Source organism: Dendrobates tinctorius, unplaced genomic scaffold (assembly GCF_039654945.1).
Source record: "Dendrobates tinctorius isolate UK_male_01 unplaced genomic scaffold, ASM3965494v1 ptg000122l, whole genome shotgun sequence".
NCBI lineage: Eukaryota > Metazoa > Chordata > Amphibia > Anura > Dendrobatidae > Dendrobates > Dendrobates tinctorius.
In genome coordinates this window covers 6,732,381-6,804,469 of record NW_027361790.1, presented here as the reverse complement: position 1 = coordinate 6,804,469, position 72,089 = coordinate 6,732,381, and the positions used below count along the sequence as shown (strand labels likewise).

The window sequence follows — 72,089 nt, the reverse complement described above, 5'->3', positions numbered from 1 at the left end:
GTTCAATGTCTTTCTCCTTCTTTCCTTTCCCGTGCCAGCAAACCCAGGTCACTGAGATCTGCTGCAGCACCTCCTTCCTCCATCCCTCTCCCAGGGATCTTCTTTCCTCACTCTTCTCTGAGTGTCTCTCTCCGACTGACTGACCTCGAACTAACTAACTGAAATTCTAAACCTTCCCACTCTTTTATGTATTCTAACTCCACCCGCCTCCCAGCACATTTAGTGTTCCAAGCAAGGAGCTACCAAAGGTGCTCTGCTACACTCCAAGCAGGGAGCCGCAATGTGGCTTTGCTGAACTACCGTGTTGTGTGGGATGCAGGTGTTGGAACGTGGTCAGGAGCCTCCAACTTACCTGGATGGTGGGGTACCACACCTCAGAAGGAGGTGCAGTACCTCTGTGGCGACTGAGCCTCAGGGGCGCCACATTAACATTTTGTTTTAAGAACTAGAGGAACTCTTACTTTGATGAGCAACAGTCAGCAGGATGCACAGAGCCTGAAAGCACTCTCCTTTTTTGAGAAAAGGAAGCTCAGTGACTTATTGAACACAGCAATGCATTAGTAAAAAAGACAGTTTGTTTAATAGCATCATAAAATGGGAATATGAATCCATATGCCTCCTATACTCATGATCAGTAAATATATATTTTAATATCTTCCCTTTGTGACATTCAAATGGCACCCTGAAAAAATAAACAAAAGTTTCCTATAATACACTGTATTATTATATATTATTATAGCGCCATTTATTACATGGCGCTTTACATATGAAAAGGGGTATACATAACAAAAAACAAGTACAATAATTTTGAACAATGCAGGTAACCGACTGGTACAGTAGGAGAGAGGACCCTGCTCAAGAGGGCTCACCATCTACTGTATAATAGCTTATATTTTAGAGGTATTGCATAAGCAACTTGTCACTAAATAGCTGAACATAAACAATGCAAATATCTATTTTATTATAAAATACTAGGAAAAGAGGCTACCAAGACTTCATCAACATAAAACAGTGTCTAGACATGATACTAAGCAGTGGGTATGGAAAGTATTCAGACCCCATTACATTTTTCACTCTTTGTTTCATTGCAGCCATTTGGTAAATTCAAAAAAGTTCATTTTTTCTCATTAATGTACACTCTGCACCCCATCTTGACTGAAAAAAACAGAAATGTAGAAATTTTTGCAAATTTATTAAAAAAAGAAAAACTGAAATATCACATGGTCATAAGTATTCAGACGCTTTGCTCAGACACTCATATTTAAGTCACATGCTGTCCATTTCCTAGTGATCCTCCTTGAGATGGTTCTACTCCTTCATTGGAGTCCAGCTGTGTTTAACTAAACTGATAGGACTTGATTTGTAAAGGCACACACCTGTCTATATAAGACCTCACAGCTCACAGCGCATGTCAGACCAAATGAGAATCATGAGGTCAAAGGAACTGGCCAAGGAGCTCAGAGACAGAATTGTGGCAAGGCACAGATCCGGCCAAGGTTACAAAAGAATTTCTGCAGTTCTCAAGGTTCCTAAGAGCACAGTGGCCTTCATAATCCTTAAATGGAAGAAATTTGGGACCACCAGAAGTCTTTTTTAATAAATTTGCAATAATTTCTACATTTCTGTTTTTATTCAGTCAAGATGGGGTGCAGAGTGTACATTAATGAGAAAAAAAAGGAACTTTTTTAAATTTACCAAATGGCTACAATGAAACAAAGAGTGAAAAATTTAAAGGGGTCGGAATACTTTCTGTACCCACTGTGTACATGTAGACAATATCCTTCACGACATCCAATGTTGTAAGCATAATCTACTATCTTAAAGCTTATCACAGTGGCCATTTTGCAATACAGCAATATTTTTAAAAGGGATGTTTTATGAAAGTTTCAGTAATATTTGACAGCACAGTGGCTCAGTGGTTAGTACTGTTGATTTACAGTACTAGGCTCTTAGGTTTAAATCTCACCAAGGTAGGAGGATCTGGGGTTTGAACAGTCAATTGATGAATGGTATCGTAGCTGTGACACCCTATCGAAAGGTAATCACCACACTTCCCTTTTGCAGACCTCCTTAAAACTATTGCACAGTCTATTATGTACCGGAAAAAATTCATAACATTTTTCCTAATGTCCTTGGAGACTGTTTTAGGGGCTGTGGATTATCTGGTGACATGAAACATATTTGGTGGTCTTGTTCGGTAGTTTCTGGGCTTTGGGAGAAGGTGAAGCGTCTGATAGCACAGATGTATGATGGACCGGTTGTTCTGGAACCTTCTACCCTTTTACTGGGAACCAGGCCTTCCCGGCTTCCAAAAAGCTTTTAGAAGCTAGTAAACTACTTACCGTATGTATGGCCACTAAAATCCACATTGCAGCAAAGTGGAAGTCGCCCTCACTGTCAATATCTATGGTGAAAGAGAAGATGAACGACATTATGTTATATGAAAGAATAGAAGCAACTAGAACCGACAAGTGGGATTCTTTCTTCAGGGTTTGGCATCCCTGGATGGAGCTTCACTCAGATACTCGACTGGATCAGGCACTTAGGCTCTCTCCGTAGCCAATTGAGAACGGATCACGACCTGGGACGGGCTTCATATATGATCCTACAATAGTGGGTTGCATAACCGCTTTAAACGCCCTGGATTGGTTATTGATGATACCATTATAGATTGGATATTGTATAATTAAATCCTTTGTGCCTTTCCCTACCCCTGTCTATGTCCTGTCTTCACTTATATTATTTGAAGTTTATTGAATGTATGTTAAATTGTTAATTTACACTCCCTTGCATGGGAGTTCATAACTTGGACTTGGTTTAATAAATTTCTAAATAAAAATTTATTGAAACTAATATCATCAGCAAGAAGTTTACATGTTCTCTTGGTTGCATGGATTTCCTCCCACACTTATAAGGAATGCAGAATGTGAGCCCCAATGGGTTCAGTGATGTTGATGTCTGTAAAGTGCCATGGAATTAATGGAGCCATATAAGTGAGCAAAATAACTTTCAATGATCAGCCATGTCATTCTAAAAAGAAAATGAGTTAATTCACTGCAGTAAGTAAATAAATAGCAGCAGTACATGAAAATAATATAAGGTACTACTTAGTTAACATAATTTTGATTAAAAAAAAAAAAGTTAAAACCATCCTACCACGTCACAGTGACCCTATTTGGGATGGTCCTAACCTCTAGTATTAAAACATTACCATATGTCAAATGACGTATATGTGAATAAGGTCCAAGCAGGACAATTGGACACCCAACCAAGGAGAGCTAGAAAAATGTAAAGTCCAGCTCACAGAAAAGGGAGGTTGCACCCTTACTTTCATAGTGTGCAAAAAACCTGAAACACAAACCAAAATAAATGAACAGGAGTATAAGTTGGTTTGCATGCAACATGTAGGAGCATGTTCAAACTGACCATTAAACAGACAAAGCCTAAGACAAAAACAAAATGAGCAAATACACTTCAGTAAATAAATAAATTGCAGTAGTGCATGAAACGCCTAAACGTTGCAAGTTATATCCTAGTTCATTTCTTTCGAATTATGCTTTAGGGTATGTTTCCACGTTCAGGATTACATCAGGATTTGCTGCAGATTGGACACTGCGTACAGCCGCAGCATCCAGATGTTACGGCATATTGGAGGGGATTTTATGAAATCCTGTCTCCACTATGTGTGCAAGAACACGGGTGACCCACCCAAAATTACGGACATGCGGCGCGTCTTTTTAGACCACAGCATGCCTATTTATGTTGCGTAGACACTCCGTCTACGCAAAATAAATTACAGTCTATGGACATGATGCGGTGATACCCCATGTGTTCAATGAACACATGCGGTATCACCGCGCGTAGAAAGGGGGGCAGCGCTTTGGGCGGAGCGGGGTTTCCACAGCGTCCAAAGCGCCGGCAATATGGAAAGTGGAAACATACCCTTAGGTTTTTGCACTCTTTGTACTCTGCACTTGTAGGGAAGGTGACCGGACGGACTGACTGGTCAGGTTTCACAGGGGTTTGCCCTTGTCAGGCAGGATGTCAGTTGTGACAGAAGGGAAAACATCTAGGAAAGCGTAGGTGACATGCAGTACCTGGAATTGACATTAGAGGGCAGGGAGGAGTGTGAGCATAGGACTTGACATCAGCTTAGGGCTAAGAAACCATTGGTCATGGGGGGCGGAGTTACAGGGAACCGGGAAAGCTATAAATTTGACAGGAGGGTTCCAGAAGATTCCAGTCCCCAGGGGGAGCTCAAGTGACGAGAAGACTGTGACAGTTGGTGCACTGTGAGGAAAAATCTAACCAGAGGACTGAAGAGAAAGGAAGTCAGGGGGGTGGTTCTGACACGAAGTACTGCAGTACAGACGAGGCCCCGGGGAAACACATACCGAGTTGAAGACGATACCTGACCAGAAAAATTACTGTTGGTGTACAGGCCTAAGGCGGCCACAGTGACCGAGCTGACAGGAACGTCGTTAAGCGAAAAGGGACGGTACGTGCATTTACATCCCTGGTGATAAGTACGGTGTCTGTGTAATGGGGCCTGGACACGGAGGGCCGCGAAGAGAATTGCGGTGTATCGTGAGGGCCATCAGTCGGACAGCAGGAAATAAACTTGGACCTGTTGCACCCGAAATTTGCCTCCATCTTTTGTCCGTGCGTCACTGCGTGGTATACAGTGGGACCACCCCCCCCAGCCCGGCTTACCGACCCTACACACTATAGGAAGCTGTTTAACAGTATGTTCACAAAAGCAATTAAGCAATTATGCTGCATTTTTCTGCCACAATTTTCCAAAATTATGTTAAAAATTTGTAAATTTTACTGTGATTTGGGCAAATTATGATAAAAAAAAGCATATTATGATGGTATAATGTGAACATGGCATTAAATGATTTTTACACAACAATTCGAATTTTGACACAATATCCTAGACTCCTAAAGGGATTAAATCTTTTAACCCCTTTATGACCTTTGACATATAGGTACGTCATAGGTCGCTTTCCTCTCTTTGTTGCGGGCTCCGACGCTGAGCCCACATCGTTTTAGGAACTTGACAGCTGATCTGATCAGCTGTCATGTCCCACTAACAGCCGCGGAGGGAATTGCTATCCATCCGCAGCAGTTAACATGTTAAATGCCGCTTTCAATCTCTGACAGTGACATTGAACGTGAGCACTCTGAAAGAGACCCCAGTGTTTGTCATTGCAGGTCTGGTATGAGCGCTGCACCGTGGCCTGCATTCATTACAGATGATCATTTCTGCTACACATAGCAGGGCTGACACCTGAGTCTTAATTTTTCTTACTGTTAACCTGTTAAATTCCACTGTCTATCACTGGCAGTGAGAATTAACAGGTGCCAGCTGGAAACGCATCATTAATCCCACCCATCGGCGGGGTGTGTCACATGCCCGTGATTCACCGATGTGTTGTCATGACAAACGGGCGTCTGCTGATGATCCTTGTGCCTGTCATTGTGAATATCTTGTCAGCTCAGGCCGCAAAAATTAAGCCCTCATGCATCCCCAGATCCTGAAAAATTAAAATGCTACGGGTCTTGGTGACACAAGTAAAAAAAATTCTTACAAATTTCAGAATTTTTTTTCACCACTTAGTTAAAAACATATGCATACTTGGTATCTGCGTACTCGTACTGACGTGGAGAATCACATTTGCAGGTGAGTTTTAAAAAAAAAAAAAACTCAGACAATTGTGGAATTGCACTTTTTTATTGCAATTTCACCACACTTGCAAATTGTATCCCCATTTTCAAGAGCTCCATATGGTAAAAGAAATAGTCAGTCAAAAGTACAACTCATCCCGCAAAAAACAAAACCCTCATACTGCTATATTGAAAGAAAAATGAAAAATTTACGGCTCTTGGAAAAAGGGGAGGAAAAGCAAAAAATGGAAAATTGCAAGGCCATGAAGGGGATAAATGACTGTTTACACATGGAGACCAAACTATCCCCTTAACGACAGCCGATACAGCTTTTAACTGCGGCAGTTAAGGGTACTTAAACCACAGCGCCACTTTTTAACAACGCTGAGGAATAAGGGTATAGCACCCCCCAAGAGTCGGAATTTCTCCGAGGTCTCAGCTACCGGGGATATCTGAGACCCTAAAGAACATGATTCAGGTTGGTTTTTACAGACCACGGTGTTGCAATCATCATTATTAACAGTATAAGGTCACCGCAAAAAAAAAAAATCAGATTTTCCATTTAACTTCTCTCTCCTCTGATCGCACATCAGAGGAGAAAGAAATAGGATCCCCTCCCGGTACTTCCATTGTCTCTGCAACCCCTTGGTGAAGTCCCCCCTTTGTCAACCCCTTAGGCTAGTTTCACACTAGCGTTTTTTTGCGCTGCCAAACGCATGCAAAAAAACAGCATGCATTTTGCATGCATTTGCTGTTTTTTTGCGCATGCGTTTTAACCAGTTTGTCACCATGTTAACTCAAAAAACACATGCGATTTTAAACGCATGCGTGCGCATGTTCCTATAGACTGTAATGCTGTTTTTTTGTGCATTCCGTGCGCATGCATTTTTTTGAAACAGGTTGGACGGACCAAAAATGCAATAGGTTGCGTCCGGCGCGCCTAGGCACACACTACAAAAAAATGCATGCGCATGAAAATGCATACGAACACGTGCATGCGCTAGACTATGTGCACCCATGTTAACTATAGGGGAGAAACGTGCACGATAGCGCACGAGGCGCAGCGCTAAAAAACGCAAGTGTGAAACCAGCCTAAGTTAGCTAAAAATAATAAAATAAAAAAAATTATTTATTTCCATTTTTCCATTAGGGTTAGAGTTGGGTTAAAGTAAGATGGGCTAAAGTGAGTTGGGCTAAAATTAGGGTTAGGGTTGGGCTAAAGTTAGGGTTAGGGTTGTGGTTATGGTTGGGATTACGGTTAGGGTTAGGATTAGGGTTATGGGTGTGTTAGGGTTGTGATTAGGGTTAGGGGTGTGTTGGGGCTAGGCTTGTGGTTAGGGTTATTTTTAGGGTTGATATTAGGGTTAGGGTTGGAGTTAGAATTGGGGGGTTTCAACTATTTAGGTACATCAGGGGATCTCCAAACGCGACATGGTGCCACCATTGATTCCAGACAAGTTTGAGTTCAAAAAGTCAAATGCTCCTTTCTGAGCACTGCCATGCACCCAAACAGTGGTTATTCCCCACATATGAGGTATCGGCCTACTCAGGAGAAATTTCACAACAAATTTTGTGGTCCATTTTCTCCTGATACCCTTGTGAAAATAAAAAAATTAGTTCCAAACTAAGTTTTTGTGAAAGAAGTAAAATGTTAATTTTTTCCTTACACATTGCTTTAATTCTCGTGAAGCACCTGAAGGGTTAAAAAAACTTCTCGAATATGGTTTTGAGCACCTTGAGGGGTCGCAGTGTTTAGAATGGTGTCACTTTTGGGTATTTTCTGTTATATTGACCCCCCAAACTCACTTCAAATGTGATGTGGTCTCTAAAAAAAAAAATAGTTTTGTAAATTTTGTTGGAAAAATGAGAAATCGCTGCTCAACTTTTAACCCTTATGTCATCCTAACAAAAAATTGATGCTTCCAAAATTGTGCTTATGTAAAGCTGACATGTGGGAAATGTTATTTATTAACTATTTTGTGTGACGCCTCTCTCTGATTTAAATGTAAAGAAATTAAGTTTGAAAATTGCAACATTTTCAAATTTTTTGCCAAATTTTCGTTTGTTTTTTTTTTTCAAAAATAAACGCAAGTTATATCGAAGAAATGTTACCACTAAAATGAATCAGTGGGATCCGTTGAAGAGTTCCAGAGCTGTAACCTCATAAAGTGACAGTGGTCAGAATTGTAAAAATTGGCTTGTCATTAAGTACCAAATTGTCTCTGTCACTAAGGGCTTAAATGATGCGCCACAGTTCTTTCCAGTGCTGAGAACGATGATCTTTTGTACTGCACAAAACATCATTTCACCCAATGAACGAGTGCTTTGGTAATTCATCGGGTGATCGGCAGCCTGTTAACATGGCAAAATAATAGTGAAACAAGCATTTTTAACAACGTTCGTTCATGATTATATTGCAAATTGTAAATGCCCTTTTACTTGGATGGGTGTTTACTATGAGAAGTACACTGAAAGTAGCAAGGAAATAATTAGCTTTTATCTTTACAGCAGATAATTGTAGCCACATTTTCAATGCCGATGTTCCGTATATATAATAATCTACATCATATCTTAGTGCACTGGGTAAAAAGCATACACTCAGCTTTAATAAAATGTCACCCAACAAATAAAGAATTTCTACAATAAGCTTAAGTGCATTTATGTGACTATTCATGAAATTTTATATTTTGTCATTTGTAGTCTGTTATGTTGGTAGGTTCATTAATGTGTCTGATGCACTGATTTAACATGCCATTACACTCTGCGTGCTCATTGTGTCATGTGTTGATATGAATACTAAACTAATTAAAGCGATTAGCATTATGGATTTCGATGTAACATTAATCACCTCCATACATTAGACAGTGGTGCCTAAATTAAAGGGACGAGTACATTGGATTGTGGACGAAAGCCTTCTAACAACAAACAAAAGACCTTCACCTAGTTACACAGGAAAACCTGTCTAATTCTATGGTAAAGGTACTGTCACACTTAGCGATGTACCAGCGACCCCGACCAGCGATATAACGCGGTCAGGATCGCTGGTGCATCGCTAAGTGGTCGCTAGTGAGCTGCCACACAGGCAGATCTCACCAGCGACATCGCTGGGGACGGGGGTCGCTACTTACCTGTCACACCAGGCGATCCTGCGTCCTCCCGCCCGGCTCCACGCTCGTCGCTCGTCGTCACATCAGGAATCGCCGCAGGAAGCTGACGACGAGAAACGGTCCTGGACGTTCTCGCGCGATCAGCGATAACCAGCGGGGGAGCGGGTTGTAGGTAAGTATCAGACATAGCGATATCGCTAGCAATATCGCTGTAACGTCACAAGTTATAGCGATATTGCTAGCGATATCGCTTAGTGTGACAGTACCTTTAGAGTGTATGGCACCCTGCAGCTTTCCCACAGCTGGCTCTCATTTACTGGTCAGAGATACAAATTACCGTAACACCTTCAGTGCAGACCCTATTCACGTGCGTTAAGGCCCCTTTACATTTAGCGATGCACCAGCGATATGACGCGGTCAGGATCGCTGGTGCATCGCTAAATGGTCGCTAGTGAGCTGCCACACAGGCAGATCTCACAGAAACATAGCAGCGATACAGCGGTCGTTACTTACCTTTCAGACGCGGCGATCCTGACGTCCTCCCGCCCGCCTCCACACGTCGCTCGTCGGCGCCACAGGAAGCCCAGCAGGAAGCGCCCGACGAGAAATGGAGCTGCACGATCAGCGATGGACAGCGGGGGAGCTGGTCGGAGGTAAGTATCACACATAGCGATATCGCTGCTGCGTCACCAAATCGGTGATGCTTTAGCGACATTGCTAGCGATATTGCTATGTGTAAAACCCCCTTTACCTCTTTGAAATGATTCTACTTTAACACAGGTTCTGCACCATTACTAAACCCTTCAGTATCTGAAAGCTTCGGATTTCTTAAGCTGAGCAAAAAGGAACTAAAGTTGTTTAAAGTTAATAATTTACTCCATTGTCTTGAATTATCTAATCAAATTAAAATTGCATTTTAAAAAATAATATTTTGTTGTTACATCTTTTAAGAGTAGCTTCACTTTATTTATCTTTCCATTAAGCTTTATTTGCCAGAAAAGAAAATTTGCTCATCTCCAGAAGGAACTCATTATTATTATTATTATTATTATTATTATTATTATTATTATTAACTAAGCCAGACACCCATACAGAGATAAACATTTCAGGGTTTCTTTCTCCTTGATTGGTTGCATGCCAGATCACTGATTATCAAAATTCTCAATTCATGGGTACAATTTGTTTTTTAGTGAAAACAAATTTTTCCATTACGGACATACAATATTACAGTTAGAGCTAATAAAGCTCTATGGAGAACTGTAACTGTCATTTCAGGAAAACTTGCAGCAGAAGGTCTATGTCTGTCTCTAGCTCCTCCCTCCTCTCCATAGAATTTAAAAGCACAAACTGTCATATCCTATCTCATCTCAGTAATGTAAAAATTAGTCTTCACTGAATGCAGATTTTATGGATTTTACCAAGAAATTGGGAGTCAAAAAAGTCAGTTCAGGAAAAGAAATAAGCAGATTTCTCTGATAAGATAAATTACAAAATTGCCTTTTGTATGTGTACTATTGATTTATGAAATAAAAATTAAAACAATGCTTAGTCTTTAATGCCCCCGTATAAATTTCACTAAGGTTGGACTCAGATGAGAATCTAATGTGTATTTTTGTTTTTGATGAGATAAGTTGCCACCAGAGGAGTTTAGGTACTGTCACACTTAGCGATGCACCAGCGATCCCGACCAGCGATATGACGCGGTCAGGATCGCTGGTGCATCGCTAAGTGGTCGCTAGTGAGCTGCCCCACAGGTAGATCTCACCAGCAACATAGCAGCGGTCGGGGGTCGTTACTTACCTGTCAGACGAGGCGATCCTGACGTCCTCCCGCCCGCGTCCACGTGTCGGCGCCACAGGAAGCCCAGCAGGAAGCTGACGACGAGAAACGGTCCAGGACGTTCTCGCGCGATCAGCGATAACCAGCGGTGGAGCCTGTCGGAGGTAAGTATCACACAAAGCGCTATCACTAGCAATATCGCTATAACGTCACAAAAACCAGTGATGTTATAGCGATATTGCTAGCGATATCGCTTCGTGTGACAGGCCCTTTTGGCAGTGGTTTTCTCATAAAAAAGGGCTCTAGTATACAGAGGAGTTGTGAAAGATAGCAACTGGCTGACAGCAATCTACTGTGTATGGAGCTCTTATGAATTTGAGGTATTTACAGGGGTTTTTCTATGAGCAAAGTACGTTTTATTAAATAGAACTTGGAATATTAACACGTTTTACAAAGGCGCCCGTGCTATTTAATGTGTTATTTGCTGTGTCCGACCATGTAGAGCTGCTGCAGCTCATGGTTGCATATACACAGCTCCTAATCAGGTGAGAAAGAATAAATGAATTTACCAAAGGCACTTCCAGTAACTTACAGATGCTTATTTGTGTGAGGGAACACATTTCGCTGTTTGTTTTATCACAGGGTCGATAATTTCAACCTTGTTACCAGCTCTGAGAGCTTATCATATTATCAGAGACATACAAGCTCGGGTGAATGCCTGGTTAGCTCATATGTCACTGACTTGATTTTTCACAGGGCTAGTGATATGGCAAAAACACTCACTCCTGTAATAAAACAAATAAGCAGAGAAATGCTGATGCCAACAATCAGCTGAGAGTCCCTGCCGAATCATCAGCATATTCACGTATGCATTCTCTCCTGGCCAGGCACTGTGCATGCACGGCCATGAGCTGCAGCAGCAGTAAAACTGTGTGCAGTGCTGCTCTACAGGGAAAACAATAGGACATTTCAGTCAGTTGATCATGGGGTCAGCACACAGAATCACTTGTCCTTGAGGTATCTTACTTTAACTTCATGTCTTTAAAGTAGCAGGAAGAAATCAGTCATCACCTGTATACAAAACACTGGTGGAAAACATTTTTTGGGTGACAGAGACTACAAATCAAATCAGTTACAGACGCCCAAGATGGACTATTTGGACAAAAAATTAAAAAAGAAATGAAATATTTATCTGGACAGGTTAGCACTCACAGTCAAAGTAATCAGAATGCTAAAAATGTAGTTGACTTTCCACTAAAAGACTATCTTTTGTGTCATCAGAAAATGACTTATTGGTGAGGTGGTATTTGCGGGACCTATTAAGTTTGGAATCTTTTCACAATTAACACATGTATGTAATAATAAAGCCGATTTATTTATCTTTTTTTTCCACATTTGACCTTTGTTTGCATTCCAGAAGTAGCCAGGGCTATTCTGCACTTTTTTGAGAATACTGCCTATTTGTATAAGCTACAGTTCCAATAATTCTATGACATGTCATTGAACTCTCTCCTCCCAGCCTTCCTTCTCCATTACCGCCCAGATGCCTTCTTTATGTGACAAAAACCTGCTTACTGCACCTGTGGGAGACAGTTTTATTTTTCCAGTGGAAGAAAAACAAATTTACAGGTAAACTGGCAGGTGGACTTCTAAAAAGCACTTGGTTAGTCAATATGCACTGTGATATGCAATAGATGTGTGAGTAATTGCAAACCATAAACGGAAAAAAAGAAGCAGGCACAATGCTCGCATTCTCAGCAGATGAAGCTACAGTGAAGGAAATAAGTATTTGATCCCTTGCTGCTTTAGTAAGTTTGCCCACTGACAAAGACATGAACAGTCTATAATTTTAAGGGTAGGTTAATTTTAACATTGAGAGATAGAATATCAAAAATAAAGTCCAGCAAATCACATTATATAAATGTATTTGCATTTTGCAATGAGAAATAAGTATTTGATTCCTCTGGCAAACAAGACTTAATACTTGGTGGCAAAACCCTTGTTGACAAGCACAGCAGTCAGATGTTCTTTGTAGTTGATGATGAGGTTTGCGCACATGTCAGGAGGAATTTTAGCCCACTCCTCTTTGCAGATCATCTCCAAATCATTAAGATTTTAAGGCTGTTGCTTGGCAACTCGGCGCTTCAACTCCATGCTTCTTTTTGAGCCACTCCTTTGTTGTCTTGGCTGTATGTTGTTTGTCCTTTGCTTCTCATTGATGAAAGGCTTTTTTTCTGCCTTTACATGACTTGAACCCTGCCTTTAGGAGTCTGTTACAAACTGTTCTTGCCATGCACTTCACCTCAGCTGCCATTAGCCATTCCTTTTGTAGGTCACTTGATGTCATCCTGCGGTTGCTGAGTAACATTCGAATAAAATGACTGTCATCCTGGTCAGGGGAGAGGAGAGTGATTTTCACCCTCTGCCAGTATGTAGTTTTGTTGTCACCAATGTTTGCTGCTTGACCTTGTTGTAATGGACTGCCGTCTTAGAACTTTTCTGGATGGAGGCAACATGCTGCTCACTGTATCACTCTGCTAGTAAAGCTAGAATTGAGCCCTACTTTTCCTTACTCAAGACTTTTCTTTTCAACTCCTTTGGCATGGTTCATTCCTATTACTTTTGAGATATTACTTGCAGTTGTTTTGCCATCCAGCTTGTCCTATTGCAAGAGGATTGTGAACATCACAGCAGGGTTTTTTTATACTTTCCTCCGTTAAATAAGATTTGGTTCAGGTGATCACCTAATCAGAAGCACATTAAGTAGAATGAGGTGTACTCTGGTTGGAATTCAACTGACACTGGAATGGAATGGGTGTCAGACATGTAGAGAAGCTGATTATTATTAAACTGTGCAGTTGTGGGGGAAAAGAAAGCTCATAAATTGATCAGAAAAAAAATAATATTTCATTGTGCAGTTTTCAATTAGTAAAAAAAATATATATATATTGGGGATATATTTTATCACTATGAATGAACCATATGTTCATGAAACTCGCCTCAAGGTGGCCATATACCAAAGATGACCATTGACTGAACAACTACCCATACACCTGAATGCTCATATGCGTTCTCAATGGTGGAAGGGTAGTAAGACTGCTATCTATGGTACTTCTTGCTATAGCTTATTTCCTGCAAGAACAAAAAGATTGAAGATATTAAGATCTAGCGTAGCTGAATTTTTTTAGTATGACATGTGCAATCAAAAGAGTTAACACATCCCGATACACATTTGATGGCTACCCAGTCCTGCCAAAATTAGTAGTTTTGACCAAGGTTTTATCTATTCTGAATCGGATCCTTAAAATGCATGCAGCCATACAATTTATTTGTGAAGACGAGCACAGAAACAGGTATTTTTCGACTCAATTCTGATAAAATGTGAAGAAAATAATAAGAATGAAGATGTTATTCACAAGCTGTGCAGTTTTTGTTCCTAATCCCCTTAATTTTAGCTGTCTTATCATTATTAGTTCTGTCAATCAAAAACAAAACCTGGTACAGCATAAGTTGTCATCATAAAACGATAAAACCTGAAATAACATCTATTCATAACAGTGGAAAGAACAACTAAGTCACTTGTTCTTATTTTATTATTTTTTTTTAATTTCTCAATTTCCTTGAGAAATTATTACTAACAATAACAGTAAACACATTCTATTCAATTCACAGAAGCAGGGATCAAAGAGCGAGGTGCCGTCTCAAAATTACTGCCATGATTTTTTTTTCCTGCCTGCAATAATGGAGAAGGATAGTGAATTTTTTTAAATGTCTTATTCATTTCATTTATAAAAGGATGCTAAAGCAATTAAAATGTTATTTATTCTTGTGTGGCAGAATGTTTTTTTCTGGTTCAATAATTAAATATGTGATAATAAAATACTCAGTTTGTCATTGTTTTAGGTATGCAGTTTAGTTGTAGAAAAGAGCTTCAATTTGAACATACAAGTGCTTCTCAAAAAATTAGAATATCATAAAGTTAATTTATTTTGGTTCTTCAATACAAAATGGGAAACTCATTATATAGTCATTACAAAGAGAGTGATCTATTTCAAGTGTTTATTTCTGTTAATGTTGATGATTATGGCTTATAGCCCTTATAGCCAATGAAAACCCAAAAGTCATTATCTCAGTAAATTAGAACAATTAAGGTCCCTTAGTCTGTGTCAGTAGGCTCCACAATCATGGGGAAGACAGCTGACTTGCCAAATCTCCAGAAGGCTGTCATTGACACACTCCACAAGGAGGGTAAGCCACAAAAGGTCATTGCTAAAGAAGCTGGCTGTGCACAGAGTGCTGTATCCAAGCATATTATTGGGAAGTTGAATGGAAGGAAAAAGTGTGGTTAAAAAGGTGCACAAGCAACTGGGAAAACCGCAGCCTTGAAAGGATTGTTAAGAAAAGGCCATTCAAAAAGTAGGGGGAGATTTACGAGGAGTGGACTACTGCTGGTCATTGCTTCAAGAGCCATCACACACAGATGGATCCAGGACATGGTCTACAAGTGTCACATTCCTTGTGTTAAGACACTCATGACCAATAGACAACGCCAAAAGCGTCTTACCTGGGCCAAAGAGAAAAAGATCTGGCCTGTTGCTCAGTGGTCCAACGTTTTGCTTTCAGATGAAAGAAAATTTTGCATTTCATTTGGAAATCAAGGTCCCAGAGTCTGGAGGAAGAGTGGAGAGGCACACAATCCAAGCTGCTTGAGGTCTAGTGTGAAGTTTCCACAATCGGTAATGGTTTGGGGAGCCATGTCATCTGCTGGTGTAGGTCCACTGTGTTTTATCAAGACCAAAGTCAGCGCAGCTGTCTACCAGGAAATTTTAGAGCACTTCTTGCTTCACTGCTGACAAGCTTTTTGGAAATGGAAACTTTTTTCTTCAGCAGCAAGACTTGGCACCTGTCCACATTGCCAAAAGTACCAATACCTGGTTTAAAACTAACAGTATCACTGTGCTTGATTGGCCAGCAAATTCGCCTGACCTTAACCCCATAGAGAATCTATGGGGTATTGTCAAGAGGAAGATGAGACCCCAGACCCAACAATGCAGGTGAGCTGAAGACGGCTCTCAAAGCAACCTGGGCTTCCATAACACCTCAGCAGTGCGCCACAGGCTGATCGCCTCCATGCCACATCACATTAATGCAGTAATTGATGCAAAAGGATCCCCGACCAAGTATTGAGTGCACTTACTGAACATACATTTCAGTAAGCCAACATTTCGGATTTTAAAATAATTTTATTCGGTTGTCCATGACAGCACCACCTGAGAGAGGGGATCCGCCCTCCAGGAACAGGAAATCCTACAGATACATAAGAGCGGCATCTCTCCCACGCATCAGTTGGTTTCCTGTTCCTGGAGGACAGGATTCCCTACAGATCATGCCATCATGGATGAGGAATCCCCAGGCCAGCTGTCCGACTCAGGTAGCGGGGGGGGTCTCCTACCTCTGGCAGTGCGGAGTCCCCTGGAAGCGCCACGGTGGCCCGCGCAGGGTTCCACGTCAGTGTGCGGGGCGGGTGGGAGCGGGGTCCGACGGATGCCCGTCTCCTGGACCGGCGCCGGCAGGTAAGTATGGCCTCTCCTCTCCTGTTCCCGGTCCTCGTTCTGGCCGGTGCGGTTCCCCTCAGCTTGGATCGCGGTCGGGGGCATGCGGCTGCACCTCGGTGGCGTCCGGGGGGCGCTGTGTGTCGGGCGCCGCCATGGCGCTGGTGGCCTGCGTGTCTTCGCGCGCGCCCGTACCGTGGGGATGCGGCGGGGGGTGGGGCCGGTAGCGCTGGTGGTCTGCGCGTCCTCGCTAGCGTCCGGACCGGAAGTGGCGGGGCCGGTGGCCTGCGCGTCCTCACGCGCCCGTACCGGAAGTGACGCATGGGGGCGGGGCCGGTGACGCTGGCGGCCTGAGCCTCCTTGCACGCGCCCGTACCGGAAGGGACGCGTCAGGGGGTGGGGCCAGCGGCGCCGGGCGCCGACAGAGCGGTAGGGGCGGGGGGACTCGGCACGCAGAGGGAGGGACGTCGGGGAAAATGGGGGAGGGGGGGCAAAAATCAGCCCCTGGCCACGTCACCTGTGAACCCAGATTACCGGGGGGGAAAAAGGGCACAGAGGCACTGACGAGCAGCTTCAGCTCAGATGCAGGATGGACGAGCAGGAAGCTCCCGTGCCCCAGCTGGACAAAGAGCAGGAACGTACCTCAGAGAGGTCCCAAACCAGCTCCCAGCAAAAGAAGAAACAAACTGGACAATCCGGTCACAGAAATTCCTCCAGGCCGAAGGATCCAGCTCGCCCCCCCCGTGATCCGGTACCTACGCTTTCTGCTCAGGGTAAGAGATCTTCGTGAATGTACCCTGATGCAGTGTCCCCCTTATGTTTTCCTCCTATAGGGAAAGAAATGTACTGACAAGGCAAAAAACAGGGAATGCGCCCTTTGCAAGTGCCCCTTGCCGGATGCCTACCCTAAGAGGCTGTGCCAGTCATGCATACGGCAGACAGTGAAAAAAAAAAAAAGGGGGGGCGTAGTCCCAAAAAATTACAGGCATACTTCCTTACTCTGTCCCCCCTCCTGTAGGTGGTGGAAGAAACCACTGACTTCGCTACAAGTCTAAGGGAAATAATCAGGACGGAGGTTAAAGCCTTAAAATCCGTACCCAGCGGGAGTTGTCTAGGAAGAGAAAGAGGGCGAGTTTTTCAGGGTCAGGCTCTTCAGCTGACCCTAGAGGGAATGAAGAGTCCTCAGAGCCCTCCACCTCTGCGTCGTCTTCAGAGGAAGACGCCAGTCGTTTCTGCCTAGGTCTGGAACAAGTGGACAAAAGTGGACAAACTAGTCAAGGCAGTCAGAGCTACCATGGGGGTAACAGACACCAGACCTGAACGGTCTGCACAGAACCTAATGTTCGGGGGTTTAGACCCCAGGAAGAGTAAGTCGTTCTCGTTAAACGACAAGGTCAAAAATTTGATTAACAGGGAATGGAGGAAACCTGAAAGAAAAGGCTCCCTACCACCAGCCTTTAAACAGCGATATCCCTTTGAGGACCCTGTGGTGAATAAATGGGGTAAAGCCCCGAAATTGGATGCAGCAGTGGCTAAGGCGTCCAAAAAACCCGCTATCCCCTTTGATGACATGGTCTCGTTAAAGGATCCGCTGGATAAAAAGGCGAACTTCTACTTGAAAGGCACATGGGAGATGTCGGCTGGCGCCCTGAGACTGGGACCGGCGGTCCCAGCTACCTGCACGGCCAGATTTATGATGGTCTGGCTGGACCAGCTAGAAACGCAGTTAGAGGACAGAGCCTCAAGGGAATCTATCTTGAAAACCCTACCCACCATCCAGGATGCGGCAGCCTTTTTAGCCGACGCTTCGGCAGATTCCGCAAGAATGGCGGCCAAGGCCGCAGGGCTATCAAATGCAGCCCAACGGGCTATATGGCTAAAATGCTGGCCCGGGGATATCCAGGCCAGATCCTGGCTGTGCTCCATTCCGTGTGAGGGGGAATATCTATTCGGACCAGTCCTAGATGAATTCCTGGAGAAATCTGGCGACGATAAAAAGAAATTCCCTTCCCTGCCCACCCCTTCCTATAGACGTCCCTTTACTAGGAAGAGATTTTTTCGAAGGAGGTCATCCAGGGACCGGGGCAGATAAGAAGAGGAAAGGTACCAGCTTTATGTTTGGAAGGGGGATGCCAAGAAGCATCCCGTGAGACCAAGAAACCTCCCCAATGACTAGAGGCCCCAGTGGGAGGTAGACTATTGGCCTTCTTCCAAGCCTGGTCGCAGATCTCGAACAGTAACTGGATCCTGGAGTTGGTAGGCTCAGGCCTAAAGCTCGAATTTGCCTGTGTCCCCCAGAACAGTTTTAGGGTCACCCCGCTCAGGTCTTCCTTGGCGGAAAGACTGCCCTAGAAACCGAAGTTGTTGACCTATGTCAGAAGGGAGTATTGATACAGGTACCAGAGGCGGAGAAGGGCGAAGGCTTCTACTCCCCCCTATTTTTGGTCCGTAAACCAGATAATTCCTACAGGACCATAATTAATCTGAAAGCACTCAACAGATACCTGGTCATTCGGCCTTTCAAAATGGAAACTATCAGTTCCACAATAAAGTTTGCTGTTCGAAAATTGCTTTATGGTGGTGTTGGATTTAAAAGACGCTTATTACCATATACCCATCTATGCGTCTCATCAGCGTTTCCTTAGAGTGGCCGTTCATTTGGAGGGGTCGTTACAGCATTTTCAATATGTCGCCCTTCCCTTTGGTATAGCAGTCGCCCCCTCGGGTGTTCACTAAGGTTATAGCGGAAGTTATGGCCCATCTACGGGAGGCAGACATCCTAGTAATCCCCTACCTGGATGACTTCCTTATTGTAGGCAAAACAGCAGTCCATTGTCTGGATCAATTGCAAAAAGCAAAATCGGCTTTGGAACGATTAGGGTGGCTTTTAAACATTAAGAAGTCCCGTCTACAGCCCATGAAGGTCCAGCAGTTCTTGGGCCTAATCCTAGATTCGCAGAATCAGGAATGTCGTCTACCACCCGAAAAATTAGTTCGCCTACGTCAGCAGGTCTTGAACGCCTCCAAAAACCCTGCCATGTCTCTCAGGAAGGCAATGTCCCTCCTGGAATCTCTCTCATCCTGCATCCCCGTGGTCCGGTGGGCCCAGTTCTCACAAGGGGGCTACAGGGCGAGGTTTTATGCCATCTAAAGATCCTGGGCAGTTATCTAGAAGGCCAGTTGACTCTATCCCAACACACTTTGAGATCACTTGAATGGTGGCTAGACGAGAACAATCTAGCCAGAGGGGTACCCTGGGAAAATAACATAACCCGAGTAGTCACCACAGATGCAAGTCCTACTGGTTGGGGAGCCCACATGGGGGAAACCTTGATCCAGGACCTGTGGGAGGGCCATCAGTTGGGAATGTCCTCCAACCTGAAAGAGCTAACAGCCGTAGAGCAGGCAGTTAAAAACCTTCTTGTGTATCTACAGGGTCGCCATGTTCGAATATCCTCCGACAATCAGGTCACCGTGGCTTACATCGACCACCAAGGCGGCACTCGGTCCAGGCCCCTGATGGAGGTAGCAGAACGGCTGTTCCAGTGGGCAGAGCAACATCTCCTATCTTTAACAGCTCTGCACATAAAAGGAAGGGAAAACACCACAGCAGACTTAAGCCACAACCTTCTAAAGCAAGGGGAACGGTCCTTTAAAGCGTCCATCTTCAATCAGATAGTACAAAAATGGGGGCAGCCAGAAGTGGACCTCTTCACCACCAGAGAGAACAGGAAGATGCCTCAGTTCTGCTCTCTGAATCCCAGGGAGAACCCTCTGGCATTAGATGCTCTTCTAATCAAATGGGACTTCGGCCTAGCATACGCCTTTCCTCCCCTGGCGATGAGGAAAGTCAGGAAGGACAAAGCGAGGATTATAGTGATCTCCCTATTTTGGCCCAGGAGGGCATGGTTCTCATGCCTCAGGACCATGTCTGTATCCGACCCTTGGGTCCTATCAAACATCCCAGACCTCCCGTCCCAGGGCCCAGTTTGCCATCCTCAGGTAGCTAGCCTACATCTGACGGCGTGGATTTTGAGCTCGCACTTCTAAAAGAGAGAGGTTTTTCCCTGGCCCTAATTAACACCCTGCTTAAAAGCAGAAAGCCGGTTACAACCAAAATCTACGTGAGGATCTGGAAGAAATTCCTTCAGAGCTCAGGGGTAGTAGCTGGACAGTCCAGTCCCATAGCACAGATCTTAGAGTTCTTGCAAAAAGGTCTGGACATGGGACTCTCCACCAGCACCCTTAAGGTACAGGTGTCAGCTCTAGGGGCACTGTTCATCTGCAACATCACCAGTAACCATTGGATCAATAGGTTTATTAAAGTAACAGGCAGGTCCAGACCGATAGTGAGAAATACATTTATGCCATGGGATCTAAACCTAGTCCTTACGGCCATGACAGAGGCCCCGTTTGAGCCTATTTCATCAGCTTCCACGAAAAGCCTGTCCCTTAAAGTGGCTCTCCTGGTAGCGTTGACATCAGCCCGTAGAGTGAGTGACATCCAGGCGCTATCTGGACTTCCTCCTTACATACAATTCAGGGATGACAGAGTAATTCTTACACCCGATCCAGCATACCTGCCTAAAGTAGCCTCCAGTTTCCATAGAACTCAGGAGATAGTTCTTCCATCCTTCCTCCCTAATCCCACAAACGATAAGGAAAGGAAATTAAACACTCTAGACGTTAGATGTCTCCTAGAGTACCTGACAGTTACCGACCCCTGGAAAAAAAGATAATGCCTTCTTTATTTCCTACCAGGGCACTAGAAAGGGCCTTAGAGCTTCAAAAAGTTCGCTAGCGAGATGGATTAGGGAGGCCATTTCTTTAGCAAACACCTCAAAGGCAAACTAGCCCCTGGCAAACTGAGGGCGCATTCCACCAGGGCCATGGCAACCTCTTGAGCAGAGAGATCAGAGGTCTCGATCGACCAGATATGTAAGGCAGCTACTTGCTCCTCTCCGAGCACCTTCTACAACCATTATAGACTAGACCTGGGTGCTTCCTCAGACCTCTCCTTTGGTGTCAGGGTTCTGCAGGCTGTAGTCCCTCCCTAAAGTAATTATTACTCTCTGTAGTGCTCTCAGGTGGTGCTGTCATGGACGACCGAATAAAGTCATAGTTACTCACCGGTTAACGGTATTTTTCGGAGTCCATGACAGCACTCGTATATTCCCTCCCTTTAGTTTAATTTGGGTGTGCACTTCTTCCTCTTATGTACACGGGTAATTAATAGTCGTGTAGAGTATTGTATATAAATTATGCAATTAACCATTGTGGTCCTCTTATGCTCTGTAAACCAACTGATGCGTAGGAGAGGTGCCACCCTTATGTATCTATAGTATTTCCTGTTCCTGGAGGGGGGATCCCCTCTCTCAGGTGGTGCTGTCATGGACTCCGAAAAATACCGTTAACCGGTGAGTAACTACGACTTTTCAAGCTGGTGTTATAAAGTATTCTAATTTACTGAGATAATGATGTTTGGGTTTTCATTGACTGTAAGCCATAATCATCAACATTAACAGAAATAAACACTTGAAATAGATCACTGTGTGTAATGACTATATAATATACGAGTTTCACTTTTTGTATTGAAGAACTGAAATAAATTAACTTTTTGATATTCTAATTTTGTGAAAAGCACCTGTACAGTACAGTATGTTAGAGCCAGAAGGTGTTGCACATAAGATGACAGACATTTCTGAATGTAGCAATATTAGCTCCAGACTCCAAAGAGTAGGTTACTCTTCAGCTATCCTAAATAAGGCAAAAATTAAAGCTTCTTCTAAAACTAAAATTGGAATATCACTCCCAAGGAAAAACTAAACCTCTCCCGATGCCTGCGCACTGCAGAACTCTGCTGTCAACAGGGCAGAGCAGTGCACCTGCGCAGGAGCCACGACAGGAAGGAAAGAAGAGGACGGCATCATATGAAGATGGGAGGTGCCGGACCGGACGGCAGGGTGAGTATAATCTAACTCTTTTTTCTTATCCTACAGGTTACATCGGGGGCTTATCTACAGCATTACAGAATCAAGCCAAGTCAGAATCTCAATTTGCAGACACGGCATTTTGGGCTATTGGCCCTCGTCAGTGCAAAGAATGAGAACGGATTTGGCTAGGTGAGAGGCTCTGGACTGGGGCCTAAGGTTTGTCCTTGTGGAGAGTGACATAATGGATATACTGGGACATCAATCCTAGTGGGGTGCATGTATTTAGTGCTGGGCAGCCCGCCTATTATAATATTTTGGGCGTCATTAATTGGCTGCGAACCAGACACTTTGCATCACACATACCTATGTTAATGGCGTCCTACTCAAGCCCTATTTGTGTGCATTTTTTCTACTAGGCAGCCAACCCCTCCATAGTTTTGGTAGGTTTGCAAGTGGCTGCTTTTATCAGTAGTTTGCACCTCTGCTGCCCCAGTCTATATAATGGAGGCCTGCTGCATCCTGCTACTGCATTTATCATAAGTGTGAACACCCTCTTATGAGGATCGGTTTTGTTCAGAATTAACCAACTTTAAAATGTAGGTTAAATAATAGTACACAGCTGCCATCATTTACAGTGATTCCAATAAACCTCCATAAAGTTTTAGCAGTTTGCATAGGATTTTTTTCATGAAATTTTCTCATTTGCATTGTTCAGCAAACGCCATGGTCCGTAAGCAACTTTCAACACAGATCTATTTGATGCTGTAAGTGGTCAGGAAAAGGGTACAAGAAAGTGTCCAAGGCATTATACCATAGAACATGGAAGACTCATCAAAAAGTGGATTCATTTAGGCACCACACAGTGACATTACCTAGAAAAATGCATATACATCAAAATTAGGTGACAGGAGGAATATTGATCATGGAGGCTGCCAAGAGGCCTACAAAAACAGTAAAGCAGCTGAAGGAAAGTCTGGCATGTATTGGCTGTGTACGGCATGTAACTGACAATTTCAATCAAATTTCTGGTTTGGCCTAGCTAGAGAGCAGACCTAAATCCAAACGAAAATCTATGCGTGACCTGTGGAAGGCAGTGCACAGGAGATGCCCTCGCAATCTGACAGATACTGCAAGGAAGAGTGGGAAAAGATTGGCCAGTCTACATGTGCCATACTGATTGACTCCTACCCCAAAAGACTGAATGCTGTCAAATTTAAAGGCTACTTCAACAAAGTTTTAGATCAAAGATGTGCATGCATGCAACCGCATTTTAGTTTTTTTTCCCCACCTGAATTTTTTTTTTTCTTCTTCAATTGAACTCTACAGATTATAGGTGACTAACGCGAACCTGACACCTGTTTTGACCGCTATAAGATTCGGTCACTGCCTTTCAGGGCTTATCTATAAGGCTGTAGATAAGCCCCCGATCCGACCTGAAAGATAAGAAAAATATGTTTTACTATACTCAACTGGGGGGGGGGGGGGGGGGGGCACTCTGCTCCGATGGGCATCGCAGGTCCGGCGCCTCCCATCTTCTTGTGACGCCTCCCTCCTGCTTGCGTCATGGCTCTTCGGCATCACGCTCCTGCGCAAGCGTACTTATCTGCCCTGTTGAGGGCAGAGCAAAATACTGCAGTGCGCAGGCGCTGGGAAAGTTCAGAGAGGCAGAGCGCCTGTGCACTTCAGGAATTTGCTCTGCGCTCAATAGGGCAGAGAAATACGCCTGTGCAGAAGCGCGATGCCGGGAAAAAAATGAAGCAAGCAGGAGGGTGGCATCACAAGAAGATAGGAGGCGCCGGATCTGGACCTGTGACACCCATCGGACTGTCAGCATTATAGAATGCTGTAGATAAGCCCTGAAAGGTGATAGCCTACGATTTTTTTTACATGACAAAAACCTAGCATTTTAACAGTTGTGTTTAGACATATCACATTTACTCTATATCTATCAGCGTCCTTTATGCCCACACTAGTACATTTCATAAAAGGTGATATGCACCAAAGAAGTTGTCCCAAAGTGTTAATGGGGTATTCCCATATCCAATATCCTATCACAATATGTAGTAAGTGCAATAATCAGGTTAGCAAATACCTCCAATTCGAAATGAAGTATAGCTCTTCAGATTTACCATGTCGCTTACCTCATGTAGGACATTGCAGAAGCTTAGGTATCCATGGTTATGATCGGTAAGTGCTGTTTGTCAGTATATGAGTGGTCATAACCATGGATATCTAAAGGTAATGCTATGTCCTACATGAGGTAAGCGACAGTGAATGTGAAGAACTATACTAGATTTCTCATTGGACGTATTTTCTAATATTACACCTTCTGGGATAGTATCTTGAAGATGGGAATACCCCTTTAAGTCCTAACTAAAATCATGTATGCACCCTCTCCCAAGTCAACACTAGTCAAAGGTTAGTGGCATGTGCCGCTGAGCACCCTGTGACTAGAGTGGTGATGACACTGCTCTAGCCAGTCAGTCACTGAGCTTAGTGGTACATGCTATCAACTTTTGCAGTCACCTGAGCACTGAGCGGCTAGAGTAGAGTGATGATGCACACTGTAGACGTGACATTCTAATCAATGTATCGGGGCCATAGCAGCAGTGGGAAGCCAGCGCTGGACCCCATGAGGATGAGTACTTTAGGGTCTTGTCATTTTTTGGGGACTACTTTGCTGAAAGTGGACATCCCCTTTAGGAGGTTAGGTATTTAAATCATTGCCTGACTAAGTGCTACTGCACTTTTATGAATATTGACCCTACGTATGCAATTGAACAATTTAAACTTTTGATATGAATTATTGATAGTTCTAAAGATCATATGGCACGATCACTGATCCATATTTAAAGCACCTTTTTATTTATTCATCATACTGTGCAAATGTACAATACATTTAAAGAGCCAAAAACCAAAAAGATTTGGCAACTTCTTTAGAATACATTATTCATTTTCCATAGAAAATCTGATATAAAAATACAAAAATATTTATACCCAATATTTACAGTTTAAATTATGGCAGGATTTTTCTCTTTATATCAAACAAAAGCTCTAAAATAAGCAGATATTTTATGCAAAGTTTTTTTTTTTTCCTTCAGATTTTCTGAAATCCTTTGCTAGTGACTTTGCATTCACTCAGATCCATTATTATTTCCCTTTGGGCAAAGTCTATAGTTGAGGTAGATTGTTACAGTCTTTGGATTAAGAAATGCAAATATTGCTAAGCTGCTATGTGTCTATATCATAGCAATAAAACATAGTCCTATGATCGTCAGAAATCTTCTGCTTGGCGAGTTCTTTCCCAGTCTCATCTGTAAAAGCAATTCTTGATGGCTCTTCTGTGTTACAGTCTAAATGTATATCCGATGAGGAACGACTATTAGTGTGTGTGGTCAGACATCCCAATGTTTTCGGGAAAGGTTCATGAGGGGGCTTCCATACAGATTTTCCAAATGTGCCTGGAAATTAGAGAAACAAATTTTAAAGCCAATTTTACAGAAGGCTCATTAAATCTTAAAAAAAACAAAAACAAAAAAAAAAAAAACACAACTAGGACCTGCAGATAGTGTAGGTCAAAATATAATCCCATGGTGAATACATCAGTGTTCTTTGTACTGCAAGCGGAGTCCTCCCTGTGGGCATGCAAGCCATCGCCATTCCGCATCAGTGGACCAGGGCTGACTGGTGAGAAGACCGGCGACATCAACCCCTACTCCAGCTAGATGTGCGTCCGAGGACGCACACACATCCAGCTGAAGTGTATTGAAGCGCACAAGCTTGTCAGGTCCGTGTGCCACAATACACATTGCTGGCCAATCAGAGGCCAGCAGCAGAAGTATGCATACATGCGACTGGGCGCATGGCAGTGACCTCATGCGCCCCCTTTTGCTTGGACGCTTAAGTCAGCTACCAGCTTTAGAAGACGACGTGGAGGGGAAAAGGAAGGTGGGTAGCAGTGTTTATTTTCCGCTATGCGTTGAAAGGTGGCGCCGGCAGGATAGGGGACATTACCAGTATTGGGGGAGCATACACAAGGATGACGGATCATAATACATGAATTGGGGAACATCTATCAGGATGGAGGACATGTATGCCAGAATGAGATGCATATACTAGGATGAGGGCCATTTACAAGGATGTGGAGCATGTATCAGGATAGGGGACATGTATTCCAGGATGTTATGCATAGCCAAGCATGTGGGTGCATATCCCAGGTTAGGAAGCATATTTTCCTTTATAGCTGCAGTCTGGTACCCCTGCTCCTGTCTGTACGAGTGTTTTTTTTTCTAAATTCTTTGCGATAAATATGTGTTTTGGGTTGCAGTTTGGGCACTCAGTCTCTAAAAGGTTCGCCATTACTTCCTTAGAGTATGTGAAGCACTGACCCCTTCTACCATATAACAGTACCAATGTCTAGATCCATTCAGAGATGGCAACATAAAAATTACCATAAATAAGTCCTTGGGCAGTGATTCGTCAAGCAGCTTTATGGTTTAAAACGGTTTGAAAAGTGGCTAAATATTTTGAGGAAATTGGACCTGCGCAAAAATATCAGACGTTTTGGCAGTATGCCAGCTTTGGCATCATTTCAAGAAGGGGGTAAAGCAGAGGGCAGGTGACAAAAATAAAAAAAATAATATACAAAAGAAACACCTGTCATTGCCAGGAGTACATTTCTTGTGGTGGTGTACAGCAGCTGAAATATGTTCCATAGTCATTGGGGAGGGCACACCTTTTATTGAATTAGTGCAGTTTACTCCAGCGCACTCTTAAGAATGGCGTATAAAATGCCAGTATTGTAGAATCAGGGATTGGAGACTTTTTTAAAAAAAAAAAAATTAATTTTAAAATTTTGTAACATTTTTGACTGTTTGATTACATTTGGTCTAGTACAGGAAAACTGTGGTGATCCAAGTCCATAACTATTCATTTATCTGGTGATATTTTAAGCACCACTCCAGCATATTTTTTTTTTTTTTTTTTACCCTGGAGCGGTGAAACTAATCAAAGTCCCCCAACCTTAGTAATAGTTACCAGCCGCCAACTTCAGCTCTTCCCAACACAGCCATTTTATGACCGCAACATCTGACTGTCAGAGGAAACGGTCACAAGCTCTCAGTGCAAGTCTTTGAGAGCCTTATTCTGGCTCCCATAGGCTTGTATTGAGTTGCAACTTCCGGATCTTCCTGCAAAAGACCGACTGAAGCGGCGCTGACTGAAGAGGAAGTCAGAAGCTGGTAAGTATAAGACAAGGAGTAGGGAACTTAGATTAGTGACACGACTACGCTGCTGCAACAAAACAGTCTGGAGTGGTACTTTAACACATGATTCAGTCATGCTAGACATACAATGCAACAATGCAGCAATGTCTTTAGGAGTGAATCTGCATGGACAAGTTAACAACTCAAATGAGTTTCGACGACATATCAACAGATCGGCGCTCACCTTACATTTGGCAATTATTGTAAATTGTGACGGCCAATAGTTTGTCCCATACAGTTTGATAGTATTATTACCAGCACATTTGTGTTTTAAGGAAGGTATGTGCTGCCACAATTGACAGATATCCATACATGCCTGAAAGCTGCAAATCAGTTTGATTGCTGGATATGTTTACATGGGGCAAAAATTGGGAATGAGTGATTGAAGGGGCCCACTAGTGGCATTGCCCTAAACAAAAGCAGTCTTAATTCAAGATAAAGTGTACCTTACCCATGTGCAACGTTTTATCAGAATTCTTTTGGACTCCAAAAACATCTGGCTCTGACTCCGTGTTAGTCCGGTTATCTTCACTTTGGTCACAGACGGAGCCAGGAAAAGCATAGATCACAGGAAAACTTCCATTTACATCTGAATTATTGATGAAATGATTGTCATTTTGTTGTGTGTATAAGGATCCAAAGTCCTTTTGTATTCCAGAATCCGGCTCATAAGTATTGAGGGTTGCCGATCCTTGATCTAAAGTACAACCTTTAAAAAGACAAAACAAGTCACTTAATCTTTTTTGTCAAATACGAATCTAGAAATCAGAGAGGTTTGCTGAGGTTTACACCTACTAGCTTGGTAGACTTCACATCCTTCAGGGTTGTATAAGCTTCCTTTTAAATACATTGAGCTTTGCTGGCCCGCATATGGATAATGAAGTGGATCGTTTCCAGCTTCTAGGTCAGCTTCACTTCCATTATCCAAATGACAAATATCTAAAACTAAAACAAAATATTTAATTTAGAGACAGAAGGAGCTCTGCACCGACTTTCAAGGAAAAATGGCTGTATACGAAAATAATAGTCATATACTGTCGTTTTTATGGCCACATATGACTTAAAAATTAAACTGACAGTTACTCTATTCCATAAATCAATAAAAATAGGAAAAGAAACTTCATAATCTATCTCAAGTCAGAGAAATTTGCTCATTTCTCTTCCTGGATTGATTTTTGTCAATTCATAATGAAAATCTGCAAAATTTGCATCTAAGACAGGTTCCCATTAGTGAGATAGGAGATGATAGTTGGTGCTTTTAACATTCTATGGAGGAGTTACAGGCAGACCGAGTCTGCTAAAGGTTATGAGAATTTACTGTCATCTCCTAGCTCAGTAATGGAAAAATCTGTAAATCATTAAATACAGATTTAATCCATTAATTGAGAATTTGGGGAATGATTTATCAGTCATGGAGGAGAAAGAAGCAGATTTCTATGATAAGAAACTTTGATATATTTCCTCTTTCAAATAAGAGTCTAAAATACCATTAGTGTCTCTTTGCTGCAAGAAGTAACCACTCATGGAGGAGGGTATGTAGTGATGGCTTTCATTTTCAGAGGAGATGTATCCTTCTTGTCTGTCGGCAAGTGTTCCCTGGGAAGACAAGTAGCTTGGAGTATCCACTGGCAGGTTTGTCTCATCTATAAAATAAGGTTGCATGAATTACAGTTACAACATGAATACAATGTGTAGATAAAGAGATTTAAAGTATTCTGGTGGTTCGAGATCTAAATATATCTACTGTTGTAATCTGTGGTATATCTTAGAAACCCCAGATGTTTTCCGCCAGATGAAGGTCATTGCCCAACATATGTTCTTCCAACTTGTGTGTCCCTCTAACCACTGATGAATGGCAATTTGATTAACCAAAACTTCAAGTTCACATCTTTTATTTCTTGCCTTGCTCCACACAGTCATACCCACCTGTGTTTGTAACACTGCAATCCTCACTCCGTCTTCGTGTGTGGTATATGATGACCACCCACACGAGGGAGGTTCCCACAACACAGCAAACCACGGCTATAATCACCACCCCAACCGTGGCCCATCCGTCATCCTCCAACGATGGTGTGGCATTTGCAGGGGAATCACAAGTTGGATTGGGAATTACAGAAAGATGTATATTGCCCCTCTCTGTTCCAAGAATATTGGACATCTTGCAAGTGTATTTTCCAGCATCTTCAAAGTCTGTATCCACAAGAATAAGAAGTTGATTCCCAGCAGCAAAGAAGTGTCTCTCTGTTACAGTCAATGGTTTGTCATCCTTTGTCCAATTCACTTTTGGTGTAGGGTTCCCCCCTGCTATGCATTGCAGGACCGTGATTTCTCCTTTTGATACAGTTCGATCTACCAACGGTCGCAGAAAAAATGGGGTTTCTGCGATTAGGAAAAAAAAAAATATATATACACATATATATATTGAATCACACCCTTTGTCAGTAAGGCAAACATTACAAATGTGTAGTATTGATGTGTCCACTCTAGAAATGACAAACTGCACCAATCCAATTTATGCATACACGTTTTATGCCAAAAAGATTTTCTCTTTCTGCATTACACAATTTCTACAGTCAAACCTACAAAATTGTCCCAATTGACAGACTTTTCTCTGCAACAGTACAGCAAAACAAAAATACATACTTATCCAATAAAAACTAAATTACGGGGACTACCTGTAGCTGAAGCTAAAATATTTTACAGATCGCAATGGTTGTCATTTTAATATTAAAGGGAACCTGTCACCCCCGCAGGCGTTTTTTAAGTAAAAGAGCCACCTTGTGCAGCACTAATGCTACATTCTGTCAAGGTGGCTCTTTTATTTAGCGTCCCTTCCACCGCAGAAATAATAGTTTTTAAAATTGGTCAAAAATACCTGAATTTTGACAGGGGGGCAGGTCTTTCCCCCACTGACACAGACACCTCACATCCATCACTCATTTCTTCCTTGAGTCTTTGCTCCACCTCTTCAGCGTTCTTTTGAAATCCTGGCGCCTGCGCTGTACTGTATTTTCTTGGGCATGCGCAGTTAGCGCTGCCAGTGCTGTCAGATAACATCATGGCCTTCCTATCGCGCCTGCATGGACGCGCGGCCAGTGAACCTGCCCCGCAGTCGATTATGACTTATTCACACTGCGGGGCTGGGAATCTTGGGCATGTGCAGTAGTTCTCTGCGGCTCTCATGCCCAAGATTCCCAGACCCGCAATGTGAATAAATCATAAGCGACTGCGCGATAGGAAGGCTAGGATGTGATGTGACAGTACGGACAGCGCTAACTGCGCATGCCCAAGAAAATATAGTACAGCGCAGGAGCCAGGATTTCAAAAGAACGCTGAGGAGGCGTAGCAAAGACTCAAGGAAGAAATGAGTGATGGATGTGAGGCGTCTTTGTCAGAGGGGGAAAGACCTACCCCCGGTCAAAATTCAGGTATTTTTGATCAATTTTAAAAACGGATTATTTCTGCGGTGGAAGGGACGCTAAATAAAAGAGCCACATTGACAGAATGCAGAATTAGTGCTGCACAAGGTGGCTCTTTTACTTAAAAATGCCTGGGGGGGTGGGTGACAGGTTCCCTTTAAGGTTCTTATCTGATTGAAGCTGTTCTTTAAGACACTCAATTATTATAAACTTGTTAAAAGATGCTTACCTAGCACAGTCAGTGTAGCATTGGCCGATATGCTGCCTGCATTATTCTGGGCTGTACAGCTGTACACACCAGTATCTCCAATTTTGGCGTTCACAATAAAAAACACATCATCTTCTGGCATTACATGCATCCTTCTCTCACGGGCTGCAGGAAAATCTGTACCACCATTTTTCTGCCAGGCGATCTGTGGGGTTGGGTGACCAACTGCAGCACACTCAAGTCGAGCTGTAGATCCAGCACGAATAGTAAGGTCTATTGGCATCTTCGTAAATGAAGGAAGCACTAAAATATTAAATTAAGTTTTTAAGTCAATTTGTATTACTATCTACATAAATCAGAAAAGGTACATAAAGTAAAGCAATACATACTGTTAACAGTCAACTTGACCTTAACCGAGTAAGTAGTTCCAAAATGATTGGAGATGACACACTGGTATTTTCCTTCACTGATAAACTCCACATCACGCAGCCTCAGAATAGCGGTGTACTCCATCACATCGCCACCTTGTACTCGCTGATGAGCATAATTTTCCATCTCGCCATCATGTAGAATTTCATTATCTTTTTTCCAAGAAAAAGTCATTGGGGAGTCACTGCTGCTAGCCGCCGAGCACACAAAGGTCACATTGGAACCTTTTATTGCAGACTGTGTTTCAGGTTGGACGGTAATCTGGGGCTTTGGAAAATCATCTACAAAAAAAACATGAAAAACAAAAAAGTTACTATTATTGTACAACTACCTGATTAAAAAGGTCAAAACTAGCACAACACATAGTTTTAAACAAGAGTGTGTGTGTGCGTACATCTATATATATTTTAATTATATATCTCTATATCCATATATACACAAATATATACACATAACACATCCAAACTCATATTTGGCTATTGAACATTCATAGAAAAAAAACAAACAAACAGCCTATTTCACTTTTATTTTCCCCAATGCCAAGATCAGGAGTGAGGGCAAATAAAAAGTATAAAAAGGTTTTCATTATATTGTTTTCTATATAAACAAGAAAAAAAAAAAAAAAAAAAAAAAAGGTCAAAAGTATAATAAAACATGAAAACACATGCACTTGAGAAACGTACCACACACAAATCCATCGGTGCTCACAGAGAAGATACTTTTGTCTTTTAGACTTTGGGGATGTGCACAGTTTGCCTTTACGAAAGTTTGCAACTTATTTTCGGTCAACCATTGAGGTAGCCATTTCAGCTGACAATCGCACAACAGGCTTGATGTGTTCAGATGCCTATAGAAAGAAAGAAAAAAAAAAAAAAAGATCACAAAAATACATTCACATCGCTTTGCGCAAAAATGACAAAAGCATGGCTTTAAAGCTGCCAATGACTTAATGCATGACTTCACACAGGAGCAGTATCATACTATAATGGGAAGAAAAAACAAAACAAAACAAAAAAAAAAAAAAAAAAAAAAAAAAAAAAAAAAAGGCCTTACAGCTGCTGAAGCCTCTTCATCTGCGAGAAAGCATTACTCTGCATTGACACAATGGCATTGTTGCTCAGATCCCTAAAAAGATGAAAAATAAAATAAATGGAAATACATCGTATTTTTTTCCTTGCACATTCACGTCACAAATAAATAAAATAAATAAATAGACTTACAAATATTCAAGTGCTTCCAACCACGAAAATGCCTTTTTTGTGATCGATCCTATTCGATTGCCCTGTAGCATACTACAAAATAGATTTAAATTAAAGGCACAGAGATCGCTAGATTCGTCAACTTTCAACATCTGATTAAGTGTAAAGAAGCCCTCTAACAATAAAAGCAAGAGTAAAGGATTTACTTACAGCCTTTTTAATTTGTCAAGCCCTGAGAATGCACCATTCATATCTTCAATGGACCACGAAATTTCATTATTTTTGAGATCTCTGAAAACGCAAAAAAAAAAAAAATAATTATATTATATTATATAATTATATATCGAAATCAAAACACTGTTAATATTCTAACTTGGCCTGAACATAAACGCATCTCTCACCTGGTGAAGCACATATTGACGACAGTGAAATTATTAATCCCTATGTATTGGAAATCAACAACTATTCCTTCCGCTCATCAACTATTCGAAAAAGTAGATTTATTATACCACTAGCTGAAGAGTCCGGCCATAGTAACTACGGATAGTTATAACAAATTCTAATGAGAAAAAATATATATATATATATATATATATATATATATATATATATATATATATATATATATATATATATATATACACATATATATATATATATATATATATATATATATACACACTCAGTGTAAAGCCCCACCCACTCAGCATAGCTACATTCACTATAATATTCCACATTGTCCTGTCAGCCAGAGCTACCGGACTACTACCAATAATATCCCACATCATCCCATCAGCCAGAGCCACTGGACTACTACCCCTAATATCCCACATCATCCTATCAGTCTGGGGTCAGAACCAAAGTGCTGAATGGAACGGTCCTAACTTCCATACCGGGGATCCCTTTAAGAGAGGCCTGGGGTCAGAACCAGAACGCTGAGTGGAAGTGCCCTAACTTCCATACCGGTGATCCCTTTAAGAGAGGCCTGAGGTCAGAAGCAAAGTGCTGGATGGATTTGCCCTGCTGACTTCCATACCAATGATCCCTAAAAGAAGCCTGGGGTCAGAATCAGAGCGCTGAGGGATTTGCCCTAACTTCCATACCGGAGATCCCTTTAAGAGGGAAGTTGTGCCTATGGGATGGAGGATGTGTGATGGGTATATGGGCACTGGAGGGGGTAATTCATTTCTGTCATGTGCTCTCTGCTCCTTTCTGGGGGGGGGGGCAGACAATGGCTGGGAGCTTATGTTTTCGGGGATGCTAGATTTCTCCCACCCGGTCAGTGTCTGTTGAGGTGTTGTCGTGGAGTGGGAAAACTGTTGCTCATAGCAACCAATCACAGCTCAACTTCTTTTAAACAGTTATGGTGAAATGAAAGATGCTTAGTGATTGGTTGGTGATACACATACATTCCATTCTAATATATCTCTATCAAAAAAAAGGCAGCACTCCAAATTAAATGTGAAAAAAGTGGATACTTTACTGATCCTCAGGTGGCGACGGGTCACCGTTGAAACGTAGCCACGTGAGGATCAGTAAAGTATCCACTTTTTTCACGATAGAGATGTAGCTAAACTTGTTGCCTCATTAAACTGCACTCAACTGGCATTTGAAGAAACTTGGCGCCCATGGACCCAATTTAGGTCCGTTTATAGACAAAAGCAGGACTAATGTAGCATAATTTAATTACAATAATAAAGCTTGGAAATACACGTACCGCCCCCACATACACCTTTTTCTATCTGTATTTCTTAATCTCAAGCTTTTCTCATTAAAATTCTAATCAAAGTGATATCTTGATAGTTGTAGCAATTTAAAGTCGCATTGCTCACCTGCGAGTCTGACGCATAATGATGTTTTTGACTTATGATTATCGAACTACTGTCTTTTATTCCATAATGTAGTCCTACCCTGTATCGCCGTATTTAGGTCAAGCCTGGTTAAATATTTGTGACTCGTAATGTAAAGCTATATTTGCTGCATTCTGTCCTGATTTCATGTTCATATACTTATGTTTTCAATAAAAAAAAACAATTGAAAAAAAAAAAAAAAACCAAAAAAGCAGGAAAGGCTTTTATTTTGCGAGTTGTAAAGGTTTTTGGGAACTGAATCCTAAAATATTGTTCCTCCAACTGTGAGGCGAGGTTGCGTAACCTAAGGCACTGATAACAATCAGTCAACCCTAGGACAGGTCAGCATTAGCCCTCAGATGACCTTTTATTCATAACAATGGATACTGTTGATTGCTTTCCCCCCTAGTGAGTTCTTTGGGGGTATAGGGACAATACTGATTTTTAAAGTATTTTGCAAAGCTCAACTTTTTCCTGTTCTCAGTAGGAACGCAATGCATAGTAATGACCAATTGAGGAATTAACCTGCTTTGAACCTAACAAATTTTAATTGGTAATTAAAACTTGGCTTCTCACAGAGCTGGTGGGAACATTCCGTGAAAAAGGGTCAATAATGTGAAATAAAATAAAGGGTATTAAACGCGTTGTAGGTGGTTTTCCAGAATCACACTGCATGGGCAAATTCAGACATCAGGGAAGCAGTCTGTCTTTATGATCCGTGATGTGGTGTGGCTTTCCTGCCCAAACTTGACTTGTATGCCTACACGGCTGTCGAGTTCAGGTCGGAAGACCCATGGTCAGTCTGTGGACCATGGTCCATACAACAGTGTTTTACGAAGTCTGAATTCACCTCAAGACAAGAAGATTGGTCCTAAATATTTCCAGTTCTCCAGAATAGAGATAAGTAAATTGATTTGTAATTGAAGTCAGTACAAATTTTCTGGAATCAAAAATTTGTCTGAAATACGATGGCCACTATTTTGCTGGATTTTTTTTGAGGGTCATGAAGGAGGTTAATAAAAAGATTACTACACAACCTTTCTTACGCTGATCCCACATCTTCTGGTACTACCTAGGCTTCACCCGGTAACATGCATTGTGCTCCATGTGATGGCACAAGGTGACGATTGCCGTAGACCTGCATTACTCCCCATTAGACCATAAGAAGCCTAGCTACAGACAACTGGGACCCAAAACCTTTCCAAAGTGACCAGAGAAGTGGGTGGGGAACTCCAGGCGAAACCTAGGACAAGTGAATTTTTTTTAACCCCTTCCTAGCTCTGCATTTATTATGCTTTAGGGGTCTGCAGAAGCCAAATTTTATCAATTGTCTTTTAGATTAGATTTGTATGAATTTTATTACAACGGAATCCTGATTGAATTTGCTTGAAATGACGTTTTGGAGATTCGCTTCTTTATAGTTGAGAATTTTTTGACCACAATAACAGTGTGGGCAGACTAATATTTGTGGCGAGGCGCACGGCAGTTGTAAGATGCACCAATATCATTAAGAGGCGTGCACAATGCTTAATGAGTTTGGCCCAAAGGCTTTAAAAAGCGGCTGGGATTACAAGATATCAGATGAAGCAGATATCATTTATATATATTGCAGACCACAATATCCTAGCCAGTCGATTTCAGTCCAAACTGACATCCTAATATTTTTCTAAATCCTAACAATGTCAGACCACCACCAACATATATTATGAAATTGTCAAGCAGAAACTTCAAGAGTAACCAGTGAAAGTTGGATATGTGGCCACAAGAAAAAAAACAAAACAAAAGGATCTCATTGGTCACAAGTAAAGTGCAAAAATGTGCAAACTGTCAGGGTATATTAAAGCTCAAGCTATTCAATTTAAGATTAACCATTTACATGTAATTAAGAAAACATTACTCAACACAAATGGTAGGATTAGCCGAATCTTACCATTGATCTCCAATACCTTCAAGCAAGCTTATTGTTACAAGATCAAAACTATTCCACACCATAGAACACAAAGAATGACTAGGCTGCATTTCAACATGAATTAATTTAGTCAGGACACAACACTAATATCGGTGTTTCATAAGAGATACATGGTCACTTACAAGGTGTTCAAACTAGACAGTCCATGAAACGCGCCATCAGCAATATTACTAATTTGGTTGTTGCCTATAAATAGTCTACCGAGCAGGCTTAATCCCATAAAACTTGACTCGTCTAATCTTGTTAGTTCATTGAAGGTTAAATCTCTGTAAAATAGAAAAAACGAACGGTTAGGTGTGAAAAGCAAGAAGTTGTACCCACAACCTGATCTATATTTTAATGCAGAACTGTCCTAACTGAAATAGCATGTCCCATAAAAGGGGAAGGCTGAATAAAGAGTCTACATGAAGTCAGAAAGAAAAAATTCTTTAGTATGGCTGTTCTGAAAAAAAGTACAAATCTGTGGTAAGAAACTCATGTTTTGGCATTGAATCTGTAGTGAAAATTGGAGCTAAATTAAAGCAACTCACAGCTCACTGAGTTTTTGGCAAAACTCCCAGGCATCGGGGCTGATCCTGCTGATGGTGTTCTGGCCGAGATGGAGGTGCTGCAACATAAGCAAGCCATACAGCCAGCCTCGACTAATCTCTGTGAGATTGTTATGATCCAACAGCCTTTAAAAGAGGAATGGAAAAATGCAGTGTAAACACATATATAAAGATACAAAATGAACAGGAGAAAAACAACGCAATGCTTTGCCAAGGTATTGTTGGAACTGAAAGGGAAGTTCTGAAAGAGAACCACCTGGATCATAGGACTCTTTTCCAAGAAGAAGAAAAAATATTCATGTTCAAATATTAAGATATTTTAGCAGTATCGGAATATTCAACAATAGTCTCATGGGTGACTTACATCCCTACTCCTAATACACTCTCTCCATCAGTCCATCTATCTCTAACCTCCTTTTTATGCCTATTACAGCTTACCAAGTGTCCTACATACAAAAAAAAAAAAAAAAAAAAAACAGACCTAAGAGTTTTGCAACCTTGTTCCAGTATATGATTTTACCAACTCTCATGGCCACAACCTCCCCCCACATTGCTATTTGTCGCCCACTCAAGACATTGCATACTACATATACATAGATTAACAGGCCATAAAAACCAAGAAACTTAAGAATTTGCACCAAACCTCTCTTGCCTCGACTGCAGCCTTAATAAGACGTTGAACAGTGCCCTTGATGAAGCAGCATCATCTACGCTCAGAACTCCAAGTCTTTTCTCGCCTTGCGCTAGTTTTCTTGAATGCATTATGGACAATCTAGTTAATTTCCAGTATAAGTAGTTTAAACGTGCCCTAAAAACACATTTTACACAGACCTAGAAGATCAAAGCATGAAACTGCTCTATTTTCTCCTCTTAAATTGGCCACAAAATCTGGTCCTTTCCATCATCTGTTTAACCACGGCTGTTTAGTCAGTAAGCCGAAACTACTAACTTCGACTCCTCAATTTCTCTGAATTCTGAACTCACAGCACTGATCACTACTGAGCATGTACATAAAGGGCAGCACAGATTCATCTCAACTGAAAGCCCAGATCCTTGGATCAGGAACAGATCAGGCATTTATAGGGCATAATTTCACTTTGATGGAACCCAGGATTCTAACAGAGACCAGGTGCCACACGATGGTACATCAAAATTACAATTTTATTAAATACACACAATGACACATTATTAAAAAGAAGGTACCAGACCAATTAAAGGGACCCAAAATTATGGAAACACAACACTGAGGGTATCTTGCAAAAAGCATTTCAATATGGTGCATACATGAGAAGTAACCGATGTAAAAAAATAGGGAAAAATTGCCTGCTGTTAAATAATAGATCTCCACAAAGCATATACAATGGAAGGGCTATCTAGCCCATTGTCCTAGTGGCATTCCCTCCCCTATGATGTCAATATTCCCATGAAAAAAGGAACAAAAATTAAAAGCCTCCATGATGAAGCAGTGCGAAACGCGCGTCGGGGGATAGGAGACCCCAGGGAAGCACCACTGATCTTGCGGTATGTCATTTTAGCAACAATTATGTTCTTGCCAGCATTTTCATATGTGACTAAGGACATTGGTAGGGAATATTTATTGGGTAGTGGGGTCACCGTGCTTATTAGTATGTCTGAGGACAGTTTTATTTACTGGTGATTGCCCCACCCCCCCTCACTTTCTCACCCAATTTAACCATTTTGGTTAATTTTTGTTCCTTTTTTCATGGGAATATTGACATCATAGGGGAGGGAATGCCACTAGGACAATGGGCTAGATAGCCCTTCCATTGTATATGCTTTGTGGAGATCTATTATTTAACAGCAGTCAATTTTTCCCTATTTTTACATCGGTTACTTCTCATGTATGCATCATATTGAAATGCTTTTTCCAAGATACCCTCAGTGTTGTGTTTCCATAATTTTGGGTCTCTTTAATTGGTCTGGTACCTTCTTTTTAATCATGTCATTGCGTGTATTTAATAAAATTGTAATTTTGATGTACCATCGTGTGGCACCTGGTCTCTGTTAGAATCCTGGGTTACCATCAAAGTGAAATTATTATTGTTCTATGGTGCATCATCCTCCTGGGGGGGATTAATACTAAGTGGGCATTTCTTGTGAGGTTCATATTTATAGGGCATTTCATAACTTTCCCAAGTGATGAAAACATTTACAGCACATCCTGCATTGTACTACTGTACCCAATATATTATATATTTTACGAGTCGGAGTCTGTCCATTTTATACTGACTCCAACACCCTCCATGCACTCAGCAGCATTTCTTATCTGGACAGATACCGGCTGATGATGAGCTGATATTACTCATTTATTATAAAGATGGCTGAACCAAACAATACAAGCACTTTACCTTTGGTATCGCCACCATATTCCTATGACTAGTAAGCTTGTGCACTCATTTGGTTGATAGAAGCGTTACTCTAAAGTCTGATATTTGTACATGTTCCCTCTCAATTGTAAAGTGCTGTGAAATATTTTCCCTACATACAGTTATTAGTCTGACCACCAGTGACCACATGTGGTAACGTAGGCCTCATCCCCCATTGTGGCAGTGATGAATTAGATGTACCCAGAGTCTTACTAAGACGCTTGTCATTGCCTTGAACAGAGTTTTATTTGGAAATTGGTTACGAAGCAATTTCATAATATTTAACACTTTCCTTGTAAAAAAAAAAATTGGTTACATGTCCTATAGAGTATGCTTGTGGGTTAACCCTTTAATAAGTTGTTCTTAATGAAAACCTCAAAGTTTCCTACAAGATATATAGATTGTGCGTATAGGATTTCCAGGCAGAGAATAGGCCTGTTCTACTCGTGTTATGTACCTTCCCAGTCAGCCACAAGTACCAAACCTAGGCCCACATGATTAGTTACAGAAAATGCAGCTTGTGGGCACTACAAATAATGCAATACAGAAATACAAAATGCTATAGACTTACAAAACTTCCATGTTACTTAATCCCCAGAAAGCACCATCCATAAGCCGCGTGATCCCATTTCTCTGGATATTGAGATATTTTAAAGCATCAAGGCCTTGGAAGGCGAGTCCATCTATGTTTTTTATCCTGTTGCGCTTTAGCTCACTATAAAAACAGAAAAAAACGACAATTACAATACAAATAAATAAATAAATAAATAAATAAATAAATAAATAGAGAACAGCAATGCTTAGGATGCATTTACTCTGGCCAATACCAGTAAGGCGCATTCTTAAAGGGAACCTGTTAGCAGGATTGTGCACAGTAACCTACAGGCAGTGTCATGTTGGCGCCGTTATACTGAATAAAAGGATACCTGGGTTGATGAAATCCATCTTGCGGTTGTTTCTTAATCTTTATTTTCAGTTTTGTGTTAATGAGATTCTCGCGCCCTAAGGCGAGGCTGGTGTATGTGGTGCTCTGATTAGGTTTTCATAATGCAGACTGCTGACAGGTCACTGATCCATCACTGAATATCTGTATATACTTGCATAGTAGCAGCTCTAAAGAGATCGCCAACAGCTGATACTGCACAGGTGTGGCGGGCGCCATTTTCAAAATTACTTTTTCTACCACCCCCCGCACAAGTAAATCTGCAAAAGGGATTAAGTGCACAGTAACCATGTGATTATGCTGCAGCGCAGGTGCACATGCCTGCAGAAATGTTTTTTTTTTTTTTAATCAGCATGTGATGGTATTCATTACGCATGCAAACTAGGGGGCAGGTCAGTGAGGGATCAGTGACTGTCAGTCTGCATTATGAATATCTAATCAGAGCACTGCATACCCCAGCCCCGCCTTAGGGCGCGAGAATCTCATTTACACAAAACTGAAAATAAAGATTAGGAAACACAATTGCAAGAGGGATTTCATCAACCCAGGTATCATTTTATTCAGTATAACAGCGCCGACCTGACACTGTGTGTAGGTTACTGTGCCCAATGCTGCTGACAGGTCCCTTTTTTTTTTTATAAAAAAAAAAAAAAAAAAAAGCTTGATCCATAAGACAGGCAGCCAATCACACAAATGCAAAATGCTGGTTCATTGGCTAAGGCAATTTTAAATATTATTCCAAGCAACACATCGTTCTGTATAAATAGGACATGTGTTGTTGAGAACAATGATATTCTAAGTGCACGGAAAGAGAAGATTAACAATCACTGTGCACATGGAGCTGTGGTCAGCCGGACTAAACAGGCTGTCCGATGACCAGAGACCGCCAGTCATATGGCCAAGATCAGCCAGTGTAAATGCAACCTTAGGAGCAGAGAGATGCATATAATGCCATGTGGGAGTTCTGGAGTTACAAAATGGAATTCCGCAGTAAGCGTCCCCCTAAAAAAAAAAAACAAAAAAAAAAAACAAAGAACAGAAGACAAAGCTCTTGACACATCGCACGCTTTGGCGAATACATAGGTCACCTTAGCAAGGGTGATGTAACATAACACCATAATATATGTGCACCCAAAACACACACAAGAGATCGTTTAAAATATCAAACAGGTGATAAAATGCTGTTGGTGATAAAATGCTGGGACTGGAATAGATGAAACAGTTTGAAGATAAATGCAAAATGTTTTATGTGAAATTTCAGGCACCAACATAAAACAGGGCTCTATAAAAACTGAAATATACACTTACAGATGCTGGAGACTGGAGAGTTTGAACATTTTCATTGGGATGTAGACAATCCGGTTCTTATTAAGTTTCAGCACTTGCAGTGAAGCGGCCAAGTTGTCAAATGCCCCAGATTCCATAGATGTGATTAGGTTTTTATTGATGTACCTACAAGTCAAAGTAAGAGCAAAATGGCTTCACTCCGTGCACATACACTGACCACTCAGCATAATATTACGCCAAGCAGTCACTTCACTGTTAAATAGCTTCAGATTTTATTCAATAAGCTGTAAACAAGCGTGCACATTTAGGCTGTGTGCCCACGTAAGAATTTTTTTTTCCGCGTTTAAGCTTTTTTTCCCCCTGCAAAAACGCTTAAAAACGCATACATTAAGCATCCCATTCTCACAATGCATTCCGCAATTTTTATGCACATGATGCGTTTTTTCCTGCAAAAAAAAAAAAAACGCATCGCGGAAAACGCAGCATGTTCATTAATTTTGTGGAAAAAAAACACATTTCCAACTATATTCTATGAGAATGTGGATGCTGCGCAAAAAAACACAAAAACGCGGAAAATAAAAATGCGTTTTTCCTGGGAAGGAGTCCGGTTTTCAGTCAGAAATTTTCTGCATACGTGGACACATAGATATGTACGTTTGTTACTTAGGCTATGAAGTAATACTAATCATGCCGCTAAAAACAATGCAGCGCGAGGCCAGTCGGAATAACTTACAGGTATTTGAGCCGCAATAAAGGAAATGATGGCGTTTTCATCTCAGTAATAAGATTATTACTCAAATCTAAGGTTTCTAGTGACTGGTAGGGTTCCAGGTGTTCTGGTGACAAAGAAGCAATCTTGTTGTTTGTTCTGAAATGAACCAAAAAAATAAAAAAATTTCAAAAAACTTGTGATGACTGGTGTACGCTCTAAACCTCCTTAAAACTGTAAGACCCCAACAGTACCTAAACAGAAAACATTAGTATATCTTAGGCGGGTATTAGGGCTTAAAAGTTAAAACGACTGTTACTATTTATTTCACAAAACACATGAAACAAATCAATTTTGTAACATAGCCCGTCAGAGGAATTTGCTTTGTTCTGTGCCAAAACTGATCAGACATTATCAAAATTCTTAATTCTGAGATAAAAGCTGTATTCAGCGAAGACAGACTCTCCCACTACAGAAATAGTGGCTGCTAAGGAAGAAATTCTATGTAGGGGAAGAGGGAGGAGCTAGATGCAGAGCTCCTCCCCCTCATACATATACACACACCTCCCCCCAGTAGCAGCGGCCCTCTCATATTATAAGATCCCATCTCAGTAATGGGAATGTGTCACTTTTATGATGACTGATCAACTCTGGCAGAGAAGAAGCAGATTTCTCTGATATATATTACAAAGTCGCTTATTTTCACGTGTTCTATTGATTTATGAAATCGAGATGACTTATTTAAGCTTAACGTCTACAGTCACTTTACAAGACTGACAGATCTTCAGATTATGCAGTATACACACTGTAAGGATTCCCTTCCATCATGTGATCGTAAGCATGCCATTTGCATAGTTTCGGTGGTCACGTGCCCCCTCTGTTGCCACCTCAAGCTTTTCATTCTCTTATAGAACATGGAGAGAAGCAAGAAAAACTGCGAGTTTGAGCAGTCGTCACTTGCAATCACTTGATGACGGCTTGAGCTGGCGATAGAGGGGAATCCTGACAGTGTGTATGACTGACTGCAGAATTTTATCTGAAGCCTGGAAAGCCCTATAGAAAGTGGTTTGTTTTTTGCCATAGAGTACTTTGCTCATATTTCATAAAGTATATTCACAAGTTCTATTCAGTTTGCAAACTATAGATATCCCAACATTTTATGTGCAGCCCTGGAATCTCCACATTCGTTCCGGTCCCTCCATATCGGTGAACGTTGGTGGTCTGCCTCAGTCTAATATATATAGCTGATGAACTGAGCCAGTCAGCCCCTTTTAAGTCACCGACACAGGTGGGAATGAAAAACAGGATTTTTGGTTGCTTACCGTATAATCTGTTTCTCGGAGCCTTCATTGGGGGACACAGAAACCATGGATGTATGCTGCTGCCACTAGGAGGCTGACACTATGCACAGAAAAAGGTTAGCTCCTCCTCCGCAGTATACACCCCACCGACCGGCACTAATTTCCTCAGTTAGTGAGAAAGCAGTAGGAGAAGTAACAAAACAGAATGAAAACAGAACAGACAACTCAACTGTAATCAACAACCTAAGAACAGGAGTTGCAGAATATGGGAGGGTGCTGTGTCCCCCAATGAAGGCTCAGAGAAACAGATTTTACGGTAAGCAACCAAAAATCCTGTTTTCTCCATTGCTTCATTGGGGGACACAAACCATGGGACGTCCCAAAGCAGTCCCTGGGGTGGGAAACAATCAGGTCAGCGGACTCACCACCGCAGCCTGCAAGATCCTTCTGCCTACGCTGGCATTCGCCGAAGCATAGGTGTGGACCTTGTAAAATTTGGCAAACGTGTGGATCGAAGACCAGGTTGCCGCTTTGCAGAGCTGCAGCGCAGAAGCTCTGTGGTGCACCGCCCAGGAGGCACCCACTGCCCGGGTAGAGTGAGCTCTAATTCCCGGAGGGGGCACTCGATGCTTGACCCGGTAGGCCTCCAAAATTGCCGATCTGATGCAGCGAGCAATGGTAGCCTTGGAGGCCGGCTGACCTTTCCGCGCACCATCTGGAATGATGAAAAGAGAGTCTGTCTTCTGCAAGGGAGACGTCCTAGCCAGGTAGACCTTCATGGCCCTGACCAGGTCTAGCTTGTTCAAGGAGCGTTCCAGAGGGTGGATTGGACCCGGACATAAGGACGGGAGAACAATGTCATTTAGGTGAAAAGTGGACACCACCTTAGGAAGGAAGGCGGGGGCCGCAGGACCACCTTTTCCTGATGGAGCACCAGGAAAGGGGGGGGGGGGGGGGAGGGCGACAAGAAAGGGACGCCATTTCCGACACGCGCCGGATGAAGGTGATGGCCACCAGAAAGTCCACTTTCCAGGAGAGAAGGGACAGGGAGACTTCCCTGAGAGGTTCAAAGGGAGACCGTTAAAGAGCCTCCAGAACCAGATTGAGATCCCATGGATCCACGGGAGCGCGGTACGCAGGTGCCGTATGAGCCACTCCCTGAATAAAGGTTTTGACCTGCGGACGGGAGGCCAACATCTTCTGAAAAAGAATGGAGAGCGCTGAAACCTGACCCTTCAAAGAACTGAGGGCAAGGCCCGCATCTAGGCCTGCCTGGAGGAACGCCAGGACAGAAGGGAGAGAAAAGGACATGGGTGGAACGTCATTGGCCTCGCACCAAGTGAAATAGGCCTTCCATGTACGATAATAAATTCTCGAAGACGATGGTTTTCTAGCCCGGATCATGGTGTGAATAACCCGATCTGAAAAACCTGACCGCTTCAGAACCGCAGTTTCAACAGCCACGCGGTTAAATTGAGCGACAGAGAATTGGGATGGCAGATTGGATGTTGAGACAGCAGATCCGCTCTGTCGGGAAGCTTCCAGGGGGCGTCCGCGAGAAGATTGACGATGTCCACGAACCAAGCCCTTCTGGGCCAATCCGGAGCGATGAGGATGACTGGTTCCCCTTCCACCTTGATTTTCTTCAACAGCTTGGGAAGAAGAGGAAGGGGAGGGAACAGATAAGGGAGCTTGAACTGCGACCAGGGAATGGTCAGAGCATCGGCGCCCACTGCGAGAGGATCTCGAGCCCTGGATACGAACTGTGGGACCTTCCTGTTCAGGCGAGACACCAGCAGGTCCACGTCCGGAGTCCCCCAACGACGGCAAAGCTGTTGAAAGACGTCCGGATGTAAGGACCACTCTCCCGCCGTGAGACCCTCGCAGCTGAGAAAATCGGCGGCCCAGTTGTCCACGCTGGGAATATGCACTGCGGATATCGCTGGGACCAATACCTCTGCCCAGTGGAGAACCCTGGACACTTCCGCTAGAGCCGAGGAGCTCCGTGTCCCCCCTTGGTGGTTGACATATGCCACCGCTGTGGCATGGTCTGTCTGAATCCGGACCGGCAGACCCCTGAGAAGCCTTTCCCAGTGAATGATAAATCGCCCGTAGCTCGAGTACGTTGATCGGCAGAGTTGTCTCTTGGGTCAACCACCGATCCTGAACCATCTGATTGCGAAACACAGCTCCCCAGCCGAGAAGGCTGGCGTCCGTTGTCACAATCTGCCAGTAAATCGGAAGGAATGACCGGCCCAGGGAAATGAGGGGTGACGTCAGCCACCAATTGAGGGACTGTTTGACCCGGAACGAGAGGCGAATTGGACGATCCAGGGAGAGAACGGACCTGTTCCACCGAGACAGAATGGCCTGTTGAAGCGGTCTCGTGTGAAATTGAGCAAAGGGGATCGCTTCCGTCGTCGCCACCATCTTTCCCAAGACTTTCATGGCTGACCGGAAAGATGGAAGCATTAGGCTCTGTAGCGATCGAACATCTCACCGCAGAGATCAACTTCTCTTCCGGGAGAAAGTCCCTCGATCGACGGGTGTCGAATAATAAGCCTAGAAACACAAGACGTTGAGTCGGAACGAGGCAGGACTTCCTCTTGTTTACGAGCCACCCAAAACTGGACAGGGTGTCAAGAACGATGGTAAGGCTTTGGAGAGTATGGTGAAAAGACGAAGCTTTGATTAGAATGGCGTCGAGGTACGGGAAGAGTACGAGACCTCTGATCCTCAGAGCCATCAACGCCGCCATGATCTTTGTAAACACTCTGGGCGCGGTGGCGAGACCGAACGGCAGGGCGACAAACTGGTAGTGGTCCTGATGAATCGCAAAACGCAGAAATTTCTGATGCCCGTAAAAGATGGTGACATGCAGATAGGCATCTTGAATGTCTATTGAACACATGAATTCCTGCGCCTCCATGGAAGCGATTACTGAACGAAGGGTCTCCATCCTGAAATGACGCAGGCGGACCCTCTTGTTCAGCAGTTTGAGGCCAGAATGGGCCGAACTGCGCCGCCTTTTTTCGGCACTACAAACAGGTTTGAGTAAAACCCTGTGAATCGCCCTGTTTCGGGAATGGGCACAATGACCCCGGAACTGAGAAAGCGAGTCGATGGATGCAAAGACGCCCGGAACTAAGGCGGGGTCTTTTGGAGGACGGGACTCGAAGAAGCGATCCCGGGGCTGAGACACGAACTCTATCTTGTATCCTGAGGATACAACTTCCCTGACCCAAGCGTCTTCCACCGAGGCAAGCCAGATGTCCCTGAAGAAAAGGAGTCGGCCGCCCAGTTGGAAAGGCGCCTCGGGGCTTTGAAGATAGTCATGCCGAGGTGGACCTTCCAGTTCTGGACCCTCTGCCCTGGGAGGAGTGAGATCGCAAGGATGGAGTGGGCATAAAGGAGACCTTCTTCCTATCCTGGCGTGCTTGCGGCCTTTGTTGGTTGGAAAGATTCTGCCGTCGCGATGCAGACCAAAACTGACACCTTGGAGGGGGTCTACGAGGCTTGGACTGAGGAAGAGAGCTTGTGCCCCCAGTGGCGTCTTTGATAGTCCAGCTGGGATCCAAAGAGACACGCACCCTGAAAGGGCAGCACTAAGCTAAACTGAGGAAATTCGTGCCGATCGGTGGGGTGTATACTGTGGAGGAGGAGCTAACCTTTTTCTGTGCATAGTGTCAGCCTCCTAGTGGCAGCAGCATACACCCATGGTTTCTGTGTCCCCCAATGAAGCGATGGAGAAAGTGAGATTTTGTTGAAGTTTTCAAATTGAACATTAATCATTAATTTTGATTTGCAATTCATACATACAACACCACCTTTTCAGGTACCCAGGTAACCCCTCAAAAAAAAAAAAAAAAAAAAAATAACACTGGTGTTAAGATGCACATCTGGCCTCAACATCTGTGCACCAAGGAATTCTCATGTGGAATGGAAATGTGACTTCACGCAGAATATAAGCAACGGTTTAGGAGAAAGGGGTTTTGGTAAAAGGAAGAAAAACAAAACACAATGTTACAGATGGCATATTACTATTATTTTAACACCATAATTAAGACCAAAATTGGCTTGAAGGATTGTAATAAATGATACAGGTGTAGCGTCCCAGAAAAGTAATGTGCAACAGCAGCAGGACACAATACTGGTTTAATAAGAAGGTAATTACTGACAAGGTGTTAAACCCATAAATTACTGGAGTGAAACGCTCCTATGCAGCACGCTTGTTACAGCAGGGGCTAGTAATTTCCTGAGCTGCACACCCTCTAAATTGTGGCCTGAAAGTGCTCAGTTGGAATCCGGGCTGGTGCACAGGGATGCCTTTGTGCCCGACATTCATCATTACACATAGATATTCATTATGGCTGAATGAATAATGGATTCTCTATCACAAAAAAAAAAAAAAAAAAAAAAAATTAACATGGACTAATGTTCTCAAAATAAAATCAGAAGAGAGTATATTTATACAAAACATCGCACTGCCCCCTCCAGTATTACGTAATGGGAACGTATAGATTTAGATCCTAACTACTGAGCGTCTAGGTCCTTTACTGCAAGGCCCAAGTGAGCTAAAGTCTTCACACCTTAGATATCAATAAGAAATTATCACACGCTAGCTAAAGTTATGACAATTGATTTAAAAAGGGGAGGTTTCATTAGAACAAGAAAAAAAACAATATACACTTAGCTTATTTTGCAAATGAATAATTTTTTCCAGAGCTAGAAAATGAGAAATTTAAAGTATGAATTCACATATTTCCAGTTTTAAATACATACTAAGGGTAGCAGATTCAGACATTTAAGAAAACACTATCTAGAGTAAGGATAGCTGTAATGGTAGTCAGGAGCAGCGGACATCACTCCTCCTTTTGTTTAGCAAAGGAGGGGGAAAACAATGGTAGTAAGCACAGTGAAGCACCATGTGCACAGCAGTGAGGCCTGCAGAGGGAGGAGGAGCAGTGAGGAAGGTAAGAAGTCCTGGGGTAGAGGACAGGCGGTGCCCAGTGCATAGTGCTGGGCTCCATCCTCTAGCTCTACACTGCACACGACAGAGCAGATATGGCCCATCATAGGAGGCAGAGGCGGTCTGCATCCCTAGTCTTCCATGCACTGTATAATATTCTCAGTCGAGAAGCTGGGTATACGTCATACCGGTGGAAAGTAAAACCAGTCTATTGAAAACAGAATGGAATGTAGATGGCAGCAGGATTGCAATGCGATATACTGAACGTAGGATTGTAATACAAACCCAAGATGAAGTATTTTCTTAGGATTAGAAAGCTATTTACTGATCCTACTCTTGGTATTTGATTTAATTTTAAGAGCCAAGATGAAGCGCTTACTGTTCCACGGACAGTATGAAGCAGAGACGTGCATTCTACGTTTTATTACGACAAAACTTATTTTGAACAGGTGGAGGCAGAAATAAAGTGACCAAGATGACTAGTCACCAGGAGAGTTAAAGGAGTTGTCCATTACTAGGACAACTCATTCTCATCTCCTATGTTTGGCCCTCTTAAAATAATATTAATAATCCTATACTCACCTCCCATGCTGACGCCATTCCAGCATGTGTTCCTGGGGCTCACGCGAGCCTAGCGTTCAATGGTATCACTGTCTCCGCCGTCAGGTTTATAAGCTACAAGAAGAGATTGGCTGGCTGCAGCTCTCCCTCCTGTTAATTACTTCTATATCTAAAGACAGGGACAATGACATCTGTGCTGATTGAGCGCAGGGCTCACGTGTTATAACCTCACATGAGCAAGTGCAAACACTTCCAGAATGGCGCCGGCACGTTGCGTTTGTGCTGTGTTATTTTCTACAGGCAAAACCTGCTCTCTTGGCAGTAAAGCAGCTGTGTTTTTGTTGCTTATTTGCAGCGTTTTTATTGTTTCTTTTGCATAGTGATAAAGTTTTGTGCCCACATAAAGTATGACAAGCGAGCGTTTTTGCTCATTTTTAATCCGATTGACAGTATGTTTACACAGACCAACACCCGGGACCTAGCTTGATTGCCTGATGTAAGGTCTGACTGAATCTTATAGACAAATGGTATACTTACAAGGAAAGAAGTGTAATATTTGCTGACAAGGGGCCAAGATTGGGGATTATCTTCAATTCATTTCTATTTAACCTCCTGTTAAAAAATTAAACATGTTACAGTTCAAACATTCAATATTACAAGAAATATACTGGGAAAAAAAAAAATCAGTTCAGAACAACTCGATATGAACAAACTTACAGTTCACGCAGATTATGTAGGTGACTCAAGGAGCTTGCTCTGATTGAAGAAAGTCTGTTCTGGCTTAAATCCCTGAACAATAAAAAAGGGAAAAAAAAAAAAAAAAAAAAAAAAAAAAAAAAAACACAACATGGTGAGAAACATTCTGTTAAACTAAATAGTAGTGCCAACCTAGATTTAAAGGGGGGGGAAAAAAAAAAAAAAAAAAAAAAACCACAACCAGCCACACTGACAAAAAGAACATACAGATAGTTTTTGGAACATAATATTCCTTAGAAAATATTAGTTTATTAGTAATTTTTCTTCCATACTGCCAAGTTTATCGTTTACAAGTCTATTTTACAATTGCCTTGTAATGTTTTTATTTCCTGTTCTGTCCAGATGTCACTGTATCCCAGAATTCCAAGCGGAGGAAGTTCACCGACCGCCATATTGGGACATCCAAGAGATGGGTGTCTCAATATGGAAACTGCTGCTGGTACCAACCTATGGAGCGGGACCACCAGCGGAACACCGTCGCACCACACACACTCTATATTCCGTACGCACCACACTCACAGCGCCTCTTGCTCGGTACCACCAGTGGAACACCGTCGCACTGCACCTATGCGAATTCCGCGCAGTGAATCATTTGGCTGATCCCAGCGGCAGATGCGCGACGTGTCTACAGGCAGAGGAAGCCGGTCACAATAAAGGGGTTTTCCCACAAACGAAAGTTAATTTTAAAAATTGTCTGTGTCTGACCGTGTACAGAGCATGCCACATCTCCTGGGCAGGGGGAGGAAGCAAAAGACAATACTGACATTACAGCAGGGGATCACAGAGGATTCATTTTGTGAGGTAAAATATTTCAACGATTGTTTTTAAACAATATTTTACCTCACAAAATGTATCCTCTGCGATCTCCTGCTGTAATGTCAGTATTGTCTTTTGCTTCCTCCCCTGCCCAGGAGCTGTGGTATGTTCTATAAATGGTCAGACATAGACAATTTTTAAAATTATCTTTTGTTCATGGGAAACCCCTTTAAATAGAAATTTCCTCCTGACATGCTGTGCACTGACTGTTTAGCGATGGGGTACACAGGTCAAACAAGAGAGGAGAAGACAGCAGATTGGGGGAGAGAGAAAGCACACAGGGGGGAGACAGCTCAAAAGGAACAGCACATGAGGTGAGAACACAGCACAGGAAGGAGAGAGACAGCAGACAAGGGGGATAGCACATGGGGTAGACAGGTCAAAGAAGAGAGCACAGACGGGAGAAGTCAGCACATGGGGAAAGAGTGAGTGGATAGGTGGGTGAGCACATGGGTGGGAGAGATTCTCAACGCTGCAAAGCCTGCCCCCATCGTGACTACCACCCTCCTGATGCGATAGCATTAGACCTCCATCTAGTATTTAATATGGAAGACAGGCTGAGAAGACCATAGGAATTAATTTTTTTTTTTTTAAACCGTAAACTTCAAGAAATGAGGACCAAAACAAAAAAAGTTAGAAAACCATTCCATATTAGAGAACTACATCTAGCACCTTCTTAAAAGAGGCACAAGAAAACTCCGGCCCTACCAATAAAAAACACCTTTTCCTAGTCACGCAGCACATGAAGAGGTGAGAAAATCTGTTCTCCTGGGATTATGCCCAAATACAAAAGAGCAGAGCTTTGAAACTATTAAAATACTGCATGATGGACCACAGCGGAGCCAGACACTTTCACTCGAAGCTCCCCCCTCTCCTCCATCTGGAATCCATCACTGCGGCCACAAGCGTAACAACTTCCACCATGAATCAAACAGACTTTGGTATTTTAAACATTGAAAAAATGTACAGCTTCAAGTTTTTACATTAATCTAGAACGCACAAAGGAGATCACTGGAAAGGTTTTACAACCATGCATAATTGGGGCAAAATAAGCCTGTCGCTGACACCAAGACATAAAAACACCCAAAATCTAAGTGGAACATTAAAATGCACCAAGTTCCTTTTTCATCTGAATTGCTGGTAAATTCTGGAAAAAAAGCAGACACCCGCTTCTAAATGCACCTGGATCTGTGAAAGTCATTATTTGAAAAAAGACTTACAGCGGTGGTCTCGCTAACACATGTTTTTGTAACTTCAATCAATTTTTAATGCCATATACCTCCAAATACACCAGCAGCAGCTGTAACCACAATCTGTCAACTATAAATGTGAGGGAATGGCTGCGCAAGTGGAAAAGGTTTTCTTTTTTTGGGGGAAAAAAAAAAAAAAAAAAAAAAAAATGGAAAAATTAGCTGCAGGAAGGTGAGGAGGAAAGGAGGAAAAAAAAAACCCCTAGCAGATGGGATTTTTAACATTATCTACACATTTCGAGAAATTACAGCTGTTTACTTTACATTAATACAAAACCCATAAACCAAAAGGATAGAGGTTGAATAAAAAGCTTCTAGAGGCTTTTTTATATTAAGAGATGCAATATTTAGATTCTGTTCACATACAAAATTGACAATTGTACAACAGATTTTTTTTTAAATCTGTTAATGGATGATCATTTGTTATGAAATGTATCCATTTCCTTATTTTTATTTTGGTCTTGACTATAGTTGCACAGACAGCAAACTAAAAAAGTAAAGATTGCATTAACACCCAAGACATTTCCATCCCCACTTATGTTTTTTATCTGAATATGGAAATAACTGGGCACGTTAACAGTGTTGAGACATTTCGGAATCTACAAAATGGGCAGTAAAATACCGTACGTGTAGACTGTTCTCAGTATGCAACAGAAAAAGTGTAATGCAATCCTTTCTCTTCTGTGGAAGTCACTTTTTTCTTTTACACTTAAAGGGAATCTGTCACTTCAATTTGGCAGGCTATTTAAATGCCTTGTGTCCGGTCTTATGGGCGGTGTTTCGTCTCCTTTCCTCCACCCCATCCTTGTCCGCCGTCTGCAATATTTCGGGAATTTGAGTAGTTGTCCTCCATAGTCGGCAGTATGCTTTGCCCAACTGCGGGCAAAGCCGAAAAGCATTACTGCTCAGGTGAACTATATCTCGGAAGTATTTTGCTGTGTTCCGGGACATAGTTCACCGGAGCATGCGCAGTAATGCTTTTCGGCTTTGCCCGCAGTTGGGCAAAGCAGTATGCATTGCGCACACGCCGACTATGGAGGACAACTACTCAAATTCCCGAAAATATTGTGGACGACGGACAAGGATGGGATGGAGGAAAGGAGACGAAACACCGCCCATCGGACCAGACATCAGGCATTTAAATAGCCCACCAAATTGAGGTGACATTCCCTTTAACGCATAACACCATTATATAGGCACTAAATATACACCACCTACAGTCAGAAAGGAAAAAAAAATAACTTTTTTAGCCCTATAATTTATTACCAAGATGGGCCATGTAAACCACACTAAGGCTATGAGCACACGTTGCGGATTCGCAGCGTTTTTGGATGCGTGGAATTGCATCAAATCCACAGTAGTGCACAACCAATGTTAGTCAATGGGAAATTAAGAATTACTGTGCACATGCTGCGGAAACGTCCGCGCAGATTTGCCGTGGGTTTTTTTCCCGCAGCACGTCAATTCTTTTTGCGGATCCGCAGCAGTGGTTTTTAGTCTGGCACATCTCTCTCTCTAGAAGCACAAGGGAGAAAATTCACAGACTGAATCCATTCCCACCTAAAAAATGCGCACAGCAAAAACGCATTACATTCCGCAAGCGTTTTGACCTGCGTTTTCTGGGAAGAGATGCGGATTCTATGCAGAAAATTCCGCAGGCTAATCTTGAACGTGTGCACTTACCCTAAGGATGTCAGTTAGTTTACACTGGCAACAAGGATTGGACACACACAATATTGAGGACTTTGCCTTCGCCTACAGATGGAGATCTCGCATTACCGTGGCGGCCAGCAATTGGCTGCACCAGTCACATGTCTCCGTGACAGAGCGCCACCACTGCGCAGAAAATAGAGATAGGCGTGGTGTAGGGGGACTAAAGACAACAACAAAAAAATAAATAATCATATTTCCTCCCCCAAATGACTCCTCATGTTCACATTTCTAGATGCAGGCCAGGTAGAGTGTTGGCACACAGTGAGGGCTGTTTGGAGAGCAGCTTGACCACATGTGGCCCTCACACCTACAGAGATGAAGCCCTGAGACTCCTGGGCCAAATGTCACAGCTGGTAATTGAGTAAACACAGTGGGGTTTCTGTCTTCATCTCTGGCCTTATTTACACAGATGCAGCACTCCTCAATGAATTTTAGGAATGTTCACCTGAAAAGAACAACAGCCCTGTGAGATGTGTGTTTGTTTGACACATATTCAAGTTTGTAGCTAAGTAAACAGCAAATGTGCCGGCTGAGGCCTCTGGAAACAAAGCAAAGTGTACAAAACAGGAATCCCTATTACTGCTACACACAAAATCAAGTCTTTACATGCAGTATATCATTCAAACAAGCTAATAAAGGAAAAAAGAGCACATGTAACGTGAGGGAAAAGGTTTCAGTGGCCCGTCAAGATTCCAGATTTCATTTGATCAGAATAGAAATGGACTTGGTAATAACATGAGATGCCCTGTGTGTCCACTGTCCATCTTCTCAGACTGGATTGCGCTTATAACACTCCTGTGTCGGAGGGATTTCTGACTATTTGTAGACATGTGGGAGTGATTAGCAGCAATTTCCTGAGAGAAAATGGTGGGCTGAAGGCACTTCCCTACCAGACGCAAGTGGACAAACAGAGGAGAGGAGCAAAAGCCAAACCAGGGGAAAGAAAAAAAAAAAAAAAAAAAAAAGATTGCAACACGTTTCTCAAATTGTGCCAAGCTTTTGAAGAAAAAAACGACATGTGGCCTTAACACAACAGTGTGTCACAGTCCAAATATGGACCGGACGATGAGCTCCAAACAGTCTTGGGACTTAAGAAAAAGTGAACTTTCTGTGCGATATGTAATTGAGGTGTTAAGACCGCTGGGCAGGACAGATCTTCCCCAGGGGCTGCCTCCAGGGCTTATTTTATTTCTTAGTAACTGGGAATCTACGGGCAATCGCTTCAATTTCCTCCCACCACGCAGAAGGACCTTGAAGCCAGTGGCCATGTAAGGGCAGTACGGGGTGCAAAAGTCAGGACTGCTGCGATTTGCGCATACCTGAGCCTTCAGTACACATGCAGCCAAGGGGATCAATTTACATAAAGAAAACGTTGCAATAAGCTCTTGAAGCGGACTCTCTCCTAGTGCTCTGTCCCACCCAGAGATCTTAAAATCTCATTTACATATTAACAATAAGGTTTTTTTCTGCAATTCGTTGGGTTGTCAACATCAACTCATCAGTTTATTCAACTTTCTAGGATCTTCATGCTCATAACAATGCAGCTTTTCCAGCACTGGGGGTCTTTGGTTCAAATCCCACCAAGGACAACAACTACAAGGAGTTTGTATGTTCTCCCCGTGTTTGCGTGGGTTTCCACTGGGTTCTCTGATTTCCTCCCACATTCGAAAGACATACTGATTTTGAGCAACATTTGGGGCAGCAATGACAACATCTCAGAAGCACACCAGAATATGCTTTATAAGCCAATATTAAGATTATAGATAGCTCAGAAAAGTTGATCCTTTACACAGATGTCTCTTAAAGGTGTTGTCCACTAATATGACAACCCTTTCTCAATCTGAATGTTTGACCCCGTTAAATAAAAACACATACTCCCCTTTTGTTCCGACAGTTCTAGCAGTGTCAGCATTTACATTCCTGGGGCTACCGTCAGGTTGTTATGCCACGTGAGCCCTGCGTCAAATCAACACTGGAGTCACTGTCTTTGCCTGCAGATGGTTATAAAATCAAGAGGAACTGAGAGCTGTGACCTGCCTCACGAAAGAGTGCCCGCACCACTGGAACGGGAGGAGAGCACAAACATTTTTATTTTAATGGAGGCAAACATTTTCGATTGAGAAGGGGGTTGTCCTAGTAGTAGACAACTCCTTTAAACGGTCAACTCTCAACACAGGGCAGTCAGCCTTAGATGGCCATAGTAGCGCTTCAATAAGCCATTCACTGTACTTTCCATACACCTCAGATTTCATGTACAGGTGTTTTTTCTGTTGGATTTCATATATACCAGCAAAATAGAGAAAAAAAAAAAACCATCCACCTCATCTCACTATATACAGTATACATACAATACACAAAGAGCCAGAACAGCAGGGTGGCTCGGTGGTTAGTATTGTAAGAGTACCGTTACACTTAGCGATGCACCAGCGATCCCAGCCACGATATGACCCGGTCAGATCACTGGTGCATCGCTAAGTGGTCGCTAGTGAGCTGCCACACAGGCAGATTTCACCAGCGACATAGCAGAGGTCGGGGGTCACTACTTACCTGTCAGAGGAGGCGATCCTGACGTCCTCCCGTCCGCGTCCACGCGTCGCTCGTCGGCGCCACAGGAAGCGCAGCAGGAAGTGGCCGACGAGAAACGGCCCAGGACGTTCTCGCGCGATCAGCAATAATCAGCGGGGGAGCCGGTCGGAGGTAAGTATCACACATAACGATATCGCTAGCAATATCGCTGCAACGTCACAAAAACCAGTGACGTTATAGCGATATCGCTAGCGCTAGCGATATCACTTAGTGTAACGGGCCCTTAACTTTGCTGCAGTATTACAGTCCTGGGTTCGAATCCTACCAAGGACAACATCTGAAAGGAGTTTGTTTGCTTGAATTATCTCTGTCAATCCAAAGACATTCTGATAGGGAATTTAGATTGGGAGCCCCAATGCAGACAGTGATGATAATGTGGAATATGAGAACTATAAGTAAAAAATACCAGGCTACACAGATTCTGCAGTGCCTTATGCATGAGTGTAAAAGGGGTCAGGTGAGCTTTAAAGAATTTAAATATTACTCATCTGAAATGCCCTCAACCAGATTTTTTTTTTCCCCCAGGAACATCAATATGCCACACTAACAAGTGACTACAGCAGCATGTCAATGCACCAAGGAGTATTGGCACTGGACAGGCAATGGATTTAAAAAGGACTCTTCACTACATTTTTTAATTAAAAAGGAGTGCCTCCTCCAATTGGTGCTGTTCTGCCAATTCTGGGACAGTTTTTCATCTTCTGTGCCCCTCTACTGCAGAGTTATGTCCCCTGGTAAGAAAGGTGCACATTGTTTCTTCAGGCAGGTGGGCTTAAACCACAGAACCTCTGTGGGTGGGTGTTTTTATCCTCTGATGCTGGCCGATCAAAACACTGGACTGAAAATTTGCAGCTTTGGAACCAGGGAACATAACTGCTCTAGAACCAGTGCAGCAGCACCAATAGGAACTTAATTTAAGGCCGGGGTCACACTTGCGAGAAACACGCACGAGTCTCGCGTCTCAATACCTGGCACTGCCGATGGCACTCGGACCGGAGCACTCAGCTGCATAGAAAGACATGCAACCGCACACTCCGTCCCGAGTGCCGGTGGCAGTGTCGGGCACTGATGCTCGAGTTTCTGCAAAGTGTGACGCTGGCCTAAATGTAAAATTCCAGGGAAAGGTCCTGGTCAAGAGGTGACATTTCCTGCAGCTAGTTTATTCCATACACCTTCAAACAACCCCTTCAAGTGGAGATAGTAGAACACGTGTGTAGGTCATCGCAGGTCCTATTTATACAGCTGGCATATACAGCACAAAAGGTCATGTCACTCTCTTGATTGGCAGCCCGTGTAGACTGCAAAATTAGAATTAAAAGGAGAGCACAAAAACACATGTTCACCATAATCTTAGTGTAAATGGACCCATCAAAAGGGACAGACTGGGCAGGTGATGTGTTTGTAGGGCCTCCCTACTGTCTTTCGGAAGAAGTCGGTGGACAGAAGGATCAGGCTGGTGGATTTTCAGTGCCCGATCCTTTTGTCATCAAGATACAAAAGCATGGAGTCTGGCAGCAGCTTTCTCTTCTCTCCATGTTGTAAACACATGCGAGTTTATGGGTGAGATGGGAGACCGCTGTCTACTGAATGAACACATACCTTGCAGTTAATCTGACTCCTATGATCAGCTATACAAGAACCCTTTGCCACTAGGCTCATGTTTGTAATGAGGGAAACCCACCGCCGGGCACTTCTAGGAGGCAATTTATCTTCTTTGATAACAAATTGAACTGTAGACTTAAAATAGTATGAATGGGTATAATATTCCAACGGTGCCCCTAATAATAACCACTGAAACTCTTCCTGAAAGGACAAGATGTATAAGTTTATAAACATCGCCTGTATATATATATTTTTTTTAAAATACATGTAAACACGAAACCCTGGTAAAAAAAAAAATACTTTAAAAATCAGTCTCTTCAACTGGAGGTTCTGCCTAATGTGAAATAGATGGGATGCTGGGGAGGAAGTTTCCGAATCCCAGTGTAAAGACTTGTAGATAGGCAGTTTATACACACAGGACTGCAGCCAGGCTGCTCAGCGAATGGAAACAAGAATGTTAACAGAATACACTTTTTTTTTTTTTTACAAACCCAGCCGTAATACTGCACAGCTAACACATACGGAAGATCTATTATTAAGTGATGTTATGGCAGTATGAAATAATCCAAGTGGGAGGTGGATCACAGAACAAAGCTGTCCATCAGAAGTGGAGGAAGGACAGTGACAGGCGTAAGTAGAGGCTTTCTGGCGGCTGGACTGGGTTTGTGGGAGCCTCGTCCACAGCTTACAGGCAGGTTGCCACCAAACTTTATTGGCAGGAAACCAGACTACACACTTGGCTCTGTCATATGCCTTCTCTGCCATGTTCTTGACCACCCAGCCAGAGAGGGGGGAGAATTTTATATAGTTAGACCGGACTAGATTAAAAAATGCTTACTTTGTGGCTGTTCTTACGAAGCTGCCACCTAGTGAAAATACCCAATGGTGACCATTAAAACTCATGCTATCCAGTTTATATCGGCACATCATGGTTGTTTCCAGCCTGTTCACATTAGGGAGTAGTGGGAATAGAAAACATACACAGATATTAGGCCCTGGACGAGTAATGTGGTGCTACAGGGGAAGACTCCCCTGATACAGTGTGTGATTAAACATGGCAATATTTTTTTTGTAAAGGACTTACTACAAATCGATGAGAGAAATAAATGAAAGGTAAGAAATCAAGGTTGTAGATCTACTGACAGCAAAGGCAGAAAACCTGTTACAATCAAAAGGACCAGAAAAGTGTAACAGGGATTAGAAGAGGCTATATTGTCACAACAGAGTAATTATTTGGCTCTATTTAAAAGCTTATTGATGAGTAAGAGAAGGAATACATCAATTTAACTTAAAAATATTGAAAGCACTGCACACCACGAACAGCTTGCCCTCTGGACTACACTGCAATCAAAAGCTCTTCATCACACAATTGAGATGGAATGCCCTCTTCCATATGTTGTCAATAGAGCCGTTCCCGGATGAGGAGCATGGCCTCCAGATGATGGAACGGAGCACAATTAGCCTGATCCGTATCTTCCAATTAGAAACAACCAGAACATTTTTCACAGATTAGACGCATTTCACGTTACAACGTTGGAGAATACTCAACGCGGTCTTAAAGAAATACTCCGACACGGACAATGCGCAGCTTTCCCCTTCTTTACACAGGAACAAACAGTGATGGAATGAGGAGTTAAATCTAAATGTGGGTATACATAGTGTGAAAACTTAGGGTATCTTTGGGAAACACTAGGACACTGCATAGTCCGGATCTACATTGCAGGAAGCAGACTTTCTCTTGGAAAGATTGAACAGGTTAATAAGTTTTGCGGGAGTGTATAGAATCCTTCAGCAATGTCATTGTTCCTCAAGTTCCAGGACTCCAATGGTCCCTGCAGATCTGTTTACTATCCGGCAGTGATGACGAGCTGTACGGTCCTGATTCATCAAAGCTTTTACATCCGAAAACTGGGGGAAAAGGCTTTGAAAAGTGGCAAACAATGACATGATGACTTTTGGCTTTGTCAAGCCATTTTTGATCAGCTCTGACAAAGTAGGCAGATCTGTAGGACGACAAGGGCATAGTGACTCCCGTTTTCGTACCTCAAGCCACAAATCTTACTCCAGTCTCTAACTGGAGTAAGATTTGTGGAAAAGAGTGCACGAAGGCACAAACCACTTTGTGCCTCGTCAGATTCATTCAAAAGTGTGTGACTCTTAATCAGGGGCCTCACCCTCTATCCCGACTGCTCATTAAGACTGGCATGAGACACACTGAATCGAGGCCTCCATCCATGTGACCGCTGCAGCTAGTCACTGTACACTCCTCAGCAGGGATGCTTGCATGTACAATGTGGATGAAGGAATTGCTGCAGGACAAGAAAGAAGAGGTTGGAGCAGACCTACCGAGCAACAGAAGATTTTGATCATCTGAGACAACCCATTTAATTACACGACATTATGACTTCTCACCTGCAGACCGATATATAATATTACACACACTCCATGGCAACAGCCTGCCCTGCAACCAAGTGTTTTACTCCACCAAAACCATATAACCCAATTAAGCACAGAAAGCCACTAAACACGTCCCGCTAGTGAACGCAGAAGACTTCATTTGTTTCAGCAACAATAAAAACCCTCATAAAGGACGCCAACCGCCTGTCCTGTCCCCAGTGGGAAAGGGAACCATTTCTGGGTGTAGGAGATCAACAAGAGCAACAAATAAAAAAAATAACAAAAAGTGTACTTTTTCTTTACATAATATTCTGGAATGTGATCAAAATGTAAAGAAAACAAAAATGTATCAAATTAGAAAGTAAAACATCTGCTTTATGAATATGAGGCTTCACAACACAGAAGTAACAGCCGGTAGATGTGGGCACCGCGAGTGCTCCGGCCTCCACCGATTGGGTCACAGTACCGAGGTGTGGCAAGAAGTCGCCTGACAAATTACTATACGGACAGGCAGAGGGGTTTGTTTTTTGAATGTTCAAGATTGTTCTAACCAGATTGAAACCCTTGGCCATAAACTTCAGCAGAAGCCAGAAGTGGGCAGTCAGCGGGGCAGAGGTCTTCTGGGGTCCTGGCCTAAAACAGTCCTTACACGTGATGATGATGGCAGAACGACTAAGGGATTCTCGCTACATTACTGACAGCTTTGGGCACTGTTCACACCCTGCGCTTTTTCTGTAGGTGTCGGCAGCAAAAGCCATCATTTGGGGGCATACACACACACAAGCCTATACACACAGGTTTCTATGAAAGGTGCTCAGGGGGCAATTCTCAATGGGCCAGTAAAGGGTCTCCGCTCCAATAGCCCCCACTGGCAGTGTGCAGACCCCAGCTGCCGACTAGAGTAACGTTCTGCCCTGACACCGCCAGCCGCAGGGGTCGCACTTCCAGCATACTCACAGCTGCACGGCCCATCCCGGGAGGCTCTCCGGTACCGTCTGAAGGTCCCCACGGCTGCAGTCCAGCAGATCCCCGAAACAGCGGCAGGTAGCCGGGCACGACCCCCGATCAGAGCCCCAGCCAAGCGCACACTGCAGGAAGAGCAGGAGGGCTATCCTGGTGGAGGCGCTCATGGTGCTTGGTGACAGCCCGGGCTCTAGCGGTGACTCCTTCCTCCAAGCCGGCCCACTGGCATAACTCGCACGAAGCCCGTAATGTCGCAGCGCGGAAACCTGGAGCCTCGGTCCGCGCACAAGAAAAGCCCAACTTGTGTGAAGAAACTTTCCCCCTCGAGTCCCCCCGGCCAGGCCAGGAAGGGTGCGGGGCTGAGCTCCTATTGGTCAGCGCAGCCCCCGTCACGTGATAAAAACAAGCCGTGCGCCGCGGTGTGGGGGAAGGGAGAGTGCTGAGCGGAGATTACAGTCCTGCAGCGCACCTCACACCTCTCCTTCCATCAGATGGCCGCGGGAATAGGGGCCGCGGGCTAGAGCCCTACTAACCCCACTAATCACTGAACGGCCGTCACCATGGGCGCTGCGGGCTAGAGCCCTACTACCCCACTCTTATTACTATATGGCCGTCACTATGGGTCCACGGGCTAGAGCCCTACTACCCCACTCTTATTACTATATGGCCGTCACTATGGGTCCACGGGCTAGAGCCCTACTACCCCACTCTTATTACTATATGGCCGTCACTATGGGTCCACGGGCTAGAGCCATACTACCCCACTCTTATTACTATATGGCCGTCACTATGGGTCCGCTGACTAGAGCCCTACTACCCCACTCTTATTACTATATGGCCGTCACTATGGGTCCACGGGCTAGAGCCCTACTACCCCACTCTTATTACTATATGGCCGTCACTATGGGTCCACGGGCTAGAGCCATACTACCCCACTCTTATTACTATATGGCCGTCACTATGGGTCCGCTGACTAGAGCCCTACTACCCCACTCTTATTACTATATGGCCGTCACTATGGGTCCACGGGCTAGAGCCCTACTACCCCACTCTTATTACTATATGGCCGTCACTATGGGTCCACGGGCTAGAGCCCTACTACCCCACTCTTATTACTATATGGCCGTCACTATGGGTCCACGGGCTAGAGCCCTACTACCCCACTCTTATTACTATATGGCCGTCACTATGGGTCCACGGGCTAGAGCCATACTACCCCACTCTTATTACTATATGGCCGTCACTATGGGTCCGCTGACTAGAGCCCTACTACCCCACTCTTATTACTATATGGCCGTCACTATGGGTCCACAGGCTAGAGCCCTACTACCCCACTCTTATTACTATATGGCCGTCACTATGGGTCCACGGGCTAGAGCCCTACTACCCCACTCTTATTACTATATGGCCGTCACCATGGGCGCTGCGGGCTAGAGCCATACTACCCCACTCTTATTACTATATGGCCGTCACTATGGGTCCACGGGCTAGAGCCCTACTACCCCACTCTTATTACTATATGGCCGTCACTATGGGTCCGCTGACTAGAGCCCTACTACCCCACTCTTATTACTATATGGCCGTCACTATGGGTCCACGGGCTAGAGCCCTACTACCACCGCTTATCACTACTTTAAAAGGCCGCCAGAATAGAGGCCGCGGGCTAGAGCCCTACTACCCCCACTTATCACTAAATGGCCATCACTATGGGATTCACGGGCTAGAGCCCTACTACCACCGCTTATCACTAGATGGCTGTCACCATGGGGGCCGCGGGCTAGAGCCCTACTACCCCAATGTATCACTAGATGGCCATCACTATGGGGTCTGTGGGCTAGAACCCTACTACCAGGTACGGACTGGGGCTGAAATTCAGTCCTGGCATTTGAAATCACACAGGCCTATGCTGTCCCCATCCCCGTGAACCAGATGGGATATATTACTAATATTACCCTGGATGGAGGAAAGGAAGATTTTCTACAAGACCAATATGTCTAATAATACCTGTGGCCTGCTGGGGTAAGTGATGGAGTCAGCCACTTTGTGCTCCATCACAACTCTTAACAGTATGGGTATCTTGAGATCACCGATTCTGTTAACAACGTAGCAGACAAGGCAGCACATGTTAGGAACGGCGGAACGCACTAAATAAAAATAATAATAAAGTGCGTTTGCCGCTCAGGGTCCACCGTGCAGTAGGTGTTACAACCGCTCCTGACGTCGCGCGAATGACCGCGAGACTTCGCGATCCCGCGAGAATGGACGCCATTGCGGGCATTTTCACAAAGGATTACTGGGACCGGGAGCGTGGAGAGAGGCGGGAAGGCTGCGTGGGACGCCGGAGGGTGAGAATAACAATATTTTTTATTTTTAAATTCTATTTTTTACAGGGATATGGTACCCAAAGCCCGGAGGACAGTCTCCTTTCCTCCGGACCGTGGGTACCATCCGCAAATGTTCTGCTTACTTTTCGCATGGTGTGCACAGCCACATGCGGGAAGTAAGCGGAACAATGCATTCCTATGGGTGCGGGATCGCCGCGATTCCGCAAATTAATGAGCATGCTGCGGTTCTTACCGCGAAGCGATTCCGCCGCGGTAAAAACCGCAGCATTAGCACAGCATTGCGGAATCCCATAGGAATGCATGGGATGCTTATTTTTCGCGGTTAAAACCGCCGCGGAAACGCGAAAAAAACGCCACGTGTGAACTCAGCCTAAGTGCGCAAAGCGGGCTCTGTTCACACAGAGGCACCGCAACAAAAACATACAAAAGGCTGAGCCTGTTAGTCACAGGCCTCAGGTAAATGCACACACGGTATATGGTCACAGGAGCTGGAACTAAAGACAGAGGGGCTGCGTCCGACTAGACCTACCGTGTGTGCGGCATCGCTACTGCGAACGCCAAGAAGGGCTGCAACTGCGGCGTAGGACACTACCGCTGGATGACACAGCTACAAAGCAGGTGCTATGGCAGACGCTAGCACAGAGGTGCGGTGTGCACAGTGGCCTAAGGCTTGCCACAAGTGGCGCAGACTACTGAACTAATTCCGTAACCACATGCATAATATCAGAGGGAAGGGGTTTCATAATAAGTCAGTCACCAGAATCATACATCCGTCACCATTTACACATAGCAGTATAGTCTATACTAGCGTATGGCGGAATGGCCATGCGCGCTTTTTATAGCAGCCGGGACCTTCCGGAAGCTTCCAGATCTCCGAGATGGACCAATGAGATCTGGAGCAGGACCTGAGCACATGACTCCCGTTCTCCAATGGGAAACAGTCTCATGAGCATGCTCAGTAGGAGGACAGAGGGACTTAGCCCCTGGAGAGATTTGCTGCACGGCAATCTCCTCTGCGGTAGATAAAGAACAAGAGACCGCAGAATGTAAGGGTCTGGATTCCTGCAGAGCAGACGCAGGAACCTGACTCCTAACATTACCCCCCCTCCTAGGGCCCCCTCCTCTCTGAGCCTTTCAATCCACCACCCTGTGCCCATCAGAGGCATAGGCCTCAGACTCATCCGAAGGCAAGTCTGATGTCCCGGTAGGTGACACGGAAAACCGGGACACGTGGAAGGTATCAGAGGCGGCAAGATCGCCAGGTTTAAAAAGGGACACGGAGACAACGGGAGCGGCAAAACCGCCCGGAGCATAAGTTGAAGTGGGACTCCGCGGTGTGTCGGCGAACGTCTCCACTCTCTGTTTAAGGAAGCTTACCCGAGCACACGAGGCGCATGCCTGAATATATTTCTTAATGTCCCGAGCCCTGTGCGGCCATCAATACGACCCTTCCAGAAGTTTTGTGGTCTGCATGTAGCCACAGTGACCACCCGCCCTGGACGCGTGTGCCCACGCGAGGACCTTCGGCCGAAGGCGAGGGGGGGACAAAGGTCTTGCCCTGCGGCACAGAGTTTGGCCATTGCGGGACCCTGTTATCCTGGTGAACAAAGTGCTGACAGTGGCAGCCGCAAGGGGAGCTTAGTGCCGGACGTGCCTCGAGACTAGCACGAGACACCTCCATGGACTCTGGGAGTGAACACTCTGGCTCAGGTGATTCCAGAGGTTCAAAGAGGTTGGGAGCCGGAGTAACCTTCCGTCTGGATTGAGCACGTTCCAGCCCGCGCTCCGAAAAACGGAGATCAATACCGGTGGCAATGGCAATCAGCTCCTCCAGAGTTGCAGGAACCTCTATGGTAGAAAGAGCATCCTTAACATGCTCAGCTAAACCTCTCCAAAACACAGGGATGAGAGCTTTGTCAGACCACTCCAGCTCGGAAACCAGTGTCCGAAAATGAACGGCGTACTGACTAACCGAGAGGGATCCCTGAGTCAAAGCAAGTGGCTGTAGAGAGGTGTCGTGCGTGACCCGTGGTCCCAGGAAGACCTGCTTAATAGCTGCTAAAAACTGAGCAGCGGTCCGAACCTCTGGGTCACTACGCTCCCATAGTGGCATAGCCCACTCCAACGCCTTGCCCGACAGAAGGGAAACAATAAACCCTACCTTGGCCCGTTCCGTAGGGAATCGCGCAGCCAATAACTCCAGCTGGATAGAGCACTGGCTTACGAAACCCCTACAGGAGGCGCCATCGCCGGAAAATTTATCGGGCAACGGGAGGCGGGTAACTGTCGGCACGTGGGAGGACGAGGACATACGTGAAACCGCCTCTGCGATCGCCTGTACAGTAGCATCCGAAGACTTCGCCGCTGCGATAACACTCTCAAGAGTAGCCAACCGGCCCTCTAGCTGGCGAATGCACTGAAGGAGTTGCTGCTGATCTGCCATCACTAGCCAGACCCTGGCGCTAGTATAGTGTTAGGAACGGCGGAACGCACTAAATAAAAATAATAATAAAGTGCGTTCGCCATTCGGGGTCCACCGTGCAGTAGGTGTTACAACCGCTGCTGAGTAATGGCAGACGAGCAATATGGCGATATAATGCGCATTGGTTCAACTTCACCCGAAGTGCGCAGAGCAGGCTCTGTTCACACACAGAGGTGCCGCAACAAAAACATACAAAAGGCTGAGCCTGTTAGAGTCACAGGCCTCAGGTAAATGCACTCACGGTATAAGGTCACAGGAGCATGAACTAAGACAGAGGGGCTGCGTCCGTGTAGACCTACCGTGTGTGCGGCGTCGCTACTGCGAATGCCAAGAAGGGCTGCAACTGCAGCGCGGCGCAGGACACTGCCGCTGGACGACACAGCTACAAAGGCACTATGTCGGACGCTAGCGCAGAGGTGCGGTGTGCACAGTGGCCTAAGGCTTGCCACAACTGGCGCAGACTACTGAACTAATTCCCTAACCACATGCGTAATATCAGAGGGAAGGGGTTTCATATTAAGTCAGTCACCAGAATCATACATCCGTCACCATTCACACATAGCAGTATAGTCTATACTAGCACATGGCGGAACGGCCATGCGCGCTTTTTATAGCAGCTGGGACCTTCCGGAAGCTTCCAGATCTCCGAGATGAACCAATGAGATCTGGAGCAGGACCTGAGCACATGACTCCCGATCTCCAATGGGAAACCGTCTCATGAGCATGCTCAGTAGGAGGACAGAGGGACTTAGCCCCTGGAGAGATTTGCTGCAAGGCAATCTCCTCTGCGGTAGATAAAGAACAAGAGACCGCAGAATGTAAGGGTCTGGATTCCTGCAGAGCAGACGCAGGAACCTGACTCCTACCAGCACATGACCAGACAGACCCTTCTGGCCTTTGCCAGAATTGCCAGATGGCCAGTCCGGCCCTGCCTACTACCACCACTTGTTACTAGATGGCCGTCACCATGAGGTCCAAGGGCTAGAACTCTACTACCACCACTTATCACTAGATGGCCATCACTATGGGGTCCGCGGGCTAGAGCCCTACTACCACCACTTATCACTAGGTGGCCGTCACCATGGGGTCCGTGGGCTAGAGCACTACTACCACCACTTATCACTAGATGGCCGTCAGCATGGGGGCAACGGACTGGTGCCCTACTACCACCACTTATCACTAGGTGGCCGTCACCATGATGGTCCGTGGGCTAGAGCACTACTACCACCACTCATTATCACTAGATGAACATCACCATGGGGACTGCGGGCTAGAGCCCTACTATCACCACTTATCACTAGATAGCCATAACCATGCGGGCTAGAGCCCTACTACCACCACTTATCACTAGATAGCCATCATCATGGGGGTTAGAGCCCTACTTCCCCCTCATCACTATATGGCCGACACTATGGGGGTCCGCGGACTAGAGCCCTACTACCAATGCTTACTTATCACTAGACAGCTGTCACCATGGAGGCCGCAGGCTAGAACTCTATTACCACCGCTTCCTTTTTGCAACACCCATCTTATTGATTCCTAGAGAGATTTGGAGTATAATGCCCCCAAAAATGTGTGAATAAAGATTGAAAACTATATAAGATCGTGCAAAAACAGAAAAATCAAATACAGTAATAGAGATGGGTAAATGGTGATGATAAAAAGGAAAAAATGGCACCATAAAAAATGTAGTTGGTATCACTATACAAAATAAGCTCAGATGATTGTGTGTCATATTGTACAGAGCAAAAATTGCTTTGTCGGAACCTAGGAGTGGGATAACATGTATGTACATCAATACTGTGTTAGCAAAGTTTCCAAACGGTATCAACATAGTGTCTCATTGTATGCCCATAATCCTGGTTCACATTGCAAACAGAGTTTTTATATTAGACACACAATTAGGGAAAAGTGCCAATGCCAATTTTTAAAGTGCTAAGTATAGTGCTAAGCCATGTGGCACACAAATATGGTACACGTTGTAATCCTTATCCCCGACACACGTGTCACACTATGGGCTTCCTCGAGAGACTTGTCTTGTTTTATTCCTGGTAATAACAGCAGCGGGGATCCAATGTCACTCGCTAGACCGGTGTCTGCATTGTCTGCACATGCCACAGCCAGAACAAACTACATGTCTGCAACCAATCAGTGGCCGCTGCGGTATGCAGTACTTGACTGGTGAGTAAAGGGTTGAGGCGCCACTTGCTCAAAGTCAAGTGCGCCTGTATACTGTAGGGAGAGACAGCTATCGGCCGAACCATCTATTTGCCAGGAGCTATTTTTCCCTACTCCCCTCTAGGGCCATGTTCACAAGTTATGCATTTGGTCACTATTTTACATCAGTGTTTGTCAGCCAAAATCAGAAGTGAAACAATTGGAGGAAAAGTGTAACAGAAACATGTCACCACTTGTGTATTTTTCACCCACTCCTGATTTTGGCTCCCACGTTGTGTGGCGTCCTCTTCTGTAGCGGAGATCAGTGTGCCAGCATGGGTAGCACATGATGTCACTGCTATGTGCTGCATGTTACTGACACGCCATCAGCTGCCGGACTCTGATCGGCCGTCGGCATGTATTGCCATGCCAGGAACTAGCAAGTCCCTAAACATCAATACACTTTGCATTGACAAGCCTGCCTTCCATATGGTGATTGTTAACCCCTCTGTGATTGCGATTGTTACACACCTGTCTACCACAACATCATCTCGGGTCTCCATACACTTTAGAATATGGCAGAACCCACCAATATTGTTGAGATTGGCCTACATTAGTCTAATTACATTCTGGCAATCACTAAGTGAACCAGGAAAACGCTCATTTGTCAGGTGATTGGATCGTTGATGCTGGAATTGAAATTATGCTGGAATTGACATTTTTTGCAGCATATTGTCTGGTATAAACAGATTTTGTCACGGGTTTACCACTACAGAGAGGAGCCAGAAGACTGCAGCGTCTGTTTTCTCCTGTTGCACTGATTAGAAGCTCTTCACCTTCATATTAAACGGTGCAAATTTCTTTTAGCAGTGCAGGGGATAATCTGTTCAGTTTCGAGCTCCTGGATGCTTTCCTGCATTAAGGTTCTCAGCTGTCCACTGTTAGCCACTCCCACCTCCTATTTAATCTTGGCTATAGCTAGCACTCATTGTCAGAGAGATCGCTTTTGCTGCATGGCTCTGTAGTTGTTATTGGAGAAGGCATTTGGTGAATTTATCTGAGACTTGCTAAGTTTTGAGTGTAGGATAATTCCCTGTCTTCTCCTACTTTGATATAACCCCATCCTCCACTCCTAGGTGCATTCCTCTGTTGTCTGAGTCAGTATATTTGTATGATTGGTATTTTTCATTATCCCTCTTCGTATTACCTTGTTAGTCGGGTTGGTGTGTTACAGTACACTACTATACACCTCTTCCCTGGTTGGGTGAAGGGTACAGACTAAGGGACATCACCACCGGCATCTTCACCTTCAGAAGTAATCCAGGGAACAGGGCGAGCTAGGGCGCCTCAAGCGCTATTGACAGGGAAGGAGTTGTCCGGTCCAGATCAATACATTTGAAGTTAACCTGACTGGTGGGTATGTATGACATCCAGTGGGCGTTGCATCGCTGCATACACTTGTATGAAACCGAGGCCACAAGTGTATGTAGAACGAGGGCGGACCTGCAGCCCCCTCCTAGGGCTGAGATTACTCGGTATCGGGCCAGTCAGTCCTTTGGGGGATATATCACGGCAGCGATGACCCGGTCCGTGACCCTGGGCATGCAATGTAAATAAAGGATGGGGGTAGTAGTTTATGGGGAAATATATTTGTGACGCCACCCGTGGTGTTTGGCAATGAAGGTGATAGCCGACGCTGCAAAAGAAACTACTGGGGCTGTTGGCGATGCAGCAGAGTTATTACAGCTCTCCACGGGCAGAGCTAAGCCTCAGGGCAGTTCTAGGTGTTAGAGATGATGATGGTGGTTGTGGTGCAGGGCAGATGATGCAGTAAATCCGAGGACATAGCGGAGTGCAGTTTCCACACTTTTACTCACAGTTCTCCAGTTACATTCCCCAGCCGGGGTACTGTGTCCACATGGTTGGTGGTCCAGCCAGCTCTCAAGTAATTTGGGGTACACAGTGTCAGAACCCCCTTCAGATGTTCCTTCCATGGTGGTCTTACTACGCTGGCTCCCTCCTCTCCTGCGCCTTCACACACAGTGTCCCAAGACAGCAACCCTGGATCCTGTCGGGCAACGTACTCTAGGTCCCTTTGACCTTATATGGCTGCCTTTTAAACGATTGTGTGTGAATGCGTCTGCAGCACATGCAGATACTGCAGCCTCCGGTTAGCTAGCTGAATCCTCAGTTTCTCCACTAGTCTGGGGCCGGTCCCCTACTGCGACCTGGTCTCTCCATCCGACTACGGTCGGCGTGGATTCGGGCGCCACGCGTGGATTCCTCACTTTTCTTGCCCCTAGGACCTTCTTTCTCTCCTCTTTTCTCTCATGCTTTGCTAGTCTAGGGACATGCTCCTCTCTCCTTCAGTCCCCAGTACTAACTGTCTACCTCCCTCCAACTGACTACTGTTTCCATGACAACTCTCTCTGACTCCTCCCCTACTACTTCCTCCACCCACACCCTCTACCTAGCTCCTCCCGGGCCCTGAGAGGTACAGTGTTGGATGTAAGTGTGTGGGTTCTGGGTAGTGCCCCCTCCTTACCTGAGAGCGGAGTACCACACCTCTAGCTGAGGTGCAGTACCTCTGTGGTGACTGAACCCTCAGACTGTCATCTGGGGAAAAAAAACTGGCTGTGTTTGAAATGCTTTAAATACACAATGGATTATTAAAGCAGTGTTAATCAATGGCATTCCTGAATTGTTATGCACATGCTGTGGAAATTTCCGTCCTTATTTGCAGCGTTTTATTTTCCGCAGCATGTCAATTCTTTTTGCAGATCTGCATTTATTGACTTCCGTTGAATCAGTCAAATCTGCAGCAAAACAGCAGGTGTAAAAAGGTTTGCGTGCCAAAAACAGTGCAGAAAGGAAATCATGTCAGAAGGCGGAAGAGTGTGTGGGCGGAGAATATATGTGCGCCATTTCTGGGGCAGTTGAGAGCTGATGATTTTAGCCTGGGGGGGTGTCAATATCCATGGCCCCTTCCCAGGCTTTTAATATCAGCCCACAGCTGTCTTCCCAGCCTTTGCTGGTTCGATTTTATAGAGGGACTCCATGTCAATTTTTTTCTGGATTTCCCCCCGTAAACTAGCCAGCAAAGGCTAAGCAAACAGCTTTGAGCTGATATTAATAGCCTGGGAACCTTTATGGCTATTGGCTCCTTCCCAGAATATTAACCTCAGCCATCGGCTTTCCCTCTGCTTGCTATGAAAATTATTTGGGAGCCCACGCAATGTTTTTTTTTATTTTATTGAAAAATAAACAGATATTGTGTTTCACGTAGATTTCGTGTGTGTGTGTCTTTATTTAACTATTTAACTCTGTACCGTTTTATTAATGAGGGTATCTGGCTGACACCTGTTCATTACTAAACCTTGGTGTTAGCGCGGGTGGTCAGGAGCGGGAACTCCGAGAGTGGACCCTCTGGACCGTGGCACCGAGGGACCCCGGGCGAGCTGCCAGGTGGAACCGACCCCTATACAGGGACCGTTAGGAGCAGGCCCAGGAGTTCGAGTACCACGGTAGCCGGTACAGAGAGGGGCGGCTCAGGATGGACCGGAGTAAGACTGAGACTGGAGTAGGACGGCAGGAGCACTGAAGACAGGACTGGAGTAGGACGACAGGAACACTGAAGGCAGGACTGGAGTAGGTAACCAGGAACACGGGTAGCAGGACTGAGAAGCTTCTGTGAGGAGCAGCCGAGACAGGAACTGCAGGAGCAGAGTGTGCACGATGGAGCGAGGCCAGAGTGTCAGGAAACACAACGATCAGGCGCCTCCCTCAGGGGGAAGCGGCCTGATATGGCCCCGTCTGGTCAGCCATTGGTCCAAAGGTGCTTCCGGGTCAGGGCAAAGCCGGAGCATAAGAAGCAGGAAGGAGGCGCGGCCGCGGCCTATGGCGCATGCGCATAGCATGCAGGGAAGGCATCGGTCGCG

At 44.1% G+C, this 72,089-nt stretch overlaps 1 protein-coding gene across 1 annotated transcript; it reads right to left on the bottom strand.

Annotated features, from left to right (window-relative positions):
- Positions 1 to 24,885: 24,885 nt before the first annotated feature.
- LRIG3 (leucine rich repeats and immunoglobulin like domains 3) lies at positions 24,886 to 61,521 on the bottom strand. The gene is made up of 19 exons (XM_073541527.1): positions 61,162 to 61,521; positions 49,802 to 49,873; positions 49,622 to 49,696; positions 42,278 to 42,412; positions 41,566 to 41,709; positions 39,886 to 40,029; positions 36,910 to 37,053; positions 36,502 to 36,645; positions 32,771 to 32,851; positions 32,582 to 32,653; positions 32,415 to 32,486; positions 32,045 to 32,208; positions 31,322 to 31,642; positions 30,954 to 31,235; positions 29,232 to 29,684; positions 28,793 to 28,948; positions 28,101 to 28,250; positions 27,757 to 28,014; positions 24,886 to 25,502 (listed from the first exon to the last, which is right to left on the bottom strand). The coding sequence occupies exons 1-19, from the start codon at positions 61,332 to 61,334 to the stop codon at positions 25,273 to 25,275; spliced, it is 3,270 nt and encodes a 1,089-aa protein (XP_073397628.1). The 5' UTR covers positions 61,335 to 61,521; the 3' UTR covers positions 24,886 to 25,272.
- Positions 61,522 to 72,089: the final 10,568 nt, after the last annotated feature.

Excerpts from the sequence above, each read along its gene's own strand:
- LRIG3 (XM_073541527.1), bottom strand. The coding sequence starts at position 61,334 with ATGAGCGCCTCCACCAGGATAGCCCTCCTGCTCTTCCTGCAGTGTGCG. Across the intron at positions 32,852-36,501 it reads CTGTCTAGTTTGAACACCTT|AGATCTCAAAAATAATGAAA; the intron begins GTAAGTGACCAT and ends TTGCGTTTTCAG. Across the intron at positions 25,503-27,756 it reads TGATAAAACGTTGCACATGG|GCACATTTGGAAAATCTGTA; the intron begins GTAAGGTACACT and ends TCTAATTTCCAG.